At 32.6% G+C, this 72,089-nt stretch overlaps 1 protein-coding gene across 5 annotated transcripts; it reads right to left on the bottom strand.

The window, feature by feature from the left end:
- Window positions 1-15,407: 15,407 nt before the first annotated feature.
- On the bottom strand, window positions 15,408-52,371 carry LOC124354551 (transcriptional regulatory protein GAT1-like). Of its 5 annotated transcripts, none has more exons than XM_046805095.1 (10): window positions 52,246-52,371; window positions 35,452-35,595; window positions 32,766-33,032; window positions 27,147-27,256; window positions 26,251-26,368; window positions 22,426-22,549; window positions 20,861-21,177; window positions 20,150-20,399; window positions 19,106-19,350; window positions 15,408-18,369 (listed from the first exon to the last, which is right to left on the bottom strand). In XM_046805095.1, the coding sequence occupies exons 2-10, from the start codon at window positions 35,578-35,580 to the stop codon at window positions 18,274-18,276; spliced, it is 1,656 nt and encodes a 551-aa protein (XP_046661051.1). In that variant the 5' UTR covers window positions 35,581-35,595; window positions 52,246-52,371; the 3' UTR covers window positions 15,408-18,273. The 5 variants fall into 5 exon arrangements, with proteins under 5 accessions (XP_046661051.1, XP_046661047.1, XP_046661048.1 ...); XM_046805091.1 differs by lacking the exon at window positions 52,246-52,371 and adding an exon at window positions 39,984-40,292; XM_046805092.1 differs by lacking the exon at window positions 52,246-52,371 and adding an exon at window positions 39,984-40,292 and having other exon boundaries at window positions 15,408-18,366.
- Window positions 52,372-72,089: the final 19,718 nt, after the last annotated feature.

Raw genomic sequence — 72,089 nt, 5'->3', positions numbered from 1 at the left:
CCGGTGACTCCACCGTCTGTCTCACCAACACCTTCCCGTCCCTCGACCAAGCGAACGCAGCTGTCCATCTTTTACCAAGGGACTTAGCTCTCCCCAGTATATGTTTATTCTGTGGTGTGAGATGATCCAGAACTAATACCGGCGCAGGCGGTAGAGACGCTGCCAAGTCCGTAGTTTTAATTTCTTTTTTTTTCTTGGCCGCAGAAATCCATTCAGCCTTTGTTGAGCGGGACACGAACTGGACGACGATAGAGGGGTGGAAGGACTTCCTCCGAGGGTGCCGGCAAAACGATGGGCAATGGATATAGACTGTCTGTCGTAAGTTAGATCAAGCGCGGTGGCCACCGAATTGACGATTTCGTAAAACATTCTCACTTTTTGTGACGGGGACACCATAACTTTCAATGTTATGGTTTCGCGAGTACTGCTGTATATCTGCCATTTGTAACTCCACGTCAAACACCCGCCGAGACAGGGATTCATTTTTAGTTCGGAGTTCAACACATTCCGCTTTAAGTTCAACATTTTTCCGCCTCTAAAGAAGAAAGTCTCTTATGGAATTCGTCAACAGATGCCTGTAAACCAGTTAGACGCTGTTCAATCGCGCTAAAACCGTCTCTATTTGCAGCTTGGCTTACAGCAATTTTTCTTTTTGTTTCTTTTTCTTTTTGTTAATTTATGTGATAAAACAAGCATTTGGATCTCGGTATGAGTAGCACTAGACCTATTCCCTTCAATGTGGGTTGACTGATATCCTGCAACTAGGAAGACAAGGCACAAAGTATGACAAGAAATAGTCTTGTTTAGTGGCACTGTTATTATAGCACCATAATATAATAAAAATTTTAGATTTTGTGAATAGATTGAGTATAAAAAACCACCTTCTGTAAGAGAAGTTCAAGATCAAATTGTAGCACTTCATAAGACTCACAGACCTTGAGAAACTTCCCAAATATTGAAATTGCGTAGTTCCATAAATGGGAATGTTCCTGAACTTGGACTAGGCTCCCTTTTTCTTCATTTTTCCATCCCAGACTGATTTCTGGTAGATCATTAATGTTTTAGATACTGTTCAGAGTGGGTCAAGAAATAAATTGCTTGAGCTCAAGATTTCCTTCTTTGTGATCGCGAGAAGCTATTTCAAAAGTACCAATAGGATAAATGGTTGGCTAGAGTACTTAATGAGTTCCTAATTGTCACTGTCCTAACTGCAAGGAGACTCTTATGTTCAGTTTGATTTTACTGGTCCCTAACATGATTACAATTATAAGAGCAATAAACATTTGGATATCCAGTGTCAAGCTGATTGCTATGTGTCAACTATCACTGGCCGAACAGAGTTCCCACAAATCTTTTGATGGTCACTTCAAACATCATACAATAAAGTGGCTTTTTTGTAATCTTATATATCAGGCCTAACTTCTCAATAATTATGGTTTTCCAAGGCAGCCTGATGAACTTCATTAGGTGGAACACATGGCCACCAGAGTTGCAAAGGGTGTACTGGATTAGGTAATCGTTTCTCCTCCATTTGGAAACTGTGGAACACACGACCACCAGAGTTGCAAAGGGTGTAGTGGATCAGGTAATCGTTCCTCCCCCATGTGGAAATTGGGTAATTGACCAGGGCATCATTATTGTGACCAGCTGCACTAATCTATTATTTCCTTTCTTATTTATATTCCTACTTTCCTTGTGTTTTATATTGCTGGAAACATAAAAAATTCTGTTATCTCTGATGTTACATTAAGTGTATAAAATCTATTATGCAAAAAGAGCAGGCATTCTTAGATTTAATTTCAGATAAAATAAAAATATGCCATCTTAATTAAACGCTGTTTAGAAAACCATGAATAAAAATATGAATTATTTTGGGGTATAAGTCTATGAATGATTTAATTACAGATCTCAGTACCACTCCGTTCTTAGGTAGCAAATACATTTTTTTTAATTTCCTGTGCAATAAAAGTGACCAACCTACCAGAAAAATAATTCAAAAGAAATACGTTCAGGCCAAAGAAAGGGATCAGTCCATGGCGATAGGGCCATGAACGAGAGCATTATGTTTTTACAGTCGGTTTTATAGACATCATATTCAGCATGTTAAAAAATAAAATTAGTTAATTCATATTGCTTTCAAATTAATGGAATTTTATCAATTAAAGAAATTAAATTGGCTTATTAATGCTTAATATCTTTTTGGAACTGTTGCTTGGTACGTGCTTCATTGAAAGTTGTTCAGAGATCCATTTTGAAGATTGTAATTTTTTTTGCATATTGATTGATAGTTTTTACTGTACAATTGTCTAAAAGTAAATTGAAGGTTTTTTTCAAGTAAAGCGTCAGTGAGTATCTGTATTTTCTAAATTCTATCAATCAATATGTGAAAAAATTATAAAATTCATCAAGAAATTTCTTATTTCCATGTTTAAATTCAGAACAATTTAATGAGAATTTAATAATAATAATTCAATACAAATCCCAACCCACCACACATACTTAATTCTCTTGTATTATTTACCACAACTCATGTAATAGTATTATTAAGACATGTTGTGTGTCAGCGCCATGCACACTATCTGCAAAACACACACTTGATCAAATTAACGCATACTATAACAAACCAAGTGAAATGACATGATGACAATACCACTCTTTCCAACAACTAACTACTGTTTAGTGCATTCAAATAATCAACCATCAAACAGGTATCAGTGGTAGGTTTATTGGGAGCAGCTGGGGCGGTCCCATTTCAGCTTTTTAACTGGGTGGCAAGATCTCTACTGGGGGGTATGGAATACCCCCCAGTGGAGGGGGGTCCGGGGCCCTCCCACCGGAAAATTGTAAGCAACTGGGCTTTAAATATGTTAGTATTTTAAGCTTTTTCAAGCTATTTTTTACAAAAATTTTACTGCTAAGCAACTTAGCCTAAAAACAATAATTTTTAATTGAATTGAGTATAAACTAAACCACAAGAGTCCACAAGTGAGGTAATTTATTGTTGCACACACAACTCAAAGTGTGCCCAATTTTAATTTATGTGTCCAGCCCGTTTGTTTTTTATAAAAGAAAAATCAAGTAAACATGATCAAACAAATTTCACTTTATTCTATTAACCAGACAGCATCCACAAGTTAGTTTTAAACAAAAAGAAGCCATCTCTTCTGGCTTAATTGAAGTCATCAATTACTTTTTGAAATGTCTATTCACACTCCATTCAAATAGCCAAAAGGCTAACGAAGACAACCTCTCCTGGCCAATAGAAGTATCTAGTATATGTCCTTTAACCGCCTTAAGCATGAAAAGGATCTCTCACACGATGCCGAGTTCATTGGAATTGTATAGTACAAACGAAAAAGTTCAAAAAGCTAGGGAACACACTTTTCAAAGATGTTTGTACAAAACGTCAGCTCTTTTCTTGGATACTTTTGCGTCTTGATTCCCCGTTCTGTTAAAACAGGTTTAGTTCAGACAGAAGAATGTCATAGTCTAAACTATAGTATTTACTCACATACTGTACCCTGGCTGTGTCTAAAACACTTCCCACCTAGAACTTTGCTTAAGTGGTTAAGTACATCTAGGTTGTTTTCTTGGAAGCCTGGCCTCCTATCTCCTCGCTTAGGATATCATAACTGGGCCAGAGGATTGAAACATTGTAGTACTGTTTGTACAGATTCAAATGGAGCTTTACTCCCACCCCCGAATTTTGAGGAATTTTGCCCTTTCATTTGGCAACTCGGCAAGCTCTAAACCCGGCACGTGTCAGCATTTCTGTGCAGTGGATTGAACAACTTGTGGAAAAACTCATCTGTTCTGAAGGATTGCAGAAACTTCAAGTGTGTCTGTTTTTTACAGATTTCACAACTTCAAGGTCACCACTGCTGACTGAAGGTCCTTTGACAGTATGTCACATTTGTGTTAGAACTCTCCCGAGGTAAATAGAAGGTCAAATACAATTGAAGTCCTCATATTATTCAACAAGCATTGGCTTGTCCACACTGTCAGGGTCTGTTTCAGAAATCTCTCGTAGTGTTCGTAAAGAACATCAAATAACTAACAAAGAACGCACTGCTTCGACACGGCACCCATCTGTATCACTCAAAGACTTTTCAATGTGCTGTTCCACCACTAAAGCTTTTGCACTTTTGAATGTTTTCAAAAACAGCATGTCTTTAGTTGATTTCTCAATGAAAGTTAGTAAAGACTTTGAAGCACAAAGAAGGTGGTTTCTTATTGAATTCAGCTTGTGCAACAGCTTACAATGCTCAAGTTTTCAATATATGTGCATTGCAGTGAATGTGACATTGCCATGGGGGCTTCTTGTTATAATTCAAGCAGCCACTCCTTTGTAGGGACCCCTCAAGTTCGAAGCCCCATCATAGCACAGTGCACGCTTATTTTAATATTTCAAGTCCAGTGAAATCAAAACGTCCTTAATACATTTGCCAGAGTATCGCCATCAGTTTTTCTTCTAATGCACGTAAACCCCCCACAAAACGACTCATGAACTTCTAGTTTATCATTAACATGTCTCAAGACAATAAGCTACTTGCTCGTGCTTTGCTATGTCCCTTGGGTCTCATCAGCATAAATGGCAAAAACATTTGCATCTTTTAACTTCTTTGGCAATGTGCAACTTAATTTGTTCCCAATTAATTGGACAGAAGCTCATTCTGGAAATTCGCTGAAGTATATTGAAAAATTATTGGCGATAGCCCTACAAAGAATTTGGTTTTACTAAACTATATCTTTGCACGAAGCCTCACAGCTTCCAAAAGTTTCCGTCTGTTTTTTTTTGAATCTTAGATTCGTCATGACCTCTTAGAGCAATAGATTGTCTCCCCAAAATATCAGGGGATTCACACAAAGCCTCGTTAAGTACAATCTGTTTTCTTGTACTTCTTCTGAATACTTTTGATTTACTTTTCAATACAGTGCCACTTTTGTCGGCTTTCTCTAAAGAACTGAGTTTAGTGTTTACTACTTCGATGCGAGTTACCTTTTCAGGATTCTCAAATTCCTTTTAACAGCTTTGCTTCATTTGGAAAAACCCACTGATGTAAATACATTTTTCTGCATTTTTTTTCTTCTGGCTTAAAAACGAAACGGCAGGCAAAACAGAACGCTTTGTCAGTTAGAGGACTGTATTCCAGCAAGGATACAGTTTATACCACTCTGGCCTAATTTTCCTACCATCAGTTTTAGGGAAATTTAATTCTCGTGGTTGATGAGCCTTCCCTAAAAAACGCCTTATCCCAATACCTGGGCCATGAGCAGGAATCACGTTTATTAATTACAGTGATTGTCAATTGAGTCAATGAACTAGAGAACAGCTAGGACTCCCTGCAACTATCATCTGTAGGAGTAGTTGTGGATATCTTCATTTGGAGTTGTGGAGTTTGTTACTAGCCGATGACGAATCTAAAACGTCTACTAAACAGCCGTCTGTTCATGTTCCAAAACAACTCCTTCTGGTAGTTCATCTTCTAACCGATTCTTTTTGTTTGCTGGCCACAGAGCTAAAGTAGGACAGCAACGAACTCTGCCCTTTTTTGTTCTTGCTGACCTTGAAAAAAACCCCATTAAGAATAGCAAAAGAACATTTAAATAATGGCAAAATGCTACTAAGAACACAGAGTCCTAAACCTAAAATTAATACAATCTAATATTACCATGCATAGGCTTTGGCACAATTTTTGATTTTGGCGCTATGTTGTGGGAACACTATTTCTCATCTCTTTGTTTTGAGACATCGTACCATTTGATAGGGGATTGAAAGGCAACTAAAAAAGAATGCCCTGAATTATGACTTCAAGTTTATGGTTTTCAAACATTTTAGGTTAAGAAATTAAAATGGCAATCATTTTGAAAACTAATGAATGAATTAAATTGGAATTCTTCTGAATATGGATATGTATTAGATAAAAACCATGCCAAGGTTTGAGTAAATCGTCAAAACATTCTCGAATATACATAAAAATTTAATAAAACAAAAGGTAATATCTCCAAAAAACGGTGTATTTAAGAAAACCATTATATCTTCATTTGTACTTTATTATGATTTATCTACCAAAGTTTTGTTTGTAATTTTGGAATTTTGTGTAAAATTTGTATCGGATAAACACAGCCTAACAGCCAATGAGTAAAACAGTCATACATTTTATTTGCATACTGTAAACTTAACTTTAAGAATCTGTAGGCGTACACGAAAACCAAGTCTGCCTACATTACCAGGTATCGAAAATAGTTTAAAATTTGTATTAATCTTGGTATTTTTATTTAACACATAATCCCTTTTTTTTGCCTAAAGATAAAGTTCATTTAGTGCCTTACTCTACGAGTTGAATTGTAAAACATGTATTTTAAATAATTTGCAAACCATAAAAGATCTGGATGGTTTACTAATTATTTTGTACTGACCTTCTTTATCATTGGCTCTTCGACACCAACGTCTGCAGCCTGACAGCCACGGCGATGCAAAAACACTGTCAAACACAGAAGGCGGAGTTTAATTAAAATGACCAGTAACAAAACCTAATTAGAGTATAAGCATGAAATTACTTAATTTTCAGGTGATTGGAAGGTATCGTTGTTATTTTACATATATAGGGTTAAGTAGTGTTGCGTTAAATGTGAGGTTATATGACATCGGTAAAAGCACATAGGAGGCAAACAAACAAAAATAAACCTAGTATTCCATACCGTACTATAAAACAAGCTTACTTCCCTATAAATGCCAAAAACTTCTCCTATACCAACCAATTACACCTATAAATATGTTTAAACAACTAAAACCATAACGAAACAAACAGAACTAACTGTCAGAACTATAAAGTTTAGAAGTTGAGGTTATGTTTTTTTGGGGGGCCTTTTATTGAAATCTAGTTCCATTAAAAGATTATTCTATTTTCTTCAGCATTAGGCCTAGTTGTGATGAAACAAGGATGGGAAACACCAGAAACTGACCAACACCTATTTAACCAACGAACTAAGAAAAAACTGAACTAAACTTACCATACTCTTAGTCCTGCAATCATTACGACGGTTCACTGAAATGTAATTCACAACGTACTGCACTGCACTATCGAATACATCTACTGAGGATAAGGTTTTTTTTTTTTTTTTTTTTTTTTCTCTCCTCTTCGCTTTGACTGACCATGAAGCACGAAGTACACTGACTATGTTTTAATATTAACATCTTTCTAAAACAATGAATAAACTTATAATCACAATATGTGTTGCCGACTTATTTGTTTATAATTATTTGATTATTGTGTGTTAGTGTTAACATTTATGCTACAAGTGTTTATGGTTAGTTTCAAAGAATGATTTGGGAAAATTCTAAGATTGGATTTTATTATAGGATAATTTTTTGCATAGGTGTTTTGGGTGTCTATCTCGCCTGGGACCTGTCAGGCATTTCTAAACCGAAGAGTAGGCCACGTTTTAAAACCCTGGAGTGCAACAATTATGTCTGAGGAGTGGTATTATGTTTTTGGTGATGCTAACTATATTTTTAATTTGAGTAGATAATAATTTAATAATTTCGCTGTAAATATCTAGATCGTTTTGTACGTATACATCAATTAAATTAGTATGGCGATTACTGAATTGTTTCTTAATATTGATTGAACGTTTTGGTCCTCTAGCATAACTGTACCTTGGCATCCAAGAATTAATGATCTAAGTGTCTCTTCCTACCTGCTAATGTACATTTAAGACACAAGGGAGTGAAATATATTTCATCCAGTGTAGTCGGCTATTGTTTTCTGGCATGACCAAAATCTCAGTCTGCATATATTAATTATGTCGTTACTCTTAAATCCTAACATTTCTGAACCATTATTGTTCGGAGAAATTGTTCTATGGACCTTATACCATCATACCTGATGTACTGCGTTAAAAAGTTTCTTTGAATTGGTCCTAATACTACATTGCAAGTTAATTTTCTTATGGTCTTTTGATGGAATAATAATGTATCTAAGTTATACTCCATCCAATAATAGCCTCCTTTGCCTAAAATTTGTCCTGCTATTCATTCTGCGAAATACCACAGTGTCCTGAACCCAGTGGATCACAAAATGTTTTGCGCCTTTTAGCTAATTATTTCCATGTAAAAGGCTGAGGATTATGTTTTATGCCTGTATCCGAAAACCTAGATTTGCTATTTTAATGCCATGATCGCTGATTGAGAATCTGTATAAATATTCTATACTATTATATGCAGTATTGTTTATATACTCTATGACTTCATAATGCGATTAGTTCAGCCGTATAATTCGATACATATTTATTTAACTTAAACTTTACACTGGTATTCAAATCGGGTATTAGAAGGCAGCGCCTAAGCCCTTCTTTGGGCTTTGACCCATCAGTGAATATTTTAATACTTTCTTGTTATCCTCAATAATGGTTGTTTACTTGCACTTTGAGGTTAACTTATAATTTTTTAGAAAGTGTTGTTTTAAATACTGTCATTTTATTTTCCCTTTTTACATATACTATTATTATAATCTACTGAAATCAATACACTTGAGGTTTATATGGGTCATAACTAAAGGTTTTTCAAGTCATTTTTGGTTTTATATTCAAATTGGTATCAAAATTTGGATTGTATTTGCTTTTCTTATCCTACCGATTTTATAATTTGTTGAAGCTTATTTATTCCTCCAGATGTAAAGTTTGGAAGTTAACAACTTCAAGTACATTATTTTATAGAAGGTAGGATGATTCTTTTCCTGTACAAAGCTTGTATATCAATCTATCTTTACATATTTCTTCTCATTTCCAGTGGGGCCTATTTTACATTCTGCTGTAAGGCAATAACGGCGGCTTTTCATAGCCCAATTGCGTTCTTAAAGCAAGATTCTGATTAAATCTCATTTACAAGGTCTTTTTGGAGCATTACTATATACAAAACAACAATAAACTAATCTGGACCTTATAAAGGCCTTTGTATAATCTGTAGGCCAAATCATGTGAATTCCTTTTGTACCACAGGCCCATAAATATAATTATAATCATATCTTTCAAACATAACTTCACTAACATTTTCAATATGCCGGTTCCTTTACGTGGATTTGTTGTCTATTGTGACCCCTCCCCCCCGCAGAATTTTTTAAATATCCACTACAGGAAATAACACATCCTTCACTAACAGATTTAGATTGCTTACATTTTTCACTTTCTCGTGAAAATAATTACTTTACTTTTATTACCATTGAAATGTAGGTGCAATTGGCCAAAATATTTCTCAAGTGAAATCAATTGTTCTTTGTACATTAGTTTTGCGTTTGCACAGAACCATTACCAGACGAATATATTACAACGTCATCAGCGTATTGTAAAAGATCTGGTTGGGTTGTTGTATAAAATTTATTAACCTCACAATATAGATTGGAGAACAATATGGACCTCAAAACACTGCTTGAGGGTGGCCCTTATAATGCGTCTTGGTAGTACTGAACTAGAATGACTCATAGATTATTTCCCTATCAGATAGCCATTGATGGAAACAGTATTTAAATTTATTAGGAATACCAAGTTCTAACATCTTACTACACAAAACTGGGATTGAGACATTATCGTACGCCACTCGTATATCCAATGATGTCGCAATATGTGTCTCGTTGTAAGACACGATGCTGTGTGAATATCGTTAATAATGTACAAAAAATATAATCATTAACAACCCCTTTTCCTTCGAAACCATACTGAGTGTCCCTGGTATATGTTTGACCTGTCGAGGTACCATTCAAGCCTATTCTTAATCATAGTGTTGAAAACTTTAACATACACGAATAATGATATAGGCCTGTATGATGCTTCATCATTTTTGTCTTTTGCGGGCTTCAATATATCCTATCAACGCTGAATTTGTTTCATATTTGTTGGGAATATCCATTTATTATTCCATATATTATTAAAAACATTTAAGAGATATTGTAGTGCTTTAAGATGGTAAAGTATTTATCATTTTATATGTGAAGCATCCAAACTGGTGAGGTATCTTTCTTTTTAGACAAAATCGCTAACTCTAATTCCTTGAATGTAAAATTCATCTTCTAGGAAAGGGTAAGTACTGATATGTGAGTCAAAATAGGCCTATATGAACAATCTCTCTATTAGGAACGAGGAGTAATGTTAAAAAAGTTAAAGTGGGGAGCCCCCCAAGGCGACACGACAGACGTTGTCTACTTCTAGCTGTAAAGACAAAATACTACAACAGTGTGCCCTGTTATGCCCAAATCATCCTCGCCAACTGTTGTATTACAGAGTTGCCGTTTCCCATACGGCAGACGAGAAGTCAGCCTACATTGCTCATTCTCGCTTCTTCACGCATTTAATGTTCCTTATTTCATTTCGTAAAAATTTTTTTTTTTCCCTCACCCCCCCCTACTACACAATATTTCATTTTAAGTTTATGATTTACAAGTTTTAAAAGACGTGCTATCTTTCTGTGCTAACTAAGCAAAATTAATAGGAGAAATGATAAAGTTAAAAGGTCCCTATTGGTAGACTTGTATTTATTCCAGTTTAAGTAAGTTATATGTAATTATTTAGACATTTTCTTCAAAAATTCTGGGGTGGCAAAATACCGGGCTCCAACAATTCTGGGTGGCAACTGCCACCCCTTGCCACCCCCAAATTTACGCCTATTGGGTAGCAGACAGAGGACAAAACAACTTTTGCAACAACTACTGGTTAGTGCATTCAATAATCAACCATAAACAGGTATCAGTGGTAGGTTATTGGGAGCAGACAGGACAATACAAACTGTTTCCAACAACTGAACTACTGTTTAGTGCATTCAATAATCAACCATAAACAGGAATTCAGTGTAGGTTATTGGGAGTCAGACAGTGACAATACAACTGTTTTCCAACAACTAAACTACTGTTAGTGCATTCAATAATCAACCAAAACAGGTATCATGGTAGTTATTGGGAGCAGGACAGTCACAATACAACTGTTTGCAACACTAACTACTGTTAGTGCCTATCAATAATCAACCAAAAAACAAGGTAATCAGTGGTAGGTTATTGGGAGCAGACCAGTGACAATTACAACTGTTTGCAACAACTAACTACTGTTAGTGCATTCAATAATCAAACCATAAACAGGTATCAGTGGTAGGTTATTGGGAGCAGACAGTGACAATACAACTTTTTGCAACAACTAACTACTGTTAGTGCATTCAATAATCAACCATAAACAGGTATCAGTGGTAGGTTATTGGGAGCAGACAGTGACAATACAACTGTTTGCAACAACTAACTACTGTTAGTGCATTCAATAATCAACCATAAACAGGTATCAGTGGTAGGTTATTGGGAGCAGACAGTGACAATACAACTTTTTGCAACAACTAACTACTGTTAGTGCATTCAATAATCAACCATAAACAGGTATCAGTGGTAGGTTATTGGGAGCAGACAGTGACAATACAACTGTTTGCAACAACTAACTACTGTTAGTGCATTCAATAATCAACCATAAACAGGTATCAGTGGTAGGTTATTGGGAGCAGACAGTGACAATACAACTGTTTGCAACAACTAACTACTGTTAGTGCATTCAATAATCAACCATAAACAGGTATCAGTGGTAGGTTATTGGGAGCAGACAGTGACAATACAACTTTTTGCAACAACTAACTACTGTTAGTGCATTCAATAATCAACCATAAACAGGTATCAGTGGTAGGTTATTGGGAGCAGACAGTGACAATACAACTTTTTGCAACAACTAACTACTGTTAGTGCATTCAATAATCAACCATAAACAGGTATCAGTGGTAGGTTATTGGGAGCAGACAGTGACAATACAACTGTTTGCAACAACTAACTACTGTTAGTGCATTCAATAATCAACCATAAACAGGTATCAGTGGTAGGTTATTGGGAGCAGACAGTGACAATACAACTGTTTGCAACAACTAACTACTGTTAGTGCATTCAATAATCAACCATAAACAGGTATCAGTGGTAGGTTATTGGGAGCAGACAGTGACAATACAACTGTTTCCAACAACTAACTACTGTTAGTGCATTCAATAATCAACCATAAACAGGTATCAGTGGTAGGTTATTGGGAGCAGACAACGACAATACAACTGCTTCCAACAGCCACCTGCTGTTAGTTCCTTCAATAACCAAACAAGATGGATCAATTTACTCGTTTTAGTATTTTCTTAAGTGGAAGGTTTAAAGATAATCTGCATGAGTTGATACACAACACATTTGTTATGATTCCTGACACATGCATTTCACTTTTTGGTATGATTTATTTTAACCTAGATTGTACTTATTTGTTAGATTAGTTATCCACCTAAGGTAGAGATAATATTACAGATCTAGAGACATGGTGTAACTAACTTTTGTATCACTGAACAGTCCAAAAATGTCCAGAAAAATTCTGTACTTGTAATGAGTGAAATAAACTTCGCATTCATTTATTCATTACCATTCTTAATACACGATCTTAAGGCTTATTTCACAAATTGAAATCATAAAATGTATTTTGAGGAAATCATAGTATATTGAGCTAAAAATAAGTACTTACACATATAACTTAACCAGGAACCAATACTCACTTGATTATTTTTTAGACAATCCTCAGGGCAACAAGACCAGACACAAAATAATTTTCAAGACCAGAACTGTCATAAATTCAGCATTAAAAATGAAAGGCGAAGTAAAAAATCTTTAAGTATCTTACATCAAAATATGGATAGAATGTCAAATAAAATAGACAGACTCAACGTTCTATTAGACCATCTCAAACCACACCTGGTAATACTTACTGAACATGGCTGTAAGAAGGAAATACTCACAAATATCAGGCTCATGGGATACTCCTTGAAGAGTTATTACTGCAGAGAAGCACATCTTAAAGGAGGTGTAGCCATTTACGCTCAAGATTGTCTATTAGAAAAGGTGGAAATAATTAACTTAGACGAGCATTCATCTGAGATGATCTATGAAGTGGCCAGAGTCAAGATTATTCGGAGCCAATTAACTATCATTGTCCTAGGTGTCTACAGACCATACAGAAACCTGGAAACAGGGATGGATGTGATCTCGGATATGCTTGAAGTGACTTCAGTGGTAAACCATCCCACAATTCTCCTGGGAGACTTTAATATACACTGCCTTGCGAAAAGACATGACTACCTTCTGATGAATAACACTCTTAAGTCACATAACATACATAGAATAGAATTACCAGCCACTAGAATAACTCCTACTTCACAATCATCGATTGATGTAGTATGTACAAACATTGACGACAATAACATCAACGTGGAAGAGCTAAGCACTGGTATTTCCGACCATACAGGCCAGTTTTGCTCAATAATAACAGGATCAAGTTTAAGTCTTCCCCAAACTGCAATAAGGAAAAGAAATATGAGCCACAGAAATCTCCTTAAAATGAAAGAGTTACTTACAAAAGAGGACTGAGCAAAAGTGTGCACAGTAAATGCAGATGAAGCCTACAATAACTTCCTTTTAATCCTTCAGCTAGCACTTGACCAAGCCTGCCCTTTTTCCAAGCTTAAAAAGAGGAAAGACAAAAACAGAGTCTTTTATAACCCTTCAGTTATTCTGAAAAAGCAAAATTTCCTGACTGCCCAAAGCCTATATCTTACAACTGGAAGGGAATATCATAGACAAAGGTCATTTGCCTCAGGAGTCTTCCCATTGGCACTAAAGGTAGCTAAAGTTTATCCTAAATACAAAAAAGGCCCTACAACTGAACCAGAAAATTATCAACCAATATCCTTACTACCAAAATTCTCGAAAAACTACTAAAAAGACTTTTCTATCATCTTAACCAACATAAACTTATAACCACAGACCAACATGGACTTCTAAAGGATAAATCTACAACTGCTTTGATCAGCTTAATGGAGTTCCTTCTGGATCAGCTTGAGGAAGGCAAGACTGCCACTACTGTACTTCTCGATTACAGCAAAGCCTTTTACTGTCTTGATCACAACCACCTTCTAGAGAAATTAAAAACCCTTGGAATACAAAATAACGCTAATAAATGGTTCTCTAGCTATCTATCTAATAGAAGTCAACTGGTTAAGATTAAACATAATAAAAATGGGAAAGTTGATATAACACGCTCCAAACCACACCCAATCACTAGAGGAGTGCCGCAGGGATCAATCTTGGGTCCTGTTCTCTTTAATCTCTTCACGAATGACCTACCTCATTTTATGCAGGATTTTAGTAAATTGACAATGTATGCTGACGACTCAGTACTACTGCTAAGTCAGACTGACCCAAAACAGTTAGAGATAGACAGCTTTATAGCACTAAGCATGGCAATGCAGTATTGTCATGGCAATGACTTAGTTGCTAATGAAAGTAAAAGTCAACAACTAATATTTGGGAAAGACAGAAAGACTGTAGGGCGACACCCTGATCTTGAAGAAATTACCTCAACCAAATATCTTGGCGTTATAATAGATGACAGTTTATCATGGACACCCCATATTAACTCCCTTTACAGTAAACTAAGTTCAGGATTATTTGTTATGCATAGAATGATGACCATAAGCGACTTAACTACAGCCAAGACTGCATATCACGCTCTCTTTGAAACCCACCTGCGGTATGGTATCGTTGTTTGGGGTGGAACCACTATGTTAAAACATTCAACATGTCTTAACTCTACAAAAAAGAGCCATCAGAATACTGGGGACATTACCACCTAGACAAACCTGTAGAGGAGCTTTCCGTAAACTGAAGATTCTTACAGTCATCAACCTTTATATTCTGGAAACTGCTACCTATGTCTACATTAATGCACCTGAAACTGCACGCAGCGAAGTACAATATCATCAATACAACACCAGAAATGCAAGGAACTTCTGCCTTTCAGCACACAGACTAACATCCACTGAGAAGAAACAGAGTTACACTGAAGCAAAAGTATGGAACTTACTGCCAGAGGAAATAAAGACAACCAACCACCTTCATTTTAGAAGACATCTAAAAACCTGTCTGCAAGAACAAACGTTTTATTCCTTGAACGAATTTTACAATTGGAGACAACCATGTTTATAAAGACAAAAGATTAAATGTGGTATTTTTACTTTAGTTCTATTACTTGTTTCACTGTATTACTATGGATTACATCATGTTGACGCCATTACTAGTCTTGAAGACTATGTAAATAAAGAGATTTTGACTTAGACTTAGTACACGCTTAAAAATCATAATATAACATGTGATTTGCCAAGATGTAGTTTTACAGAATTATTTTTTATATTTAATTTTCTGTTTGGGCTAGAAAGCCACTTTGGGATCTTCTGTATTATACAAAGGATTTATTAAGTCATACAAGGCACAGGTGATGAAAAAACAAAGGGCACAACAAAAAACATGGACAGCTTGTATAAAAGATTAATATATTTATTGTTAAGATTGCACATTAATTGCATTTAGCAGTTAAATATGCACAATTTCATTCAATCCATAAAAATGACAAATGTCGTAACAAATAAATATAGAGGAACACTATGCTAGTACAAACAGATATAATAAATATGAAAAAGACTATCAATCTGGGATGTTATGCTATCCACAATATAACCTAACTGAATACACAACCTGCAGTTCATACTGAGTATTAAAAGTGAGTATTAGAGATCGTCGGCCAGAATCGTACGATGTTTTTCTGTATTATGTCTGAGAAGCTTAATCACTGGATTAAGCTGGTTTATTTTTGGAGTTATGAATATTTTGGAGCACTGGCTCCAAAATATTCATAACTCCAAAAGAATTCTTAAAAATTCAGTTCTCAAATTAGTTGTTTCTAATTTAGGAGAATCGAATATGTTACAAAAGAAAGCAGACATAATAGATTTTAATTTTAACTTATTATAGACAAAGCAATGTTGCAAAAATATATTCAACTTGTTTACAACATATTTAAATTTAAATCTATTTGTCTGCTTTATTTTGTAATATAACCGTTAACAATAACTTTTACTTTATTATATTTCATTTTCAGATTAATTCTAGATTATAGTATTGCGCTATATAACAATAGTTATACTTTATTATATTACATTTTCAGATTAATTCTAGATAAGAATTTTATAATGGCAATGCAGGACAGACAATATAATAGTCCATAATAGATAATATAACCTGCATTGCCATTATAAAATTCTTATCTAGAATTAATCTGAAAATGTAATATAATAAAGTATAACTATTGTTATATAGCGCAATACTATAATTAAAAAAACTACATTAAATTCCGGCCAACAATGTACACCATCAAAATCACAAATTAAATCATAATATCAAACGTAACTAAAACTAATTATTTAATAAAATGAGAATTATATTATTGCAGGGGGGAAATTTAATGAGCAAGAGGATTTAATGAGCAATTAGAAGGGAAGGGTGAAAACTATGTTTGCTCCCTACAACTAACTATCTACAGTTAGTAGTGCATTCTATTTAAAAGTCAACGATATTTACACATGCTAAACGATCAACAAACGGCTGACATAAAAAAATACAGGGTGTGTCGTTAACATTAAAAAAAGTTGACCCTAATTGTCTTAACTTACTTAAGTAGTCATGTTGACCATCCGCTAAGAACTACAACTAGCCTAACTTACCTAAATAAATAGAGAGCATTAAACGTCAGTGCCACTTGTATCGCATTTGTAACTAAGATCCGTACAACATAAAATACAGTCTGGATACAGTCTTATTTAATAAAAGATATTCATACACTAATGTTAAACAGTAATACACAAATGTTCTCTTACTGGGCTAAAATACAGTAAAAAATGTAAAAACAACAACACAAACATTAGACATCTGTTACAAACACGATACTAGTTCAGACGAGGCAAATTAAAAATTACAGATCAAAAATAAATAAACATTACAAAAATATAAAAAAAACCAGCGCTTGTGTAAGAGCGCAACAAAGCAAGCTAATAATCAGCTTATACACCATACGGTATTCACTAAAGGTATTATGCGGCAATAAGCCTTCAAGTGGGCAGCTTATTTATACAATAGCATAACTCATGAATTATTTTTGTTTTTCTTGATATTTTTGTATAAAGTTCCTTTGATTAAAAGCACAAATATTATTTGCAGTGGCATTGTTGCTGCAACTTTCAGTTGGAATTACCTAGTTTTTATGTTGGGTTTTGTCCTAAAAACTGGGTAATTCCAACTAAAAGCTGCAGCAACAATGCCACTGCAAATAATATTTGTGCTTTTAATCAAAGGAACTTTATACAAAAATATCAAGAAAAACAAAAATAATTAATGAGTTATGCTAGTGTATAAATAAGCTGCCCACTTGAAGGCTTATTGCCGCATAATACCGTATGGTTCTACTGCAAATATTTACAGACATTATGTTTTACGAGAGGCACAATGTGTCACATCTCGCAGTATAAGGCTACAAATGCTCATCACCCTGTCACATCACCCGGCTTCGATGAATGGTGGCTGAGTGGTAAAACAGGTGAAAACAAATTTTGTATAAATCTTAACAATAGATTGCTTTAAGTTTGATATTTTGTATGCTGTACAGTATCAATACCTAGAGATTCTTAAAAAAATGTAAAGAAACCAACTACATGATCCCAAATTCTTAATACAAATTGATACACAAGGAATAATCAAATAGCTTACATAAACGAACAACTTTAGGTTATCTTGATTAATCCTTGATTAAAGTGTGTTATAAGCAATTGGCAATTTGGCATCACACAATTTTTAATTTCTCGAATTGGTTTAATGACCTCTAGGTAGTTGATGTTGTATAGCGTACAAGATTTATCATGTAAACCACTTCAGAAAGTGGTTTACATGATAAATCTTACAGCATCAACTACCTAGAGGTCATTAAACCAATTCGAGAAATTAAAAATTGTGTGATGCCAAATTGCCAATTGCTTATAACACACTTGTTATATAAGCAATTGGCTCAGAAGCCACCAGTCATGACGAAGGTCAGGTGTAGAAGAAAAACAAATAGCAACAACACATAATCACAGATCCGCCTAATAACCTAGCTAAACGAATCAAGAAAAAAAAATTGAACAAAACACAAAAAAGCAGAGACCACTTTAATACTGTCATTAAATAGAGAGCGGTTTACATTCCTTAAATTCACAACACAAACAAAAAAAAGAGAGAAAATAGAGAGTCAAACTTAACAAGTAATACTGGACATGGCAGGATGGAAGGATGCAGGACCCTGTGGTAGATTAGGTCAGGAGAGGTCAAAAGTCGCCCTAGGACGACCCATCAGGCTGGCATGGGTACGCAACATACTCTCATATAACATCCGAGCCAAACCGCAGCTCTGCTGACAATACATTTCATTCACAATGAAATCCTTACATGTCCATCCTAAATATTCAAATTCAAATTGAATTGAAATAATTTAATATATTTTTTACCGAAAACCAGTCACTTTTTTGTGCACTGAGAAGATTATATATTACTAAAACACGTGCAGTGCTCTACTTTAAAATATTTTTAAACCAAATATAAAATATGGATACATTTTAATTAGTAAAAATATCTTTGGTGTTTTAGTTATATATAAGCTTCACGGAGTACTAAACTGTGAGTGAGTAAAAACTTACACCTTACTTGTTGGGTACAATATATTTAATTATTTCAACTCAATTTGAATTTTAATGTATACTGATCCATAATTTTGCTTTGAAAGAATATATATGTCTTACAAGGATATATTTTAACTACAAATAATTCTTTCAAAGCAAAATTATGGATTAGTATATATATATATATATAACCCAACAAAATGTGAAAATTGATCGATTGGGTATAACAAAACCACTTATGTCACTGAATTTAAGGATTTTATTTAAATCGTAGAGAATTTTCTTTACCCGGCTGTCTAATACAAATTATGTTTTAATACAAATATATTATTTTGAGTTTTAAAATATAACCAAAAAAATATATATATGAAATATGAGGTTACTCTGATCAATTTTCATATTTTGTTGGGAGGAGGACGGAACAACTACAGAACAGGTTAAATTAAGTTTTTTCTATTGATGGCCAGCTACCAAGTTGAGAGGGGCCTCGTTCGGTGAAGTTTCACGGGTGAAGTTGTGCACAGGTGAGACAACAGGTGGTGGAGAGGCTGTTGGTCTCTGGAAGTTAGTAGACTGCTGTAGAGCCGCTAACATCAAGTGTGGTTGAATCTGTCGTCTCAGCGCTACCAGCATGTCGTCACACTCTTCGCTCCCACTGTTGCCCCCCGAGTTGTTCCCACTGTTGCCCCCAGAGTTGTTCCCACTGCTGCCGGCCTCTGGAAAAGAATCAGTCTGGGTTACGAAACTGCACAAAAGGCCCTTCCTGGTCAGTAGACTAATTCATGATTCTTTTAGGAGTTCAACTTAGTAAACTCACATATTTCGCAGTATAAAAGTTATTAAAATGTTTTATATCTCAACTTTTAATGAGCAACACAGTCCTTTTCATTCTGAACTCTGTGCATCAATAAAGACTTCAACTATGCTGGCAAGAGTTACAGTGTTGCCTACCAACTGAAGTCACTCGTTCCCACCAACAGGTCCTGCTTATATTGACCTGAACAGGCCGTCTAGTCTTTGCTATACCAATTTACATAATTTACCAATTTTAATTTTAATCAGTATTGAAAAGAGCATCTTTACTAATTCGAACAAAATAGCAAGTTCTACCTAATTGAGCTCATATTAAATTTGAAAAAACTGCTCGACTATATATTAACATATAACAATATATTCTATTGTTAATAACGAGTAATAATAATTATGATTACACTAGTTGTCAAACTATAGAGGAATGATTCTTTACTTAGTTATGCACCAATATTAATAATTAACATGACACACCATAACAGCATGTCAATTAATATTATCTAATAATAACATATCTTCTTGTAACTAAGATGCCCTAACCTAATAGTGTTTAGGCAACATTTTTCAATTTATTTGTTAACCTCACATACTAACCAACGTTAACTTTGAAATCTGAAATGTGATTAAGATTCCTGTCAATACAAATGTGTGTTGGTTTTTTCCAGTTGAACTTAACCTAACATGTCTCCAGGATAGCCTACATACCCGATGAACCGGCAGGTGGAGGAAAGATATTCTTCGCAGCTTTTGTTCGCTTGTCCCCGCGTGGACGCCTGCGACGTGTGTGTATTGTGTCCCGCCTCATTGTAGCAGGACGGTTTATATTGTGTAGCTTGAAGTATAGGCCACAAGCGTTGCAGACCATCTCCCCCAGAGGGTTACGCCGCCAGATGGTAGTGGTGCGTGTACCGCAATTACTGCATTGGAGGTCCATTCTCTTTGCTAGCGATGGTTGCTGTAAGACATGACACTCATTTTAAATATAAGAATAAATGATGGTACCAAGTAACTCATCTTTATTTTAACAAATAGTGAGATACATGAATGTTTGAAATTTTGAATTGAATATAAATAACAATCTATTATTCGACTAAATTAAGGTTATTTGATTGATTTATGGTCATTTTAATAGAAAAAATAAACATATACAGAAGACTAATACAGAAAAAATAAAATTAATAACAATACAATTATGTCAAGCAGCCTGGTCTCACTCTAGTTACATAGAGAGAGGTCAGAGGATGAGGGAGAACACAAAACAATCAGTCCGTTATTTGCGTATATTGTTACGTAACTTTCATATTTGCCTCTATTGTGCCTCTTGAATATTTGTCATTCTCTACAACTTTTTCTGAAGTATTTAAACTATTAATTAACACATTTGAAGTGTGTGTCTAAAGGCCATTTTTTACTTACCCGTGGGGTACTGCCATTGTTCGTCTTGAAAATGGTGGTGCCACACCAAGCCTGGGCATTGTCGTCCAAGTCAACTTCTTCTATATCTTCATCTGTGTTAATAATCGGGCTTTCCTGCCGAGCTGCCGCTGCTGCCGCAGCGGCTGCTGCTGCTGCTGCCGCCGCCGCTGCTGCTGCCGCCGCCCTTCGCTCCGCGTAGCTAGCGGCTTCCAAAAGTCGTGAGATATTATTCTGTGATTGTGGTTGTGGTTCTTCTTCCAGTTCTAGTTCCGTTTCTGTTTCTGTTTCTAAGGGAGTAATGGTCACAGAGCCTTTACCTACACAGCAAACAACATAAGATTAAACAACATTCAATAGAAAAATTCTATTTAATTTCTAACAAATATTTTTTTTTAATTACTTCTCTAAACTGCATTAAACATGTTTAATTTTGTTACTCAGAAGGACTGGTAGAGTTTTTACTTGCTTTCGGCCTTATTGTTTCTACACCTAATGTTGGTCTTAGTGATCTAAAGTCAGAAAAATACCTATCGGAAATGCCCCTGGCCATCAAAGTGAGATTCGGCTCCATCCTGCACTTCTAGCGAAAAAGAAAAGATCCTTAACTTAAGATAGTACATAAATTCAATCATGTGAACGCTCGTTTGTTATATTTTTATATTATCCATAAAATATTATATTCATAATAAGGATGAATATATTACCTACTTATGTAATCTAATAACAAATAGGACATAGTTTATCCTTCTCGCCGACATCACCTCCGAGGCAGGAAACGAGAACAGGTGGTCATGATGTGTAATTTTCATAGCAAATCAGTTTAATCCTGTTCTTTCTAATAATTTAGTTTTTTCAAGTCTCTGGTAAAAAAAGACTCTTCAAAAACTAGTGGCCTCCAGATAATACTAAAGTACCAAAGACTTCTTAAACATAGAACTGACACACACTTTTTTCATTACATTTTTTCTTATTACGTCTTTAAAATACGGTGAAACAGTATTGGTTCTGTTATAAATTAAAGAACCATTATTCATTTAAGTCAAAAATAAACTCTCTAATTGATTTTTATTTCTTAAAATGCCAAGTACTTGCATTTAATTCTGTATTAATGCTCTATTTTTATTTTAAAAATTGTAACTGTACTTTATCAAGGCTACTGTACTTTTTTCCCCAAATAACAAAAACAAAATAAAGTTATATTGTGTCTATTATATATATATATACATATATCTTTTTTTACCATCCCACAGTATGTTATTCATAATTTGAAAATATAACAAAATTATAGTTTTTCTATTTCTTGATAGACATATTATAGAAATGTTAATTCTAATTATAAAATAATGATGGAACAGTTATTAGAGCACAAGATTTATATGTAGCAGGTAAAAAGAGGACGATCTTCAAGGGACCTATGGTGATATTGAAGAGTGCATATCACATACATCTGAAAACTTGTGTAAATCAATACTTTAGTGTTTTGTAATAAATAACTTTAATTAAAATATCAATTCTATTCTATTCTTATGTCCAAAAACACCTGAAATCATATAAAGATCACTCACCGTTGAGGGATCCATTGTGTATGGTGTGGGGCTGGGTGTGGCTACGGAACGCCAACTCAGTAGCACGCAATGGGCAACTCTGCTTACGCCTCCCGCGAGCGGCTCTCGACTCACCATTTGACTCCTTAAAAAAAGGAATGAAACGGATCAGAATGAGAGTTGATGTTGGATGTAAAAGACTATTTTACATCAAACATAAGAACAAACTTGGCAATAAACCTATGTCATAGAATGTGTTCTTAACTTAATCCTTAGGCCCCTGTTAACCCTTTGAGCCCCAGCCGCCGGTATATCGTCGGTAAATTTCACTGTCTAAAAACCCCAGGCCGACGATATTCCGGTGGTAAAAATAGTGCGAGAAACCCCAGCCGACGATATGTCGTCGGCATGATATAAGTTATTATAAATGGCTCTTAAGTGTTTAATTTTAGCGACACCAGTGGTTTTATAACTTATAATTTTATTTTCATACATGTACAATATTATTTCATGGTCAAATGTTACTAAATAATATTTACACTACTCCTAAAGAAAGAGTAAGAAGATCAGCTGTTACTAAGAACACATCTGCATCTGCTGTGACATTGTTTACGTTTAGTAGACTGTGTTGTGTTTGTTCCACTTCTGTATTTATTTTGATGTTCGTTCCGTTTGTGTGAGTAGACAGTTATATTATTGTTTCGGTACTTTCAGTATGAAATATTGTTTAATTTTGTAAATAATGGGTGACTCAAACCGGTACTTTGGGATTATACCGACCACACCAGTATGAAGAACACAAAAAAAATTAATTAGTAGAAACAAACATGATAGAACGAAAAAACAACTCTGTAATTACAAAATTACAAACTTACAAGCATTTCCAGGTATTGTGATCGGTATTGTTGTCGCTGTTATCTTATCTTTCTCGAGAATCCCGATTACGGCAGGCCGCGCGGCATCACATGATTTGCAAGGTACATAATTGCCTTTCCATTAAAATTCAATTTATATTTCTGATCAGCCCCTCTAGAATTTGATATTTTACTGATAGGTACTATCTTGAGGGATGTTTTTCTTTCGTTGACATCAGCGCGTGTGCTGCCGAAGCCCGCGCTGATGGCCGGAGGCACTCGCATTTTGGGTGGCGGAATGTGATCAAGAATAAAAACAAGTTTTGAGTGTTTTTTTCAATAAAGAGTTTAGTTTTAGTTTGGTAATGTTTGTTTTTGTTGAATTTTTGTGTTTGGAGAAATGTAGAGGTAAAACACGGAAGTACAAGAAAGCGACGCGACTCTGCAATCACGATATCTACTAGACCGCTCGACTTTGACCTCTGTCTGAGGATGGGGAGGGGTTTGCGATAAGACAATTCCTGTTTTATATTGACGAAATATTGTTTTACGCTAATCTAGTAATCAGTAGAAGCGAAATGTCAAATAACGATTCATGTCTGGGTGTGGTCGGTATAATCCCAAAGTACCCTCAAACCTAGCAGAACATTCAAGTGACATTGACAGACAATTGAATATTGACTTTTCAGGTGACGATTCAGTATTATGTGATATTTTTGACAATGATAGTGACCTTGATCCGACGTATGATCCTAAATATGATAGTGACAATGGCAGAAATGTAGGCCTATTTAGTGCTAAAGACTTAACACCTGAGATACCATCTACATCAGCTCAGAATAATGTTACACAACCTAGGCCTAGTACGTCACAGGTTTTGTGTCATTTAAAAAAAATATTTTACAAAATATTTATTATTGAACTAATCTGTCTGACAATTTTTTGCATGTTTGCAATAACATGACAAATGAAATAAAATTATTTCCCACAGGTTAATTTTTCCTTGTTTTATTTCTAAAAAATGTTAAATGTAACTTTTTTTCTTTTTTTTAGTTTGCACATATGCGTTATTTTACATATATAAAAGTACATTAAACATTTTTTAGCCCTTATCAAATTTTTTATTTGTAAAGTACCTTATTTCAAACATTTTAATGTATTATTTAGGCCATTAGCTAGTATATTAGTGATGGTATGATTTTTCAAATGAAATCGTACAAAATCACTGAAAAGGCCTTGGGGTTTTTAGACAGTTACTTGCAAAACTAGACTTGGTAAAAATTTGCACAAACTATATTTTTAGGTCCGGGGCTCAAAGGGTTAAAAATAAATAATACTTCTGTATAATAAATGTGATAAGTCTTACCAAGCACCTTCTACTGGAGCTCTAAATATACATTCTTAACTATAACAATAGCCTATATAAATGAGTATCTTAACAAGATCATATCCCGTGTAACGTTTTTAACAGGTGGTCACTAAGCACTTATTAATGGCCATTTAAATGTCAATAATTAATAAAACAAATCGAAATAAATGCTTATAAATCCAATTTACTTAAAATTTTTAACAATAAAAGATTATAAAAATATATTTTAATCATAAAACTATTAAGGCTAATCTGTTTTAAAGTCACTTACTTGAATCAAAAGAATATTAAACCTCAAATATATGAAGACAAACTTTTCATTTTAAGTAAATTTCTGTATTCATGAAACACCTTTTCTAAGACTGTAAGGCAAGTGACTTCAATCTGACTGATCATAAAAGGTATTACCATTTACGCGTTTATTCGCTAAAGGCAATTCATACATGTTAAAAATCAAAATGGATAAACTTAAGTTGAAACACATACACAATATACAGTGTGCAGCCATGGAAACTGCCACACTGAGGCGTGTGCACACATATCCATGTGCATTTCTATTCTATCTATGCATAATATATTTTACTTATCTCAAACAGAATTCTACAAAGATACGTTTCCACAATGTAACTGCGTTGTAAAGAGCTGAGAATAAGTTTGAGAATAAAACTAGCCATAGTAAGAGAATGATTTATCTTAATATCACATATGTTACTAATGAAGAACAGCTAATTTAAAACTTAAACCAGTATCTGACACATTTATAGTGAAATTTTACTGATTTCAGCTGTTTCTCTTCCATGTTTTTATCTTCGGTTTTCTTTTGAATACTGTTTAAACACAATTTTTAGATAGTTAATGATTCACCAATAATTTTCCAAAATAACTCTTTTGAGGTCACCAAGAGATTTAAAATTGAAAACATTTTTCATAAAAATAGACCAAAAATGTTTGGGCAGCATTAAATTTTAGTATCAAGATAAAAATGACTTTTCTTATTTTTCTTAAAGGTTATTAAAGTTATCACAAAATTAAAAAGGGACAGAAATCTGTTGTTGTTAAACAATTTAATTTTAATTTTATTGTGTGTGTGTGTGTGTGTGTGTGTGTGTGTGTGTATTTCTTAGTATCTTTAAACATTACCACTTATTCTGTGTTTAATAACAATATTTTGTTCAAAGTGGACTTTATTAAAATTTACAGTAATAATGGTTGTGAATAACCCCAACGGCTCCCTTAATATGTTAAACAAAATATTGCTGTTAAATTTAAAAAAAAAAACTGACAATAATAATTAAAGTTTGGACTACATTTGTTTAAGTTTGTTTCACAACATACAGTAACATTATCAATCTTGAAATGAGTTCACTATGTAGACACCAAAAAATCTAAACATAGGATTTTAATGTGTAACTTTAAAAACATTATTTAACAAGGCAAATGGAAGGAAAAAAATTGTCAGTTCTTCATCATGGCTTGTGTCATATATCACACAATTTGGAGCTAAGAAACAAATTTAAATCGTGCTTAAACTGATTATGTAGTAGCTTAAACACATTTGGTTGATTTCCGCAGCATTTGTATATTTGACAATTGTCTAAATAAACACACTATGTTAATGCTTACACCGATGTAATGGGCAAGAAAGTTGGTTCTATTGAAGGCAAGAACCTCGTTGTCACTCCCATAGCGGCCACTGTGGGGAGCTCCAGACATCAGAGACCGAAGCAGACTATTGGCTTCACTAAAACATGAAACAATACATTTGTTATTTTAGTGGTGACCGATACCAAAAGTTAAGTTGCAGTTGTTTCTCTCTATATTACAATCATAACTCAATTTGAAGTTTTTAAAAACTTAAACTGAACAGAACTGAAAAATTATTATGATGTTTTATTGTACGATTGACTTTTGATTGAGCATTGTTTATATCCCAACCTAACCTAACTTTTAAATGTAAAATCACTGTTTCAAGATGTAAAACTTCCCAAAAGGTTTAAACTAACTAGTCTTCTGAAAATGATGGCAAATTTTTGTAATCCAACACCAGTTTCAAGACCAGAGTGTACTAGAATTCTCTATCACGTTTCACATGATATGGAGTCTGGAGCAAGGTGGCAATGGAATATACAGCCTATCAATATATGAAAGGTCGAAATATTAATAACACTATCACTCACTTCCTTAATTTGATACATATTAGTTACTAACACTAACCAAGAAACACAGGGCTTTAGGCTCAGTATCGCTTACCCATTAAGTATGTCAGTGCATCAAGTTATTAAATTATAATTATATAATCTCTCACATTAAAATGACTTTTCAATCACAAACAATTTGGTTTCAAAATTGCTAATTGTGTTTCAGTACAAAGAAAATTATTCCTACGACAAAGGTGTATCCACTCAAGATTTTACCAAACAAAATTATTAAATTTTTATTAACTAATCTTTATTAATTAATCTTCAATCTATTTATAAAAATCTGAGAATTTAAAAAATCTAGAATGTTTCGGGTCCTACCTTTTTGGGCAGGATGTGGGTGAAGATGAAGGTTCATTTTTTATTTCTGAATGACTTGTTTCTTCATAGTGTGAGTCATCATCGGACATGTCGTCCTGCTCTTGTTTCACCTGTAACACAAGTATAATAATTAGCACTCCATACACAACACAACATACTGCAGGCCAACTTTAGTAGTGGCAGGCGTTATTTACCAAACTCCTGGACATGCTATTACTTTGTTATAGCCCAAAAAATCTGTTAATCAACGTGATTCAGGCAATTAGTTTGTGAATTATCAAACTAATGTTAGTTTAGCAACACACAACATGTACAAACAACTCAATAACTTATAATAAGGAGAGGCTGGCCTGTACAAGGATCTTGTCAAACAGAATAAGGGGAAAAGTTGACACAGTACAAGGTCTAAGGTACTCATAAAATGTGCTATGGTCAAAGACCTGCACTATCACTAATTCAGATTCAAAGTCCGTCTTAGGCTGCTCGACCATTGAATTTATTTACCACGTCACACAGTATAGTCTTTGTCTTGAACTTGACAATTACAATCTAACACAGTTGTCTATGCCTGTTAGATGTTGATGCTCAGTACTTTAATTTGTAATCTTATAATTAGTTAGTGCTATAAAATTTAGTGTCCTGTGTAGAGTGTATATAAGATATATTTGTAATCATTACAAATGATTATTATTGTTCTAATTACTGAATACTATTTTTTATACGTTAGTTCCGTGATTGTTATATTATTTATAAACAATTAAATAACTGGATTGACAGTCATGTATGTCATCTCAAAGTAATAGTTACCGGTGGGCCTTAACCCTAGTGTTGGCAATCGACGACTATTCGTCGGTAACAGTCCCGCAGAGGTTGTAGATAGTCATGGCATCACTATTTCACTTATTATAGTACATAAACTCGTCTTATTAACGTGATTCGGGCACCATTGCAAACATCAGAATCTGTCTACAGAGTTTTTTCAATAGTTGTCGCGAGAGAACAGATGACGCAATCAGCTGTTTATCAAGTGGAATTTATTTTCAACTCTGTTGCTACGGCAGTGCACGGTTGTTTACAGACTGTATTGGTTATTTTGTTCCTTTATTACGTTCATTAACTGTAAATATTTATTGATTATTGCATAAAACGTGTTTATTATTACAGTACAACCCCGATAAGTCGGCTCCCGTTAACCCGGAAGTCCGGCTAACCCGGACCGATTTTCAATTAAAAAATTAAAAATCAGACAAACATTTCAATAATAAAAACGTAATATTTTTGAGTGGTATAGTATCCGTGAATCGATGTTGCAACAGTATTTGATGGGACTGTACGATAGTGAGTGTGTGACTCATGGCATACGGCGGCAGAGTGGCGGTCATTGTCCCGGATTCTCGGAAACAATAACAGACGCGTATTTCCCCAAATCCTGACCCTTTCCACTTACTGACAAAGAAGTGATCGCGTCATTTTTACCTGATGCTAATGAATCAGACGCTGAGGAGGCAGACGGGGACATTGAAGATCCAGTGATGAGTCATGGAAATGCAGTGACCAAACTAAACGAACTAATGGTTTATTTCGAGCGGCAGGCAGAAACATCGGCGGCTGAATTGCTCATGTTGAAGAGACTGCGGGATCGCACAGCACGCACGCGGCAGACGACATTGGCACAACCAAAGCTGACTGAGTTTTTTACCAGGAAATGAACAGTTATAAATGTACTGTAAGGATTAATAATAATTAAATGTGCATATGTTTGATGTTTTTACAATTATAATGGAGTTTATCTGTAAGTATACCGTATTTTATTAATTTTTACCTAATTCTCCGGCTCACCCGGATTTTCGTTAACCCGGATCGGCCGCGGTCCCGATTAATCCGACTTATCGAGGTTCCACTGTATCTTGTAATGTTCTTATGTGAGTAGTTTTAGTAAATAATACTAACAGTGATATATTTCTTTACTAAATTTAGATGCATATTGTAGTATTGTTTTAGCCCAAGTCAGAAATAAAAACCATTACAAACCATAAACACACTAATTATTGAATTATTTTAACACTGTACATATAATTTTGTTATTTTATTCTTTCTTTTTACCATGGCTCAAAAAAATTACGTTTTTTATTATTACTAAATTTCAGATTGATATTTGCTGATTTATTCGGGTGGGTTTTAGGCACTTTTTTTTAATTTTCACACTTAATTTTAGTTTCTTTGTATATATTCCTAAAAACCTATATATTTTCAAAACCTACATAATATTTGACACAACTTTTGGTTATCATGAAGTTTCAAAATTCTAGGAATAAAAATATTTTCAAACCATGGTCCCACGCAATTAAAGTAAAAACATTAGGTACATTATATATATAACAAAAATACACCTACTATAAAATTTAAGTTATCTGAACAGAATGTTATTCTCCACTCTTTTCAAAAATAAAACCAATGTACAATACACCATAATTGCTGATATATATGTATTTTTTTTAATAAAAAGAAAAATACCTTACGCAACACACAGAAACGGCCTGCCATTAACAAGTGAAATGACTGCCACTACTAGGGTTAAGGTGTACATAATGCATGAACAATGAACATGGCCTACCTAGATGTTATGCATATCTTTCAATGTTTAGCTATAGACTGAGTTTTCTTTATATATTGCTATAAACCTAAACTACATAATATACAGTCATTTTTGGCAGCCTTTGATTTTCACAATTGTAAGATGACAAACATTTCAAAACCATAGACCCACCCATTTGTATAAAATTTTTCAACTCACATAACATTTAATTTTCTACATCTAATATATTATTTAATATAACCATTTTGCCATATCTTTTTTATATAATAAGTACAAAGATTATACTGTATTGTAACAGTAACCCACGGCTTTGTATACAATTTCATAAGCTTTGCACGTGTATGAGCACTTCTGGTTCGAGTGAAATACATTTCCAACTCCAACATTGAGTTTGACTTATTCTTACACTAAAAAAAATATGTAAAAAGTGTATATTTGTGGCTACTGTAATTTAATCAGGTATTAGTATTTTTGTGTGTCATAGTTGATTTAGTCTTGTGTCCTCGATTAAGAAAATATATAAACAAATATAAAAGTCTTTTCTGTCAAAGACAACCAACAAGATGTGTTTTATGGTCTTTAAACTTAAAGTAAAAGTTAGATAGTCTTTGTAAGCTCTATTACAGTATTGACCAAGCACTACATACTAAATATTTGATCAAGTGTTTAGTTAAAAGTCTATTGTTACTAAAACTTTTAAAACTTCCTATCAGGATATTTTCTTACTCTATGCTCAACAAAGGTTGCAGAAAAGGTTTAAATAAAAATTGTTGTTACTATCAAGCTAACTCTATACTTTTAACACTTTGCACTCAAAAGGCCAGCAGCACTGATCGCACAGCTTGTGTTAGTTTTGCCGTAGTTTGTCCTCGCAACTCGTATGGCCAGTACAGATGGCTGTGCTAATTTCGTTTACAGCTCGGTGGCCATATTTTTTGTATGCCTCCCTAGATTGTTTTTTTTCAATTTCCTCCACGTTATTTGCATAGTAATTTAAATGTTTAAAGAAGAAATTTAAAACAATTTAAAATTTATTTTTAATGAGTCTTACTAATGCAAAGAGAAACATACATTTGGAAAACTTAACGATTATATACGTATATTGTTAACAATATATTTAATCAAATGTTGTAAAGTATACTTTAATTGTTATATTATACTCAGACTTGAACTATTTTACATTTTTCTCAGTCTTTACATTTTTTTAAGAAATAAAACTTTTAATACATACCTATATGTAGTCAAGAATAGTTAACAGACATCTTCTAGTAAAATTTTCTAGATTTCTATCCCTTCTATTACTTCAGTGTATAGGCCCACTAGGTGTCAATTGTCTTATTGGCAGTCAATGTTGTTTACAGAGATAAACTGTAGGCTAATTTAAAATGTACTGCTTTACTTAAAAATTGCTTTAAAATAAAGCTGCTCGATAGGTTTCAGAACTTACCATCCATTATGAAACAAAGAGAATATTAGAAAATAACTTTTATGTTTATTGGCCCGAGATGCTGGCCTTACGAGCTATAGACGTACTATATCTTGGCCAGTACAGCTAGACATACGAGCTGAGATAACATATCAGCAAAAATTAATCAATGCTTCTGACAAAATGACAGCGGCCAGTAGAACTGGCTATACGAGCTCTAAGGACAAATTATAAATACTGCCTTCGAGTGCATAGGGTTAAGACTATAAACTATAAATGCAAACAAACTGAAAATAGTAGTTAAATTAATTAAACATATGGTTGTGCTGTCATAAAACAATGTTTACACATAACAGTTGATTACATTTAACAGGCCTTTTCCATTAATAACATTTATTTCCTGTAATGCAACTTTAGAGACCAAGATGGGATTTTCACAATGAATATTGCCCGAATTCGGCTATCGCCATTTATACAAACTTAATTAATGTAAATAAAAGTTTAGTTTGACAGGTATTTGACCTTCCAATCATATGTTAGTTTGGTTATTTAAACGCATATGTGACAGATACATGGCCAAATACAAAGTAATTTAATTGTAAAAAGTAAAGGCTCTGTGGTGTAATGGTAGCACATTCACCTGGCAAGTGAGAGATCCGGGATTGAGTCCCGGCGGAGCAAATACTTTTTGTGATTCAATATTTATTAAAATTATATATACACACACATGACATTGCATGTTGAATTTAATAAATGATGTTGATATCAAGTTTTTCATTTCAACTTACTGTCATTATTTTTATTCCTTAATATTCACTACTTCACAAGTTCTATCATGCTAAAAACAACTGAAATACCCATCAACAGTAGGAAAGCTACTTAATTTCAGATTTGAAAGTATAGAGCTCTGTTATCAATACAACGAAACAAGTCCAGTTATAGATTTAAAAACCAGATAAATGTGCCAATTGTCAAATTATGAACTTTGTATAAGGAGGCTTACTTTATTACAATTTTGTAAATAATATATCAATTGGTCAATTAACTGCTCTCACCGATTTTGTTTGAGCCTGGAAAATAACAATATTTTTATAATTTCTTAAAAAATTTGCCTAAAAATCTTTAAAGAACTTTTTTATTTAGTAAATAAAAACAGAACTTTCAAAATAATAAATGAAATTGTGATCTGTAAACAGTAGAGCATTATGATTTTAATACAACCATCAATTAAACAATAATAAATCAATTTTAATCAAAATCTTATACAACAAACTTAATTAAATTTATTATTTTTCAAACACCATAAAGTCTTAAGGCATCTTCTTGGCCATAGACATGCAAAGCGATATTTGGTAGAAATGCCATTAAATGTTTAATAAAGGTAAGCTTTTTCTTTAATAAAATAATAAAAATAAAAGATTAAAATTCACACTAAGACATTTGTGTTTACAATAAAACAAATCTAATCATAAATCTTTAAAAAAACTGTTAGCTGTAATGGACTCTTTCTCTGCTGAATAATAAATAAACAAGTAGACAAGTTATTATGATGGTAAATATTTAAAATATGAAAAACCATATTCTCTCTTTCACTTACCTCTGACGGCATATAGTTCTCTTCTTCAGCTATCCTGAGCTGGCCCTCATCATCTGAATCAGAGTCGGAATAACCATTCAACATTTCGGCACTTCTTTCCTCTTCATCCTCCTCCATAGCTTCTTCACTCCTCTTCTCAGTTTTGATGTAATGTTCGGGTTTCATCTCTTGATCCCGATCAGCACGTGAGCTTGTGCCTGCACTCCCAGACTTCAAAGGTGGATTCGAAAGCACCTCCATACAATTTAAGTATTCCTGCAATGACACCTACATTGGAAAAACAGATGGTTAATTCGTTGGCAGTGCAAATTTATTTGATTTATAATCTCTTTTTTCAATAAATTATTGATTTTTTATTTAATTCTTTCTCATTATTTTAATGGTTAGTATTTTATGGGCAAAAAGGATAATAGACAAATTTGTCATTCCGTACCAAGTAGTCCATAAACAAACTGACCATATTCGAAATTAAAATGTTCTGATTATTTAGTCACAATTATAAAAAACTAAATAATTTTTCAACTCTTTTCTCAGTAAACATTTAACTAGCGGCATCAATTTTTATTCTGTAAACATATGCAGTAATGCAACATTTCCATTTTCAAATCCTTATAGCATGAGACACCATTTTATACAACTAGAGAAAGAGTTGTATAACTAACACTCCTGCTCTTATATGGGAAAGGATAAGTTACTGTTCATTAATTTAGTCACATATCATATGATTACTACTCTCTCAATATAACCCATCCCTTAGTTGTCAAGGATTGCTTTCACTGGTAGTCTAGTGGTATACATCTAAATTTGTTTTTTTTTTTTACAAAGTAATGACTAGTATTTTCCACACTACTAGGAGAGTTCTGAATTGTCTTATGCAGGTTATGTGTTGTGAGCGCTGCAGTGACAGATTTGATAGCCCCGACTGGCCAGACTAGCTGATTGTTTGGTGATCGCCCAAAGTGTCAGAGAACCATTCTAGAGAGAAACGTACAATAAGAAAAATATCCTTGGACTGAAGAGAAATAAGCGATGTAGAATATCACAACAGTGCATATTAACAAGAATATTATAGGATTAGTTCTGACCATTATAAAGATTTTGAATGTGTTAATAATGAGTGTAAAAAATAAATTGTCCACAATGAGAAACTAGCTTGCATACGTTTTTAACCAACTGCTCATTGTAATATATTGGTAGGAGTATAAATGCATGTAGACACTCTACCTTGCACAATGAGGCAACCAACCAGGAAAACAAAATTATTGTTTGAAAATGATAAATTTATTGACAGTAATATTAATAAATCCAATTTCCTAAAAATGACGTAACTAGAATGGTAATAGTATTGTAATATAATTATTACCATGATTCAAACATTTGTTTTTTGTAATTAAAACATTTTTTATTCATAAGGGACATTTTTCTCACATAGACTGATATATGTTATTCTATTTTATAGTATGCAATTTTTTTAAGTTCTGTGTACAATACAAAATGTATAATATCTGCTTACAAACAACGTCAATCATACTGGCCTTGGGTACCCACATCACAGCTCAACAGATCAGATATTTTATTACTTTGGTGCCCAGTGCAAGACACTGTCTAAATATCTTCATATGTACAGGTCAGTATTATTTTTATATCGAAACAAAATTAAATCTTTATTAAAACAACTTCTTTGTAATAAAAATGGATAATGCCATTTTGACCATGTTGTGAACTATAAATCATAAAGATTAATGAGTATTTTTTTAGTGCAAAATGTGATTTTTTAAGTAAGAGTTAGGATTACTACAGTTTATAAAAATCGTCTAAATAAAAATTTTGAACCTCAAAAGAAGATTATAAATTTGACTTACATACAAAAAGTGCAAATAGTTCAGGTGCATGTTGCTACTTCAGTGACTGCTCAGAGTGGTTACTGCACTGTTATTGCAAGCACACTGACAGAACACTGCAGCATCAAACATGCCAGCACCAGACATGAGACATGCAAGTTCTTACCTGCACTTACCTGTTGACATAGGTTATTACCATTAGCCTCCATTAACACAATTACTCTAATGTTGTATCAGTAAATATAATATTATTACATAACCACAATAGTTCTCTGATAGATTTCTTTAGTGGTTATTAACTCATAATAGACAATAGTATTGCTACATTCAATTGCAATATTGTTTGTAACTTTACAAGGCCAAACAAATAACAAAACAATGTGAAAATGGAATCTTTGTAGTCCCAAGAGTTATTACTTTAAACATGATGAACTTGGCCACCATCAAGTTTAATAATTTTACAAGAATCTGGTGTGATTAATCTTTATCAAAAAAAAAAATTGATTAGGAATGTGAATCAAACTTATTTCAGGGCTAAGAAAGATCTGTTCTAAATGATTGACTAAAAAATGTTAATACATATACAGCTATTAACACCTTATTAAATCTATAATTTGTAAAAATTGAATATTTTAAAGAGGAGGGATAAGAATGCCCTTTGTAACAAAACTAACAAATTATTTGTAAAATTGTAAAATTAAGAACAGCAACCATTAACCGAGTAAACAAAATTTCTATATATTGAATTTAATAAAGTTTCTTTAGTTCGTAATCTATGTTTTATCGACATCTACTTTGGAAAGTAAATTTCCATCTAAACCTAACAGGTACACAAAGATACTGACCAGGGCATCCGAGGAACTGTTGGCTAAGTAACGCTTCAGGACCAACTCCGACTTGCGAGAGGCTTCCCTGAACTCATACATCATGTCCAGCTTAAAGGTACAGTGTTGACAAATCATGGTGGGCAGCATGTCATGCTCCGACACCTGCAACATGATAGCCAGAACTGCAGTACCGTACTGTGGAAACGTTCATAGTATAAAATAAGATTTAATATGGGGAAATATCCATTTTTAATTTTAATATTAGAGTGTATGATTCGGTAGAGAAAACCATTATACTTTTTTTAAGGTTTCTAATTTTCCACCAACTTTGATATTATATTATATATAATACAAAAACATGATCAAATAGAAATACATAATTAAAGTAATTAAATCTGCTTGTGTGACTAATTTAAGATTGATTAAGTATTCTATTTAGTATTTGCATTCACCATGTAGCATGTAATTGAGCATCAATTATAATTCTTGCAAGTTTTTACCATTTATACTTCAATGCAATGATACCCTATTCTAGCTGAAAGTTATGATAAATTACTGGTAACTACTGTGGTCAAACATGTAGGCTTAGATGTATAATCTGATTTACTTTTACTTCTAAAGTCGTTGGACTTTCTTTATCTTATTTATTAAAATTTTATAAATTTGTTAGTCCTTATGTTTTGGCAGCTAATCAGAAGCAAGTTCACCGCCTATATTTCATGCATTATTACTGTTGCACAATTATTTAACAATAAGTAGCAAAGCATGAATCGCTTAAAAATATTATTTTCTGTAAATATTCTTTTTACAGCATCAAAGACAATTTTTCACCTTCGAGAGGAAATTCCTTGAAGATGCTAAATGGAAGAAAGACAAAGCCCTTTATTTAATGTTAAGAAAAATTTAATAATGAAACTAAGAAAATTATATTGAGATAAACATGAAAAAGTGTAATTTGTACAATTACCAGAATTGGTCTATAATGAAAGAAAAATATAAAATTGATTGACAAAATTGATAAACGAATTGGTACTTTGATATTATTTAAGGAACACTATTTTTGGAATAGTTTTTACTGAAATAACTACATTATTAGAAAGAACAGACTTTATTCAATTCACTATGAATATTAAATGACATTACGACAATTGGTTTTTTTCTGCTTTCCTAAACAAAGCAATGTTGGCGAGAAGGAGGCACTATGTCTCTCTATCTACTATTTGTTATTATGTTAAATATGTAAGTAAATACATAAATATAAAAAGTTAATGAGCGCTCACGATATATGAGCCTGAATTTAGGCACTAACTCAAGGGATGACTTTTCGCCAGAATTGGGGGGTGACACTGAAGCCCGCACTGATGGCCAGGGGAATTTCCAATTGATATTTTTCCAACCGTGATCTGACTTTGGAAAAGTTGAATGATCTACGACGTGATCTGAGGTCTGAAATATGTACCAATTGGAAATGCCTCTGGACATCGGCATGGGCTACAGTGGCACCTTCAAAGGTACTACTTTCCACTTTTGTCAAAATAGAAAAAATCCCTCAAGATAGTTACCCTAATTCAAGCTCAGATTACGTGATCAGCCATAAAGGTTACCTTTAACTTTGGTACTACTAGTTGCATATTTATGATAACCTAAGCTAACCCTAGTTATATCGCGTAATAACAAGTAGTAAATAGAAACAGGCCTCCTTCTTTCCGACATCATAATGACATGCATTTTTCACAATTAGTTGAATAAAGTCTGTTCTTTCTAAAATTATACTTTTTCTAAGGTCCCGGGTAAGAAAAACTCCTCCAAAAATAACAAAGTACCAAAGTAACTTTGATACAACTTGTGATATAAATGGTGATTTATTTTGCAGTATTTTAAAAGTATTTTAATTAAAAACCACTTCTATGCATATATTGTTTCACCGTCCAAGCCAATGTATACAACAACACAAAATGCTTGGAAATAGTTATAACAGATACCAGTAGCCATCTGACTTTTTGTAGGCCTTTTTATTTACTAACTAAACTACTTGTAAATAATAACTAACTAATTAACTTTACTAGACACAGACAAAAAATCTGGATTTACAATTCCCATGTCTTGTTAGTATATTAGTTATTTTTAGCTAGTTTAGAAGAGCTAATTTAAAATATTGGTAGGCCTACATACAAGACAAATGGACCTTGAAACTACAGGTTATTTAATTTTGAATTGGGCTATCTTACTACTATCTGTAAATTATGAAACATTTCATATAAAGTTTGCTAACATAATCTAATTGGGCTAGATAACCTTCAGCAATAATTATAAGTAATTTAATAATGATGATAAATACTACTTTAACTCAATACATTTTATAAAACTGTTAAGATAACCTATGTATTATTTGAGACCAAAATAGGATTTTATGAGCAATACTATATAACCCCAACAGGTGGAGTAACAAAATAAATTACTCCTTGATAAAGCAGCAGTCAAAGCCCAAACTGATATAGGCTAACTTATGCCATAGCAAAGCTGAAAGAACCAGATCATTTATACTGCTTAAGATATCAGTGAAAACAACACTGACAGGGATTATTTATGCAAGCTAACATTAACAGGATCTTGCTTTTATTCCACTACTTTTGCTTTCCAGACTAATAAGTTCCCTTTCTTATTTAATTATGGTTAGATGAATTTAGGCCTATACTATTGTTATTCCTCTCAAGCAATCAAGATTAGGTCCTCTACATTTTTATATGTTATTGATAATAGGCTGATAATTAGAAACATCCCGGATTATTGGACATAGATATTTTTCTCAGCCCCTTAAAGTACCGTATTAGATCATTTTATTCTAGGACTTTCCTTCTACATTTTGTTTTTTTCTGTCGCCTGCCCATTCACTCTCAAAGCATTGGTAAGGTGAATGTGATTTATTAATTAAAATACTTATCCAGGCTATAGTATTGCTCATAAAAGTTGTATTATTTGCCGTTGAGAGAATAAATAAATAAATTATGGACTCTACAATTTTTATGAAAAATATTTAGGCAGAGGCAGTATATTTACTGAAGTCACCTTTACTGAAAAGTTTAATATAGTCTAATTTTTGTTACTTTGATTTTAATTTATGACTATTCTGAAACCCTGACCTTATAGTAAACCTGATATCTAGCTATGTAAAAGCATAGACACTTTAAATGTGTTTCTCAGAAAAGTCTTTAAGTCTACAGGTAAGCTCTTTTTCTGCTGTTCTGCTGAATAAAAAAATTGACTGTCTATAGTTGACAATTTAAGAGCAAATAATCTCAGCAAATTAGAAATCCATTACAAATGAGATATACCAGTGATAGGAAATAAAGAATAAGGTAACTTAGGCATTACATCCTGCTAGCCAAACTTCTGTGTATTCTCTCAAAGTAGTTTAGTAAAGAGACATATGATAATTTCCTATTAATTAGGTTTATTTCCCTAGTCTAGATTCTGTAAAAATGTTAACCCATGTCAATTATACTGAGGGAACCAAATTGAATTAGGCTATTAGATGAATTATAAAACTTTACAACAATTTCATACCGGAAAAATGGAGATGTCTCAACAACTTGTGCATATTAGCCTATATAGCTTATCACATAAAAACTTGAAACTTAAAATATAACCAGAAACACAATTAGTTGTAATATGAGTAGGCCTAGATCTATGTTATCGCAGGTGAAAATGAATCCGACCATAGCCTTCATAAGAGGCAATTATTTTCACAACCCTTATTTCATTCCAAGAATTCAAATAAAATAGCCTAGTATAATTTACTTTAGCAGTGGAATCAAAATATATTCTCACTATTGTAGTATTAAAATAATTTAATAGACCTATGACAATCAAGACTTTTATATATAACCTCAAAATGTATAGTTACCAAAACATAAATTTTATTTAATTTTGATTTGAATTTATTAAACTGATGAGCTACTCCTATAATATGTACTTCTAAGAAGTGACAAGCTTTCAATAACTTCCATAATATTCAATTATTGTCTATCCCAAGTCTAGTTGACCTAATCTGAAAGAGCCTTGTTCCTAACCTAAAATCTTGGGTCGTTTGAAAGTTTAATATTAGTACTGACAGGCTAAGACAGCACTGTGCAAAAAAAGGTCATATATTTTGTAAAATGAGAAATCAAATACAGGAAACTATATGACTATTTGGGTTCATTGCCACTGGCACGTTTTCATTAGTACAATGGTTCCGGGCAAAGAAAATGGCCTGAGATGGCATTTCCTGATGAACAAAGAAACATCACAATGTGTTATATTTTAACTTCTTGCTTTAGTACGATCGTCAATAATTGAACTAAAAATTTAACACAAAGGAATAAGATTTTCGAAAGTTCAGTGGCCTTGGCCTACGCTAGAAGCAGAGAAATTCTTATCACTTCATCTTATCTTGCTGATCTTTCAAACGAGGACAAGGTGTTGATAATATCAGTAAGAATATATAAATAATAGAGATGTATCACACAATATTTAAAATTAAACTAATTAATAAAAATCATAGTACTTACCATAATGGAAAGACACGTCATAATTTTCAAGGGATAGTTCTTTTCAGTGCTTGCATCGTCAAAAATAGACAATCTAACTCCTGAAGCTGATAAACAAAGGCGACACAATTTGTAGAACTTGGATGGTATTTCAGACATGATGATTCACACAAAACGATACGAAACGACACAACATAAAAATGAAGACACACACACCGTTTTCCATCTAAACTAATACTGAGCTCTCGCCATGATAACACTTAACAAGTCGGAAAGTTTGTGTTTCTATCACAGTTCATTGTCGGGGTACACCACTATCCCCTCTCCATCGCTCCGCCCCTTCACCCCTCCATCACCTCTAATCTACATTCCGCCCCCACTCCTGTCGCTCACCAAGGAGGTGGAAAGGTGAAACTCGCTCACCTTACTGTAGCCAAAGAGGTTTCTTCTCTAGTGTACATTTTTTCCTACTAATTTATTTGGAAATATAGCGTGCTAATTTTTCTCGTACATAAATTCAATTACGCTTCGGATAAAAATTTAGGTATGCGTGGCAAACATACCAAATTAATTAGTAAATATTCACTATTTTCGTTGGAAATAATTACTATTACCCTAAGTCTAATTTTCTACACAACACAATATGGTACTCTAATTTATTTTTGTATTCAAATAAATTCCATACACTCTACAAGACTCTAATAATTAATAAAGCCTTGAATTTATTTAACTAGGTCATTTAAAATGCCAAATTATTTATTTTTATATCATATGTCAGTTTAGCCGTATTTAAGAATAATTCTAGTTTGTCAAACTGTAACACCACGTATTCTTATTAAAATAAAAAGTTTTATGCAATTTATATATGAATTAGAAGGACGCAACTCATAAAAATGGAATTTTGTACGATATCTACCCAAGCATATTTTTAATGCTTAATTTAACTCAATTTCCCTTTGTGCGTTTTCGGAAGTTTAGAATTTGATTATCCAGCAGACGGTCCTCACAAATAAACAACAAAAAACAAGCATGGAGTCTTATCGACCTTTGTCCGGCATCCCAAACAGGTTTCTTCGCCGTACGACGACCTCAATGAACTGTGGAATTGACCGCGTCTCCTGATATGGTCGCTGATAACCTGATATCATTACTTGGCTTCCTTCATCTAAACAATTCACAAGTTTTTCTGAGTAGTTACAGATAGTTAATTCAATCTTAAATTTTCAGAAAGTTTATATTTTAAATTGTGACGATTCAGTTAGTTGATAAAATCAAACAACTATTGCTGGCTTGACTCTGCAGTGTTAGCAGCTGCATTGCTCTGCAGCGGGAAATTTAAAGCGCTCGACTGATTCTACTCTCGGTGTAAAATAATCAAAGCAAACTAATACCTTGACAAAATTCTTGTTACTTTCAATTGTTTTACCGCCTGTAGTAAATATAATTTAGCGAATAATGAGAAAAACTACAGACAGTTGGAAGTATACTTACTTACTACATATATATATATATATATATATATATATATATATATATATATATATATATATATATACATTAAAGTGTATAAATGGCAATAGCCTTATTTAATTTCAATAAACATTGAATCGCAAAAAGTACTTGCTCCGCCGGGAGTCGAACCCGGATCTCTCACTTGCCGGGTGAATGTGCTACATTTATATATTTATGAAATATATAAATGTAATGAAAAGTAACTAAAACCCTTTTAAAAATCTTTTTGTTGACATACACATTTGTCTTTTTATGACAAATCCAATTTTTGAAAAAAAAAATAATTAAATACAGATTACTAATCAAAAATTACAACTGTGTCATTTAAATTTACCATAAAAAGGTCCACATGTATATATTTAATTGTTTATTATTTATTTATTTATTTAGAGGTTAATGTACACTGATGATGGTTAAAAACCGAAACACGTGTATGTCAATATAAAGATTTTTAAAAAGGGCTTTAGTTACTTTACACACACACACACACACACACACACACACACACACACACACACACACACACACACACACACACACACACACACACACACACACACACACACACACACACACACACACACACACACACACACACACACACACACACACACACACACACACACACACACACACACACACACACACACACACACACACACACACACACACACACACACACACACACACACACAAATTAGTATACTCCATTAATTTATATACTGTACCCAAACAGTTTGTTATTGTGCTTTACAAATAAGCTACGAAAATAAGGAAGCATTTATAGTAAAAAAGCTATCACATTAAAATAAATAATAGGCTACATCACAAAACATTAAACCATGCTTGTTTGAAATATCTGTGTGAAATAAATGAAACAACATCCACTCCCAAGTTGGGTAAAAGAAATACATTGTATAATGTATGTATGTCAATGAATACTTTAATAGATAAAACTCAACAACTGATCAGTCGGGCATTCAAGGTAGTAAATTCCATTAAACTACTAAAATTGTTATAGCTCATAAAAATTTGTCTTCCTTTAAACAGGAAATACATTTTTGCATAATTTGTTTGTATCGAACGGATTTTATCATATTTAGTGCTTAAACGAAGATAAAAATCTTCAATTTTGTTGTTAGTGATAGAATGTTATTTTTATGTCCACCTGATTTATTAAAATTCCTTGGATTCTAAGCTGTACCGCCTTATTCCCAAACTGCATTACAAAGTTATTTTCAAAATAAAGACTTCAAATTACATTAATTGTTTTGTTCTTGAACCAAACAATTATACATCTTCGGGTTTCGATACGGTACGGTAATGTAATTATTCAGTCCCACACAAATTACATTTAGCTGTACCAAAGGGTTTATTTTAATTTGTAAGTCTGTGGATAAAAGTTTTGTAATATCACTGACTAACCGTCACCCATAATGAGTTATTTGTTACAATAAATAGTTTATTATTATATGTAATAACGTGGCGCAATATATATATCTATATATATATAAAAGAAAGTCGTGTTAGTTACACTATTTATAAGTCAAGAACGGCTGAACCGATTTGGCTGAAAATTGGTAGAGAGGTAGCTAAGAACTGGGAAAAAACACATAGGATACTTTTTATCCCGTTCCCGATTCAGGATTCCGCCCCACTGGTCTCTAAAAGTTACAGAAATACCCGTAAGAAATGCATTGCAGCAAACATATGTTATTAAGTGAAAGAGCCTTTTCAAATTTAATCAGCTGTTCTTTGTAAACATATATAATGCGACAAAAGAAATTTATATGTTTATAATATAATTTAATTACTATTTTAAATTTCTTTACACTTATAGTTAGAAAGCATAGAGTAAGCTTAAGAGAAACAGCAAATTTTGTTTCAACTGTTTCCGCAATCACTGTTAAACATAGACTTTACTATCCAGATAATACAATTCAAATTTGACGTAAAAATTCACCTTTAACTGCAATATTTATCTAATATAAACCATGCTCATGCTTGATCAGAAGAGCAATGCAAATATCAAAATTACTATCTTACGTTGGCTACAAATATAAAGAATGTTATAAAACCAACCTTAGTTGTTTGTTTTTGACAGAAGTATGGTTCTCAAAACTCCGTGTGTACATATTCTCTCGATCGAGACAACAAAGCAAGCTCAATCATGGCATCGGATATATAACTAATTTAATCCAGAAGTGATACACGCGCAAAGCTTAAAATAAAAACCAATACGCAATTTCGCTTAACATCTGAAGCTCATAATCATTAGACTGTAATAAAATGTACCTAAAATATGCCTATTTTCGTTTCAAAATTACATTGAGCGCCATCATTTATTACATTGAATTCCGCGCTAATGAATTCCGACTTTTTGACTCCTGTCCACGATGGTCTAATATAGTTCAATTGTATACAAAAATCATAGAATATTGGAGAAAAATTCCAGTTATTTCACAGGTGCATATTGAGACTGTTTTAAAATTTAAATCTTAAATAGATCATGAGCTTGGCGTATCTGTCAGTGACTAACATTTATCTCAGAAGGGTAATAACGACGTTTAAAAGAAATATGCTCTCCTACGTCCCAATTTTTCTGTAGAAAATCGCGTGCGAAGCAGTGGGTAACAGCTAGTACATATATACAATAATGGCAATTGCTCCCGGCGGAGCAAGTACTTTTTGCGATTCAATTTTTATTGAAATATAAAATCATTGAAAATATATATATATATATCATTACCGATACCAAATACATTATTTCTGTAGACGGAATATTTCACAGGGTAATCTCATTTAATTTAGAATAGTAATAGAACCCTGTATGGAGCTGGTAGAAAATCTTTATATGGCGTAATTTAGAAAAGGAAAGATTCAAATTTGGATACAGAACGAGCGTTGATTTTGTTTTAACGCAGCCAACAGCAAAAAGACTTCCGGTCGGGACAACCAGGTACGCGGGGGTGGGGGTGTACGCGTGAGTCGCCAAGGCAGCGGTGTGGAAGAGAAAGCTGCAAGGGTTTGTCCGCAGAAAAGCACAAAGACTCATCCCCTCCCCTCTTCACTTAACAGATAACGGCAAGCCACCTGGCCTGGTCACGACCGAAGAAAAGCTTTGTCTATTTCGGTCGAAAACATCTTAGAATCTATGAATAGTAACAATCGTTGTGCAGGTTCAAAAGCCGATTATATTTTATTCGTGGAAAAACAATGGCCAAGACCCTAGCATAACCAGTGAGTCACTCAGATGTTCGCTGCAGCGTGAATACCGTCGACATTGGTCACACGCTAACAAAGTATTCCTGTAGTAATATTACAGTATATAATATGGACAAATGTCTATTCACAAAATAATTGTATAAACCTTCACTTCTTTCCAACATCATAAAATACGCACTTTTAAAAATATACATACCACTTAGATGGTAATGCCTAAAAATAAAGTAAAAAGAAATCATGTTGTACAGGAAATAGAAACTACTATGGCACACATATTTTATACTTAATCAACCGACCCTGGCGGCTACTACAACCCTTATCCAGTTATCCACAGAAATAACATTACTAATTGATTTTAAATTACAGATGTTTTATTTGAGTTCTTTACAATTGTGTTGTGCTTCCTGCTGCAATGTTCTTGCCAAAAACATTTTTGGGGTAAATTCTTGAAACTTAAATTAATAACACTAACAAAGTGAGTGAACACACGATTTCCGTAACCTATCAATAATTAGTGTTCGAGGTTCTCATGCCACAGAAAGCCACAACCCTTAGTTATCTTTAAAAAACATTAATTTTTGTCAATACATTTGGTTTGAACGAGACTAGCCAATTTATTGTTCTTGCAAAGGAACACCACTGTACATGTTAGCTAATTCTTGTAGCCTGAGTACACATCTCCCCGTTCACAACCATAGTATTGTTTTCGAGTTGTTATGCCATTCAGAGCCATTTCCGTTAACATTACCTTATTTGGCCTGTACCTGTAGACATTGCAGAGGATAACGTTACGGTATGGCAGTTAATGAAAATTATATAGGATTGACATTGGGGTACTTGCAGTGACTTTTCACAATTCCACTGATATATTTCCTGAAAATATAACATATATTTTGCGGAACTTGGATTTCTTACTGTAACATGATAAGAATTCAGTATAAAATTTATACATCAGTATAATTTATACATCATATAAAAAGTACCTAAACCACTGGATTTGATTGTTGGAGCAGAACAACATAAATTATACGCTCTTTGTGGTATTCGCCATCACGTGACTGACCTATTGTTTTTGCTTTTGAGAGTTCTCCACGATTATGGCGCACATCAATTTTGTATTCCCGCTACCCTTCCGTTTCCGTTCTTTACTCTTGTTTTATCAGTTGTACCACCATGTAGTTCAAATATGTTCTAGAATTTAAACTTAATACTTTGGAATCCGATTTATATAGTGCTTTCCGTAGTCTTAATCGTTAAGAACGGGCCCGACCCATTTCATTTGTAAGCTAATAAAGGATAGTAGTTATTTAATTTACCAGTTACGCTTAGAAATGTCTGAAAACACTCGCTTATTTTCTTTTAAGAAAATTAAATTAAAAAAATTAAATCATTTGTCTAATTCGGCTATTTATGGCCTAATTGACTATTTAGACAAGCTTATAATGTAAATAGCTGTACTTCATCAAGATTTTCAGAATTAAGTATAAAAAGTGAGACTTTTACATTTACGAAACTAGAGCAGCCTCCCCGATTCACAATTTTAGAAAAGAGAGAAAAATTGCACTATAAACGTTCATTAAAAAAAAACCGTTTTATGTATGACCGAGTTTTCAAAATAACGTGAGAGTGTAAATATATCCTTCTTTAGACGTATCCTTCATAATAAAACTATCGCAAATATATCATTAATTTATTAAAATGTGATTTGATAGGAATTAAGCTTTATTGACGTGGTAGCGTATTAAAAAATAAACGTTATTGGTTAGAGATGCAGATTATGGTAAGGAATTTTACTACCCTGATCGAGATTTAATTGCATGATTGTACAGAAAGTATTTATTCAAAAGTCTGGACCGAATACGCATATATGATAGCTTATTAAATTTGTAGTAGTCAATAGTTTCTTAAGCATAGAATTGGGAATTTTCGAACGGATTGTAATTCCACACAACGTATTTATTAAAAAATCTGGAATACAGATCTATGTATTGTTGTGTTTTAAACCTATAAATGGACAAATCTCTCTGTACAAAGGATCTTCTCAAAACCGAAACTAAGCCGTGCTCCGTTTAGGGAACGACGAGAGACGACATTGAGCCTTAGCTGGAGAGGGGATATTAAGGTTAAACATTTTTAGACGGTTAACATGTTTACCCTACAAACTTTAACACGAAGCAAATGTTGAGCATCGAATTCTCTCGTACTGTTTGTTGTTAGATCACAAAGGGATTTCTAGTTTATGTTTTGATGTCAGGTTTCAAAGATTTTTCTTAAAAACTAAATTCATATTACTAAGTTCATTCACATTTAGCCATGTTTTATCCATTATCAAAGTGTTATTAGTTTAAATACATGAATCATATTATATTATATTCTTAGAATACAGTAATTAGGCAATAAAGTACATGCCCTCGTGTGTTTAAGCGGTCTTAACAAAGTTAAAAATGTAAAGTTAAAACAAAAATTACTAGTAAAAGTAATATTATGATAGTACGGCTTAGTACCACTTAAGAACCCTGAAATAACCCGAATATAATTTTAAAATGCTGTCCAATTAACTCTAAACGAATAGTCTCGGTGCATGTGCAAGAGTTGTGGTCCGAGCGTTCCAGGCTCTCCCAAAATAAAACAAGAAATACAATAATACATATTTAATTTATACTGTATAAACATCGAGTTAAAAATTTACTTGGTTAGCTAAATCCTGAGTTATACTTGATATATTTTAATATAACCACGTTTCACATGTCATTGTGAAGACATCTCTCCATAGGTCAGCGAAAAGCTATAAAATAATAAGCTTGCAAAAGATTTTCAGCATGATAAAAATTATTCAAATCTTAAATTATGCACGTTAATAGAGGCGGCTGTCTTCTTATTGGTCGATATCAACACTTACAACTATGAGTATTTTGTGTTCAACCCCCTTAACTATACAGGAGAACTAAACTATAGAGAATAGGGGTGATCGCGGATAAAAGTCCTGGAACGTTCTAAATGATGTGAAGAAACTTCCAATTTCACTATCAGCAGATTGTTCTTATCAATATTAGCAGATGTCAACTTTATCATTACTCAGAATTAACGAATGATTTGGACATTGGCATAGGCAAAAGTGTATTTTAGGGATCGCGCGACCTTATCTACATCAAAATAAACAGACAATGTTTACAATGAGAAATACGAAATAGGGGACTTGATGTAGTTTGTTTTCACTTGATAACATTATCAATTGTGACTCTCTTATCTTCTGGAATAACAAAGTCTTCAGGCTAAAACGCATGAGTTATATATACACTGTTTTTGTGTCTTCAAAACGAACCAATAAAATTCTATCTGTGTGCTGGTTACTGCTATTACAATAATATATTGATTATTGGTACAGAAATTGCTTTAATTTACGAGAAAGAATAAATTACAGACGTATATTATATGTATAGATCGCAAAAGTCACTTTTTATTTCGGTCAATGTTCTTAAAGGACCAATGGCGTATCTAGGATTGATAGTGGGGGGCCCAAACCCACCTACTCGCATTTCTCGAGAGAAGGATAGGTTGACCTTATTTTTTTCGAATATTACTTTCTTAAATTTACAGCATTATTCGAAAATCTTGACAAAAATTTCGAAAACACGAAAATATTTTATTAACAGCAAAGTTATATCTCAATTACAAGTAGTTTTTGTGATGAGCTGAATGTACATGTTGCAATATAGCCTATAACGTGAACTATTTAACGTCTTGTTTATTAAGGCTAAACGTGCCGAGATTAGTTCCAAACTGAACCACCTCGGAACAGCACCAAAATGAAGCAATTTATTTCAGTTCAAATAAAGTACCAATTTCAGTTTTTATTATTTATCGGCCTAAATGCCACTTATATACAATTCAAACTACGTATGCTACTCTAGCACAGACTGTTGAATAAAAATATATATTGCTGGACATTTTTGGCCATTAGAGTGCAGTTTAGTTCGAAGTTCGTGGAGATGCTAATTAATTGTGGTGTCAAGAAAGATGCTTAATAGTACGTAGACCACCACTCAATATTGATTGCTATCTCTTGTTGCAGTTGAAAAGTTAGTGTTCTTGTTCTTGCCACGCGAGAATCAAAGACAGCCATGGCAGCATGGCGGTGACGCATAGCTGGCAATATCAGTGCATATTTACATTTCCAAATTGTAAATAGACTCTATTCACAATCATTTTGCTACCGTATTTAAAATTGTTCTGCTTCCATACATTAAATCCTATGATTATATAGTTTTTAAATAAGGGTTTTAAATTAAAATCCGTTGAATAAGGAAGGAAAATAGAATACATTTGCCCACAGAGGTGCTGCCATCCGCCGGATAAATTTCGTTAAACTTTTCAGTTTAGCCGGACATTACCTACTTAAAATCGAGTCGTTCTCTATCCGTATGACTGTCTGCCAGTGCATAATCTCGACAGAAAGGCCCTAAAGGCTTGCAACTTGGTACATACGTTTCTCTTATTCCAAGAAAGAACTATGTTGATTTTTCAGTCAAAAGGTCAAAATTAACGATAAAAATATAATTCTAACATTTTTACATTTGTCTTATGGTTAACCGCGTAGGCAACGAGAACATCGCAGAGTAAACCAATTTGTAAACAAAGTACAATAGAATATGCCATTTTATCTAGTTTGACTTAGTAACACGTGAAGATATTTTGTTGAATTGGTTGATAAGACTCTCGGTACGATCTGTTGGATCGTTCGACACACCGTTGTATCGCTTTATTCTCTCAACTTGTATAAGTACCCAGCAAAAGTCTATTTTTCGAAATTTCTCTGAATATTGTGTTCCAACCTTAATACGAATTCCTAAACTTCCTAAACAAACCTAAACAATTTCCTAAACAGCGTACAATGTATAATAACCGTGCTGGAGATGGCTAATTTAAGATTTGGGTTGGTATCTAGTTTTGTTTCTACATTCTCTATTATTTTGTAAACATGCTTATAATAAAAATCAAACGATTCCAACCAACTTAAATGCGCGAATGTATATTAAGGCCACCCTTATAGCAAATGCAAGTATATTATCAATCGACAGCAAACCAATTTCTTTAGACAAGATGAAGTGCATCCTTGTTAGAAGATTTTAATAATTTTCTCAGGCGTTTTGAATGGCTCGTGCCTATGGACTTCTTGAATGCGGCGTTGGAAATAATAGGCTGCTTTATTTTGGTAACTGAGGTTTACTATAAATTATATAAATAAAAATATACACCAGTCGAAAATGGAATTAAGTCATTAATCCGAATATTGTGGTGTAATTAGCGAATTGGGTAATTAGCGTGGCCACGTTTGTCTACGGAAATTATCGGAAGATTATGATTTTTCTTTACCGGACTGCTTTATCTAAAAAAATATACATTATAGAGTTCCATGGGAAGTGGGAAGGCACAAATAATTTAAGAATCCCCTCTCTACTCATAACTGTTTAAACCTCTACTATAAAATTAATTTAGCGCAGAGTGTTTAATAATATTCATATACACGTGTAAGTTAGGACTTGTTAAAAAATATTCAACACTACAATATTTTAAAACAATGTTATTTCGTCACTGTCGTCCACATAACGTTGTTTATGTAATGTTCTTACCTTATAAGAATGTAAAAATTAAATGCTACTTTATCTGCGCTAACGTTCAAGATTTTCTACCAATTTCTCGCAGTTAATTTCTTGAACAGTTGGAGTGTTAGTGATAATACATGAAAGTTGTTCTTTTCTTGTGATTTACTAATATTGCAAAATTCCCCAGGCACATATTTAGAGCTTGCCTTTTAGAGCCTGGGGTTTATAGCATTTTCGACATCCTCGTACGAAATACGATACACATCGTAGAAAACCTTAGGCGAGCATAGTTGGAGAAGGCAGAAGATATGTTTACAATACCGCTCGCCTGTCTGTCTGTTGGTATCGACCGTGAAAACCCGCCTTCCAGGAACGGCCGGTCTGAGCCGTTTGGTGTAGCCATTGTTATCACTGTCCAGAGCCCGGCGACCGGCTCCAGCATGTTCTATTGTTATCATCGAGTGCTCTACCTGCTTGTTCTGAGAAACTTATAAGCCCTTGTCTTAATTGGCATTCCCTAAGGTTATAAATAATTTTAGAACGCCGCTTTGCTAATAGGGAAAAGAGATCGCTCGACTGCCCAACCTTTGGCCGGTTGTCACTCACTGTCCGGTCTTCAGAGAATGGAAAATTCCAGAGCCTATGTAAATATTACTTGTCTTGGGGTAACAAAGACCAGTCAAATCTGAACAACTCCTTTGTAGTTTCTAATACTGTAACTTAAAATCGTATAATTTAATAAAGCGTACTGAGGCTTTGATACAAAGATTTAACAAAGGAATTTACGAGAAATCTCAATTGTTAACGTAAAGAGACGGTAGCTGAAATTGAATTAATAAAAGCACAATTTATTATAGAAAGAGAAGAATAATAAATTCGCCCTTCACGAGCGTCTCAATCTGAACAGCCATGCACATAAAACTGAAGGATATTCCTTAAAGGTCAGACAGGAAAAGATTTTCCCTGTCAAGTAAAAACATAAAAGTATGGGCGTTTCCTTCCATTTGCATGTTATAATGAATGAATGATGTGGCTGCTGTATACTTGCAAGTTTATATGTAAGACTTTTTGCGTGTAGAAATCCATTTCTGGTTCGAATCATTACATGATTGGTTTCATGTCCTCTGAATGAATGATGTGGCTGCTGTATACTTGCAAGTTTATATGTAAGACTTTTTGCGTGTAGGAATCCATTTCTGGTTCGAATCATTACATGATTGGTTTCATGTCCTCTGAATGAATGATGTGGCTGGTGTATACTTGCAAGTTTATATGTAAGACTTTTTGCGTGTAGAAATCCATTTCTGGTTCGAATCATTACATGATTGGTTTCATGTCCTCTGAATGAATGATGTGGCTGCTGTATACTTGCAAGTTTATATGTAAGACTTTTTGCGTGTAGAAATCCATTTCTGGTTCGAATCATTACATGATTGGTTTCATGTCCTCTGACGCGTCAACCGAAAAAAATAAAAATTTGTAGAACAGATCTCGAAGATTTTCTTCGTCCAAAATGAAGAAATCCATTATTTGAATTTACTTTATTTTTAGGGTACATTCAGTGCCATAATTAGAGTTAGCCGTTTTTTCATATAATTATTTACGAATGAAAGGCAACTGTAATTATGAAATTTCATTTCCCCGTGTTTAAATTAAATTCCAGTTTATTTTATTTAAGCTTAAAAGATCAAGTTATTGGTTAGACCAAAGAAAATAAATAAATATATCCTACGTAACAGTTTAGGAAGCAAATTTAGGTTGGAAAGCGTCTAAATTCCAGTCTACTAAATTGATATTTTGTTTCTTGTCTATAAGAATAAGTATAAGATAGTCTACGACTGTTATCCTCTTGTCTGTACTATTATAATAATTGTACTGTTTATCACAAGTTGGTGTCAGAAAAGTAGTTAATTTGTGAATTACATATTTTACAATATAATTACCTGTTTTAAACTTTACAGCCAAACATTTCACATAAACGCTATTTTTCCACTGCATATAAAACAAATTCATTTTGTATACTACTCACTCCAAAATGCGTTATTAAATTTTAGGTATTTATTGTTATTAATAATAATACTGATATATGTTCAAAACAATGCAATAAACCAGCTGCAGACAGATAAGCCAACTTACAGATACCTACCAACCCACTAGACTGTTTATACTGCACTCTTAATTATATACTATTTCGATGTACTTAAATTGGATTCTTGTTATTTTTCGATTATACGGGGTGTCCATTTTTTATATAATCAGCGGTACTTGTAGTTTTTATACAGTTCACTTTATTAAAATTTTCAGCTATACAGTAGTCGTTCCTCATTTAAAAGATACTATAAAGACAAAAATGTATTTTATAATAAAAGAAAATAAGACCAATAGTTTAACGCTTATTGCTATCTAAGTGAGATTTTGTTTGTAAAAGCCTGTATACGAGAAACGCTTGAAAAGACATTTTTATTTATCAAACAATTCTTTTACAAAGCTCTGTAGTGTAAATCATTAGTCATTCCATATACATTTCACATTCATGCCATTATTTAATAAACTTCCCAAAAACCTTATTTTTGTTATTATTGTTCTACTTCAAACGTATACCTCGTTTTGTTTTTCCATCAGTTGGTAGTTGTAACAGTGATGTAAAAGGTGCGCCTGAATTAGCACCCCCTGGACATAGCACCCCCTCGCTACTGACGTCATTTTGACGTCACGAAAGGGGGTGCTAAATCAGCACAGTGGCCGTGTCCAGGCCCTGAATAAACACCCCCTTGGAATACGGGGGTCCTAATTCAGCGCCTCGACCGTGTTCATGTGCTGATTTAGCACCCCCTTCGAATAGGGGGGTCCTAATTCAGCGCCTTGACCGTGCTCATGTGCTGATTTAGCACCCCCTTGAATCTGGGGGCTGCTAAATCAGCGTATTGATGAGATGAATAATTACTCCAACGGAATATAGTAATAAACGTTTAACCATATTGCGATTTATTTTTCAATAAAATAAAATAATATATATATATATATAAATTATTTATCTATATATATAAAAAATGAAACTGTTCGTGTGTAACAGCATCACTCACAAACGGCTGGACGGATTCGCCTAATTTTTTTTAAAATTTGTTCGTCTTGATCTGTAGAAGGTTATAGGATACTTTTTATCCCTTTCCCGATTCAGGATTCCGCCCCACTGGTTACAGAAATACCCGTAAGAAATGCATTGCAGCAAACATATGTTATTAAGTGAAAGAGTCTTTTCAAATTTTTAATCAGCTGTTCTTTGTAAACATATATAATGCGACAAAAAATTGTTGTTATTTTTGACAGTAACTAAGTAAACATAAATATTTTTGACGTTTCTATGTAAACAAACATTTTTTGACATTTGAAGCAACGATTTTGTCGGGAACATCTGCCGGGGAAGATGTCTTCATCCCTCGCATCCCCTTAATTCCATCCGACTTGCCATTTGAATTTAAGAGACTTCAGTTCCCCGTTCGACTTGCGTTCGCAATGACGATTAATAAGGCACAAGGACAATCACTTAACGTCGCAGGAATCCATCTGGAACCCTCATGTTTCTCGTACGGTCAATTATACGTCGCTTGCTCAAGAGTCGGAAACCCGAAGAACCTTTATATTTATGCTCCAAATAATACAACTAATAACGTTGTTTACCAAAACGCATTAAAATAAACAAAAAACTTTTATAATAGATTTTATGATATGCTACGATGTATTAGTAGAGCAATAAATTAATTGGAAAAACGTATAATAAAATTAGTATTTCTTTTCGATGCTTGATTGATGTAGCCCTCTCTACTGCCACGCGAGCGGAGCCGCGGGTTTAGGCTAGTATTATATATATATATATATATATATATATATATATATATATATATATATATATTGCAATGAGTATATTTACTGCATTGCTGTGGTTTACTTAAAATTTCAAAAACAAACAGTTCATTACCAATTATAAAAATACTATGCATCAAATATACTTAAGTAAAAAACTAGGTTCTAGGCATTCAAATACAGGTTTATTTTAAAGTAAAATTAATTTGAAATCGTGGTACGAACAACGCAGAGGAACTGATATTGCGTAAATCCGGCATGTGTAATAAATATACATGGTCAGAGATTATATCAACCTATTAACCACTTTAAAAACAATTATTTATTTATTTTAATTTTTCGAATACCAATCAAAAGCGGGAAAATTAGAACCGTGAAATTGTAATTTTGCGACGGCTAGGAGCCAATTATTTTTAAGGACGCATCATAAACTGAATTATACTATTTAAACTGAATAGTATAATTCAAACACACTTGACAAACAATTTAAATATTATTTTATATCTATAAGAATAAATATCATTCAGTTATATCCATATCAGTTAGTTCAACTATAATTAAAAAAAAGTTGAAAACAATGTTAAAACACGTAGCAATAAATATACTACCGTATTTTCAAAAGCGTTATTGCTGTCAAAACATACATTTATATACTGAGTATTATGGATCTACATTGTTTAATTTCCCCTCTGTCGGTTAGTGTGCGTTTTTTTGTTGTTAAAAATGGAATATCTTGGAAAATCTCAACGAGTAGGTCACAATACAAAAATCGAGTAAACGGCAGCTCCAGAATATCTTATGCCAATCGTGCTCACATCTTAGTCCCTTCATTTAAAGTACAGGAAATACATTAATATCTGTTGCCAAGCAACTTTTTTTCTAATAAATTAAAAACTACTAGAGATATTGCAAATGTATCAACAATGAACGCCTTTATGAACAATGAAGGACAAAAACAAATGTCTTAATTAACAATAATAAACTGTTGTATTTATCATAAAGCTTCAATTTATTCACAATATATGTGAAAAAACTAAATAAAGTGACTAGGTTATCTGTTATATATTAAGAATAATAAAGAACAAGAAAATTCGTACAGTAATATTCAGACAATAATGCTTTTATAGATGACAAAATCAAAGATAAGCGGTTTTATTGGAAATACATCTGATTGTCGCTTGACTAAATTTTCGTAAATAAATATGTCCTAAAACAACAGATATTAAAATAAATTCATTAAACATGAAATATATGATTGTATTCTATCCTTAGATAGGCCTGAAACATGTATTTCAAATGTTTTGCATAATATATCACAAAAATAAAAGAAATAGGGATAAGATACTCTAAAGTTGATATTAATTTATTTTCACGAACCATGTTTTTTTACAGTAAAGATGCTCTTAATGAGTTATTTATTATTAGTTTGAAATAGTATTTGAGTAATTAGATTTGTGATACAATCCACGATCAGATTTATTCTTGTATACCTGCTGGATTTTAAGACATTCAAAGTTAATCAGATTTAATGGCCGCCATTTCGAAAGTATTAATGAATATTTTTTATTTTTTATAACTGGCCTTATTACCAAAATATTTTATCCAAATTAGGTAGGATTTGTTTATTTGTTTTAAGATATTAAAGCGAATTTGTATATAAAAAACACATACAGACTAACGGATAGGAAACTAAGCACCAAAGATCTATTTCCATATTCTGAAATGGGTTTGCCATGACCTGAGCAGTTGCGGTATATAGACTTGTCCTAAGAATTACAGGACACTCTGTACATAAAATTATTATAGAGAGTGTTCCACAATCTCTACCAATATTTTCAGACATTATTCATGGACCAAATGCAAAAACAATCATATTCACCTTTCTAAAACTCAATAATTACTCTAATAGCCACAATTTTGTTTTGTTTTTTCTCTTTTTTACTTTACTATTTATATTTGATGGATTGTTTAGGTTAAAATTTTGTATATACCTTTATAACCTTAAGGAAAATCAAAAATTTAAATTTCTTACAAGCTTTATTTTCAAAATAGTGATTTCTAAAAGATCTTTAAGCGTAAATATCTTAAAAGCGATATATGGTAAAAAAATATCTAAATTATTACACAATTTAATAAAAAATCTAACGATACCAAGTTTTAAAAATTGGTTGTGAAATAAGGGAGATAGTTTGTTTTTTAAAACCAATTACTGTTTTTTAAAACCAATTACTGTTTTTTAAAACCAATTACCAAACAATATCCGCCTTTATTATATGACTGAATGTGGGCTGCAACAATCAGCTGTTTTGATTTTAGCTGCTCTAATCAAGTGATTTTAACATTACATTGCTGAACTGTGGTCATAATATTCTTAATTATTTCTAAACAAAGTTTCTTTTGATTGATACGTCAGAAAAAAACACTCTAATACATGTTGATTACCTAGACCAAAAATTAAAAATGTCTTTGTAGTTATTATATGTCTATTTAATATTTTGTTTTTAAATGGAAGACCTCAGACCTACTTTTGGTTTGTAAATTTATACGGAGTTTGTAGATATGCTATTGATTACGGTGTTAAACGTAGATGCTTAAATGTACCAGTAAAGATTGCTATTTGTTGCAGTTGTTAAGTTTGTTCTAACCGAGGTTTGAAGATTTTGTTCTACCCGGAAAATAAAACATTAAAAAAATATAAGTTTACTGTATACAAAATGAAATATTATGTATATTTGTGTAGTATTTTTTTTATTATTAATGAAGTAATATTTATGCTTCTATACATCTGTTTATTACCTAGTTTACAAATCAGTTATAAAAATTACAACGAATTGAAAATTAGAGTGTAACAAAATTCTCTACACTTTCCGATATAAATAGCCTTAAAATAAAAGTACAGCTAAGCTGAAGTGTAATTTTAAATTTTACTTTTTTATAGACGCTTTATTAAAGACTTCACTGAGATTTCACTCTTCTTTTTACAATATTGTAAGAATGTTCATTCTTAAGTTTGACACTTCCAGATACATGGGGTTAGAAGCGCACGTCTGACTAATGTAACACACAATAGTTAAATATTCTTTAACTGCATACAAAAGGGCGATGATTTTCAGTTTTTGTCCATACATCATTACCGTGTTCTAGTTTATCTTTTCTCTTTACTCGTGTAAAAGTATCCGTTACCTAGAGAGTATAATATGCTACACCTTGGGCCTGTACACTCAAACATTGTTTGATTTCTTCTTATATTTTTTAGGAAATTTCATCAAACAAATTCACTATACATAATAAGCTATGTATTAATATAGGAATAACAACTGAGAATAACATCGATATTATTACTCAACCACTCGATACGGCCACATCAGTTTGAAAAGTAGGGTCGGTAGTGCACGCACGGGTTTCGTCAGCTTCGTCAAAATTATGTGTGGACCTACAGTCCTACAATCGATATTTGCAGGTTGATTTCACTCTGTATATTTCATATTTGGTAGACGGCCAATATATAACGAGCAACGATGTTAAGGCAAAAATAACGAGTTTCAAGTTTTTAAATGTTTACTAGCTGATACCCGCCCCTTCGTACGGAATTTTTCTAGAATAACTGGTACGTCATAGACATCTCCTTCATGTCTTTAAAAAAATGGCATACTACTGATGAAATAAATTATGGTCATTGGAAAATATTCCAATTTTAATGTCAATGCGACATTCCATGATTTTTTGAACTGATGTTCTAAAGTAATTAAAAATCACGATCCCTCCTTTCCTAAAGTATCGTAGGTAATAAAAGATTTATGATCCACATTTGAAAATAGGGTTACTCATAAAAGGAGCAACAAAACATATATGTGGGAATACTTTACATGTAATAGTTGATATCACTTAATATGAAAGTCCCAATATGAATTCTATTATTCATTCTCGTAATATTACACTAATTATCATCGATACCGTTAGAAAAAGTAATATAATCGAGGGTATAATCCTTTACCCGAGGGATATATCTGCTAGAAGTAAGATGGACAGAAGTCGACCAAACATTTTTTTACATTAACTAGTTAGGAAGAAACCTTTGCGGATTAATATACTTCATCCTTAGCTACCAATGCCTCATCCATAAGTTTTTTATCACAGTGTTAAGTTCATAAACTAATAATGTATCTTCAAGTTGTAGCCTCATGTGAAATGTATTTGATGTTTCTAATATATATTCCTTTAATCATGAAAAATAGTTAGGCATGATTCTATAGAGGATATTTTACACGTAAGCAATAGTAATACTTATGGGCGTAACCTTGAGATATTTTTGTGAGTACCATTCTACGGATTTTTGTGTAGTGTTAAGTCTATGTAGCTGTTCCATTGTGCAGATGATTCACTATACGCCTAATAGTGCATAAGATAAAAAATTATAATCTAGTTTCTTACTGCAGATGGTTACGAGTAATTATTTAAGGGCAGGTACTGAAAAATTATTTCTGTAATAAATGACAAGTCAAAAACTGTAATTTTCATACTTCATCTGTTTCATTCTATAAACCTAATTTTGAAATTTAATTAAAATTAAATATGAAACAAAAATGCCGCAGAGAAAAATTCTATACTGTGTGACAGTGAACTATTTTGCCTAAAATACGAGCCTAAATTGGTTACAAAATTATTTGTTGTAATTGTTTTTTTACATTTGAGTTAATTAAACTAAAAAAAGAAGATTCCATTTCCGTGAAGCTATTAAATGAAATAAATACTTTAATTATGGATTCATATACAAATAACATAGTTTTAATTATATGTAGAAACATGTTTCATTGAGTTTTCACGATTGGGTTAAGTTTGAACTGTTAATGCTCAGTGAATACCCTTAACTAGACTATGAGTAGACTAGATCTTTCATTGGTATGGACGCCCAGTACTCAATACCTGTACAATAAAAATGACACAGCAAAGATACTAGACTAATTGTGTATAAAAACCATAATTACATTTTACCTTCCGTAATATTCCAAAAATCGACTCAGAATCGACGAGAATTTTATGTTTTTTTAAATATATATTTAGCAGTGCGTTAATTAAATTTACAAACATATTAACTGAAAGAATAAACTGAAATAGAATAAATGAAGGGTATGATTTAATTTATTATTTTAATAGGTGATATATAGAACAAATTAAGAAAGCAAAGTCATGAGTGAAAATTATTACACAAATATGACAATGCGTATGAGAGGGAGGAGTTCTAAGGTCTATTAGCCTTGTTAGTCGGAGCATTATTATGTAATATTAAGTCTATGGTAATTTTTAAGAGAAAGTAGCCATATTTGATTATTATATTATTTAATCGTTCATCGGAAATTGCAAAACAATCGTAGATAGTAGCTTATAAGAGGCAGCGTCACAAAAATCCAGATAACAACTATTATATTTATGATTGAATTGAATATGTAAAAGATAAATACCCTTTTTGCTGGTTGAATGCTAAGGGGTGCTAATTCAGTGACTGAGCCATGTCCATGCGCTGAATAAGCACCCCCTTGGAACAGGGGGGTGCTAATTCAGGGCCTCGACCATGTTCATGCGCTGATTTAGCACCCCCTTGTAGCCGGGGGGTGCTAATTCCGTGCCTGGTCCGTGTCCGTGCGCTGAATTAGCACCCCCCTGCCGTGACGTCAGAGCCCGAGGGGGTGCTTATTCCAGGGGGTGCTAAAGCAGCGTCCCCATGTAAAAGTGTATAATAAATAAACAAGAATAGAAGTAAAAGTAACGGAAAAAGAAAAAAAGACTAATGAGAAATTGGTTAAATGTAAAATAAATGTAACAGGTAAGAGAATTGTAAAATGCAAAGGTTTTGCTTGAATTTTATTATTGTAGATGACGTAATGTTAAGCCAGTTCCCTTAAAAATTGAGAATTTTTGAATTTCCCAATTCCTTAATAACATTAGACTAGTAGCCTGTATTTAACACTGTAAATAGGCTATAAATATGATTTTCATGTTTTAATCAGAGTACACACTTATCTACTTATTCTATTTTGGCCGGTTTATGCATATTATGGCGTTTTGTATTTTCATATATTAATATACGTATGTATAAAACATCGCTTCTTTGGGTGCTTCAGTAAGAATATATTTCTCTTCCCAGTTGGTAGTACTGCTCATAATAGCATTGAGTGTGTTGTATTTTAAATATTGTATTGTTTATACCTAGAGGACTTTTACTTTATTTGTTCATCTTCTTAACTACGCAGCAGTCTACTAAAACAGTACAAGATAATAAAACAAGACAGAAAACGCTGGCAAAGTGTGAACCTTGTCGAAAGTATTCAGAACATTTAATATAGTATTCTGGTAGAATCCCTGAAGATAAAGAAGATGTAACTTGTGGAACTGAATTGCTTTAGCCTTTATGAAGAAAGGAACGCATAAACATAATTCGTATATTTAGAGCTTATTCATTTATTTTTGAATAACACAATACGATTTTGTCTAAAATTTCCCGAAAAATTGGAAATAATTAGAGAAAATTGTATGTGTGTCCTTACTAAACTTATAGGCCTTTAAAATTACATGTCACGGAAATTTACATTTTACCCTCCCCCTCCTGTACTCCCTTTGAAAAGAGGGAGACAACTTTTTTATCATTCAAAAAATCCAAAAAAAGTATTTTAATAAGTATGGTGAGGGTTATACGTCGATATCTGAATCCGTTTGGAATATATCCAGGCGTATCAGGACTTAATTTATACCCTGCATATACACAAACATATCCAGGTGAGGCAGACTATCTGGTCACGATTTATAGCAACTGAATCGAAAAACTTACCTTCTTCTTCTTCAAAAAATAACTCCAATTTTCGAAATCAAATAATTTAAGAAATATTTTTAACACCCAAAAATGGTTAAATTGGGGAGAGGGAGGGTTTTGCTAATTTTTAAATATATTTGCAAATATAAAAGATATGTTAAGCTGCACCTCATCTTAAACAACTCCATTCACTGATAATTTTGAATAAAAGGTTTAATTCATTTCGCTTTTTTCACACAGTGTGATGAACGCTTTGACAGTTTTTTACTGTTACCTCTTTAAAACTTTTAGCAAATCCACATTTTTATCAAAGGTTATTAAAGAAGTACTCTTTATAAAAGTATGATACAGACATCACTTTGCAGTACATTCCCAATTTGTTTAAATAGTTACAATTTTGGATATTTCACACTCACAAAACCGTCAAAAGTCAAACAGCAAGGTATCACTTTTATTACACCTACCAATAGCTCTCTTAAAGAGTAACTTTAAATTTAAATTTTAGCTTTATCTTTAATGGTTTATAAATGGCGCAAAAATACTAAATTTTACGATGTTTTGTTGGATTTAGTAGGCCGTTGTGTTCTGATACATTTGTTTTAATTAATCTGAACACGTATCTGTACATACATATATACTTTCTACCGGTATGGACAAGCTCATCTTCAACAACTACTGAACCTTTTTGAACAAGTTTGGGAGAAATGATAAGAGATGATAATCACGTTTTATCAGATTTTAGTTAATCAGTTTTGTGCCGTGTCCGAGATGTGTATTGTTGTCTGTTAAATAAGCTAAAAAGTTTCATCATTGTTGATGGTGTTATTTGAACGTTTACAGAAATGCGCATCTGCTGCTGCTCTGTAAGCTCAGCGTTATCCGGACTCTGAGCAACCTTCGAGAAGGTTTTCCAAAGATTTGCTAGTCGTGACCGTGGAACTGGACATGTAGAACCGGATCACAACAAAGCGAAACAGCTCACTAGGCTTGTAAGGGATGTTAAGGCAACAGACGTTTTGGCTGGGATCAGCTCAATCCACGTGACTCATCTAGAAGAGTGGCTACCGACGCAGGAATTAGCCAACGACAGTACTCAGGATCCTTAACGATAATAAAATGTACCCATACTAGATTTAACTATATTGAGACCGCCATTAAAATGACCACAAATTTACTTTTTGATGGCCCGTGATAAAATGCATGAATATGAAATACTTTTTCGCAAGGCTTTATGAAAGACGAAGCAAATTAGTCAAAATAAGTCAAATTAATTTACTGCATATTTATATTATTGTTAAGAGTTATATTATTAAACATACTCCCATAAGGATTTCAATGTTAAATTGACATTGCTATGGTTATGAATAAATAAATAAATATATATTAGAAAAAGGTTATCCTGTAAACTAGAAATCAAATTTCATCGTTTCGCCTCCCCACTTAACCCTTTAGGGGTGGGTAGGTGACAGACACCAATAGTTTTTAAGTCTAGGTTAAAAAAAACTCTTAAACATCAAAATAACAAACTAAAGGTAATAAATAAGGGATATCAATTTTTGGTAATTTGCCTCCTTAAAAATCACATGCATTTTATGGACTTTTCGCTAAGTATACCACGCTAAGAGAGAACGGGGACGCTGCTTTAGCACCCCCTGGAATAAGCACCCCCTCGGGCCTCTGACGTCACGGAAGGGGGGTGCTAATTCAGCGCACGGACACGGACCAGGCACTGAATTAGCACACCCCGACGGGGACGCTGCTTTAGCACCCCCTGGAATTAAGCACCCCCTCGGGCTCTGACGTCACGGCAGGGGGGTGCTAATTCAGCGCACGGACACGGACCAGGCACTGAATTAGCACCCCCCGACTACAAGGGGGTGCTAAATCAGCGCATGAACATGGTCGATGCCCTGAATTAACACCCCCCTGTTTCCAAGGGGGTGCTTATTCAACGCATGGACATGGCTCAGTCACTGAATTAGCACCCCCTAGCATTCAACCAGCAAAAAGGAATATTTATATTTTACATATTCAATTTAATCATAAATATAAACAGTTGTTATCTGGATTTTTGTGACGCTGCCACTTATAAGCTACTATCTACTTTGCTTTCTTAATTTTTTCTAAATATCACCTATTAAAATAATTAATTAAATCATATCCTTCATTTATTCTATTTCAGTTTATTCTTTCAGTTAATACGTTTGTAAATTTAATTAATTAACGCACTGCTAAATATATATATATATAATATATATATATATATATATATATATATATAAAAAACATAAAATTCTCTACGCACAGATCATTAAAGCCCATGTATGCTCTTTTTCCTTTACGTTTTTTAATTACGAGTATACAGTAATTAGAGACAAACTAAAACTAATGATAAATGCTGCTCTTGTTTTAATTTTAATTAGCTGTCTTAATTTAGATGTATTGATTCATTCTTTTGAGATATAAGATTTGTATTATTGTATATTAAGTTTCTTTCATATCAACTATAAGAATACCTATAAAAATACCATCATTTGTTTTCCCTCTCGAATATAAGATATTTACTGCTGTATCTACAGTTATACATTTTTGTGAAAGTAAAAGCTATTTTTGAGTAGATTTTTGGAATATTACGAAAGGTAAAATGTAATTATGGTTTTATTACACAATTAGTCTAGTATCTATGCTGTGTCATTTTTATTGTACAGGTATTGAGTACTGGGCGTCCATACCAATGGAAGATCTACTCATAGTCTAGATAAGGGTATTCACTGAGCATTAACAGTTAATCCAATCCTTAATCCAATCGTGAAAACTCAATGAAACATGTTTCTAGATATAATTAAAACTATGTTATTTGTATACGAATCCATAATTAAACTATTTATTTCATTTAATAGGTTCACCGAAATGGAGTGTTCTTTTTTTTAGTTTAATTAACTCAAATTAAAAAAACTAATATAATTTTGAAAACAATGTAGGCTCGTATTTTAGGCAAAATAGTTGACTGTTACACAGTATAGAATTTTTCTTTGCGGCATTTTTTTCATATTTAATTTTAATTACATTTCAAAATTAGGTTTTATGGAATGAAACAGATGAAGCATGAAAAGCATGGAAGCATGAAAATTCATGGACAAAAATCATGGAATGTTGCATTTAAATTAAAATTGGAATATTTTCCAATGACCATAACTTATTTTCATCAGTAGTATGCCATTTTTTTTAAGACGTACAGGAGATGTCTATGACGTACCAGTTATTCTACAAAAGTTCCGTACGAAAGGGGCGGGTATCAGCTAGTAAACAATTATACAAACTTGATACTCCTTATTTTTGCCTTCACATCGTTGCTCGTTATATATCGGCCCGTCTACCAAATATGAAATATACAGAGTGAAATCAACCAGCAAATATCGATTGTAGGACTGTAGGTGCACACATAATTTTTGACGAAGCTGACGAAACCCGTCCGTGCACTACCGACCCTACTGTCCAAAACTGATCTGGCCGGATCAAGTGGTCGAGTAATAATATCGATGTTATTCTCAGTTGTTATTCATATATTAATACAGAACTTATTATGTATAGTGAATTTGTTTGATGAAATTTCGTAAAAAAAAAATATAAGAAGAAATCAAACAATGTTCGAGTGTACAGGCCCAAGGTGTGGCATATTATACTCTCTAGGTAAAAGATACTTTTACACGAGTAAAGAGAAAAGATAAACTAGAACACGGTAATTATGTATGGACAAAAAACTGAAAATCATCGCCTGTTTGTATGCAGTTAAAGAATCTTTAACTATTGTGTTTTACATTAGTCACACGTGCACTTCTAACCCCATGTATCTGGGAGTGTCAAACTTAAAGATGAACATTCTTACAATATTGTATAAAGAAGAGTGATATCTCAGTGAAGTCTTTAATAAAGCGTCTATAAAAAAGGTAAAATTTAAAATTACACTTCAGCTTAGCTGTACTTTTATTTTAAGGCTATTTATATCGGAAAGTGTAATGGACGTTGTTACACTCTAATTTTTCAATTCGTTGCAATATTTATAGCTGATTTGTAAACTAGGTAGTCAACAGATGTATAGAAGCATAAATATTACTTCAGTAGTAATAAAAAAAATACTATACAAATATACATAATATTTCATTTTGTATACAGTAAATTTTATGTTTTTTAATGTTTTATTTTCCGGGTAGAACAAAATCTTCAAACCTCGGTTAGAACAAACTTAACAACTGCAACAAATAGCAATCTTTACTGGTACATTTAAGCATCTACGTTTACCACCGTAATCAATAGCATATCTACAAACTCCGTATAAATTTACAAGCCAGAAGTAGGTCTGAGGTCTTCCATTTAAAAAAACAAAATATTAAATAGAAATATAATAACTATAACATAGACATTTTTAATTTTAGGTCTAGGTAATCAACATGTATTAGATTGTTTTTTCTGACGTCTTAATCAAAATAAACTTATATTCACAAATAATTAAGGACATTATAACCACAGTTCAGCAATGTAATGTTAAAATCACCTGATTAGAGCAGCTAAAATCAAAAACAGCTGATTGTTGCAGCCCACATTCAGTGCTGTCATATATAAAGGCGGATATTGTTTGGTAATTGGTTTTTAAAAACTAGAATTGGATTGGTTTTATAAAACAAACTATCTCCCTTATTTCACAACCAATTTTTAAAACTTGGTATCGTTGGATTTTTTAATTAAATTGTGTAATAATTGAGATCTTGTTTACCATATATCGCTTTTAAGATATTTACACTTAAAGATTTTTTAGAAATCACTATTTTAAAAATAAAGCTTGTAACAAATTTAAATTTTTGATTTAATTATTTCTTAAGGTTATAAAGGTATATACAAAATTTTTAACCTAAAAAATCCATCAAATATAAATAGTAAAGTAAAAAAAGACAAAAACAAAGCAAAATTGTGGCTATTTGAGTAATTATTGAGTTTTAGAGAGGTGAATATGAATGTTTTTGCCTTTGGTCCATGAATAATGTCTGAAAATATTGGTAGAGGTTGTGGAAACACTCTGTATATTAATTTTATATTCAGAGTGTCCTGTAATTCTTAGGACTATATACCGCAACTGCTCAGGTCATGGAAAACGCATTTCAATATATGGAAATACATCTTTGGTGCTTTGTTTCCTATCCGTCAGTCTCTATGTGTTTTTTATAGACAAATTCGCTTTACTATCTTAAAACGAATAAACAAATCCTACCTAATTTGGATCAAATATTTGTGGTAATAAGGCCAGTTATAAAAAATATTCATTAATACTTTCGAAATGGCGGCCATTAAATCTGATTAACTTGGAATGCCTTAAAATCCAGCAGGTATACAAGAAAAAATCTGATCGTTGATTTTATCACAAATCTAATTACTTAAATACTATTTCAAACTAATAATAAATAACCTCATTAAGAGCATATTTACTGTAAAAAAAAAACATGGTTCGTGAAAATAAATTAACATCAGCTTTAGAGTATCTTGTCCCTATTTTTTTATTTTTGTCATTTATTATGCAAAACATTTGAAATACATGTTTCAGGCCTATCTAGGGATAGAATAGAATCATATATTTGATGTTTTTTAATGAATTTATTTAAATATCTGTTGTTTTTAGGACATATTTATTTACGAAAATTTAGTCAAGCGACAATCAGATGTATTTCTAATAAAACCGCTTATCTTTGATTTTGTCATCTATAACAGCATTACTGTCTGAATATTGCTGGACGAATTTTTCTTGTTTATTATTCTTAATATATAACAAATAACCTAGTCACTTTATTTAGTTTTTTTAACATATATTGTGAATAAATTTAAGCTTTATGATAAATACAACAGTTTATTATTGTTAATTAAGAAGTTTTGTTTTTGTCCTTCATTGTTCATAAAGGCGTTCATTGTTGATAAATTTGCAATATCTCTAGTAGTTTTTAATTTATTAGAAAAAAGTTGCTTGCAACAGATATTAATGTATTTCCTGTACTTTAAATGAAGGGACTAAGATGTGAGCACAATTGGCATAAGATATTCTGGAGCTGCCGTTTACTCGATTTTTGTATCGTGACCTACTCGCTGAGAACCTCAATGTCGACAGTGTTTTGTTACAGTAAATCTGTGCATATGATATTTTATATTATTTGGTCATTAGATTTGTGATAGAACTCTCTCAAATTCATTTTCTTGTAATATTTAGAATAATTGCAGATTTTAAGAAGTTAAAAGGTAAAATATTTTAATAGCAACTATTGTGAAAGTATTAAAGATAACATCATTATATATTTTTAGCCGCCATAAAAATTTTGACCAAGACTTGGTAGGATTAAATTTATTAGGTTTTTTTTTAGATTTTAAAAGATATTCCATTTTTAACAACAACAAAAAAAACGCACACTAACCGACAGAGGGGAAATTAAGCAATGTAGATCCATAATACTCAGTATATAAATGTATGTTTTGACCTAAGCAATAACGCTTTTGAAAATATGGTAGTATATTTATTGCTACGTGTTTTAACATTGTTTTTTTTTAATTATAGTTGAACTCACTAAATATGGATATAACTGAATGATATTGATTCTTGTAGATATAAAATAATATTTAAATTGTTTGTCAAGTGTGTTTGAATTATACTATTCAGTTTAAATAGTATAATTCAGTTTATGATGGGTCCCTTAAAAATAATTGGCTCTTAGCCGTCGCAAAATTACAATTTCACGGTTCTAAATTTTCCCCGCTTTTGATTGGTATTCGAAAAATTGAAATAAATAAATCATTGTTTTTTAAAGTGGTTAATAGGTTGATATAATCTCTGACCATGTATATTTATTACACATGCCAGATTTATGCAATATCAGTTCCTCTGCGTTGTTCGTACCATGATTTCAATTTAATTTTACTTTAAAATAAACCTGTAATTTGAATGCCTAGAACCTAGTTTTTTACTTAAGTATATTTGATGCATAGTATTTTTACAATGGTAATGACCTGTTTGTTTTTGAAATATTAAGTAAACCACAGCAATGCAGTAAATAGGCCTATACTCATTGTTATATATTTAAATTATTATACATTTTATATATATATATATATTATTTTATTTTTTTGAAAAATAAATCGCAATATGGTTAAACGTTTATTATTCTATTCCATTGGGGTAATTATTCATCTCATCAATACGGCGTTGATTTAGCAGCCCCCAGATTCAAAGGGGGTGCTAAATCAGCACATGGGCACGGTCAAGGCGCTGAATTAGGACCCCCCTATTCGAAAGGGGTGCTAAATCAGCACATGAACACGGTCAAGGCGCTGAATTAGGACCCCCGTATTTCGAAGGGGGTGCTTATTCAGGGCCTGGACACGGCCACTGTGCTGATTTAGCACCCCCTTTCGTGACGTCAAAATGACGTCAGTAGCGAGGGGGTGCTATGTCCAGGGGGTGCTAATTCAGGCGCACCCCCCCCGACTACAAGGGGGTGCTTATTCAGCGCATGGACATGGTCGAGGCCCTGAATTAGCACCCCCTAGCATTCAACCAGCAAAAAGGATATTTATCCTTTACATATTCAATTTAATCATAAATATAATAGTTGTTATCTGGATTTTTTGTGACGCTGCCACTTATAAGCGCCAATATCTACGATTGTTTCCGATAAACGATTAAATAATATAATAATCAAATATGGCTACTTTCTCTTCAAAATTACCAGACTTAATATTATAAAATAATGCTCCGACTAACCTTAGCATTCCTAAATTTTTTTTTATAATTTTTATAAAATAACCTCGGATTATTGTGTATTGCAAGGTTTAAAGAATAAAAAAGCTCTTGGCGATTTATCCCTCTCACACGCATTGTCATATTTGTGTAAACATTTTCACTAATGGCTTTCTTAATTTTTTTCTAAATATCACCTATTAAAATAATTAATTAAATCATATCCTTCATTTATTCTATTTCAGTTTATTCTTTCAGTTAATACGTTTGTAACTTTAATTAACGCACTGCTAAATATATGTATATATATATATATATATATATATATATATATATATATATATATAAAAAACATAAAATTCTCTACGCACAGATCATTAAAGCCCATGTAGGCTCTTTTCCCTTTACGTTTTTTAATTACGAGTATACGGTAATTAGAGTCAAATTAAAACTAATGATAAATGCTGCTCTTGTTTCAAATTTAATTAGCTGTCTTAATTTAGATATATGGATTCATTCTTTTGAGATATAAGATTTGTATTATTGTATATTAAGTTCTTTCATATCAACTATAAGAATACTATAAAAATACCATCATTTGTTTTCCTCTCGAATATAAGATATTTACTGCTGTATCTACAGTTATTTTTGAGTCGATTTTTGGAATATTACGGAATGTAAAATGTAATTATGGTTTTTATACACAATTAGTCTAGTATCTATGCTGTGTCATTTTTATTGTACAGGTATTGAGTACTGGGCGTCCATACCAATGGAAGATCTACTCATAGTCTAGTTAAGGGTATTCACTGAGCATTAACAGTTGAAGCTTAATCCAATCGTGAAAACTCAATGACTCATGCTTCTAGACATAATTAAAACTATGTTATTTGTATATGAATCCATAATTAAACTATTTGTTTCATTTAATAGCTTCACGGAAATGGAGTGTTCTTTTTTTAGTTTAATTAACTCAAATTAAAAAAACTAATATAATTTTATAAACAATTTAGGCTTGTATTTTAGGCAAAATAGTTCACTGTTACACAGTATAGAATTTGTCTTTGCGGCATTTTTGTTTCATATTTAATTTTAATTACATTTCAAAATTAGGTTTTTATGGAATGAAACAGACGAAGCATGAAAAATTACAGTTTTTGACTTGTCATTTATTACAGAAATAATTTTTCAGTACCCGCCCTTAAATAATTACTCGTAACCATCTGCAGTAAGAAACTAGATTATAATTTTTTATCTTATGCACTATTAGGCGTACCGTGAATCATCTGCACAATGGAACAGCTCCATAGACTTAACACTACACAAAAGTCCCGTAGAATGGTACTCACAAAAAAATATCTCAAGGTTACGCCCATAAGTATTACTATTGCTTAGGTTTTAAAATATCCTATATAGAATCATGCATAACTATTTTTCATAATTAAAGGAATATATAGAAACATCAAATACACAATATCCCTTCCGGCTGAGTCGGAAGAAGGTATATTTCACATGAGGCTACAGCTTGAAGATGCATTATTAGTTTATGAACTTAACACTGTGATAAAAAAACTTATGGGTGAGGCATTGGGTAACTAAGGATGAAGTATATTAATCCGCAAAGGTTTCTTCCTAACTAGTTAATGTAAAAAATGTTTGGTCGACTTCTGTCCATTTTACCTCCAGCAGATATAACCCTCTGGTAAAGGATTAAACCCTCTATTAGATTACTTTTTCTAACGGTATCGATGATAATTAGTGTCATATTACGAGAGTGAATAATAGAATTCATATTGGGACTTTTCATATTAAGTAATATCAACTATTACATGTAAAATATTCTCACATATTATGTTTTGTTGCTCCTTTTATGAGTAACCCTATTTTTAAATGTGGATCATGTCTTTTATTCCCTACAGTACTATAGGAAAGGAGGGCTCGTGATTTGTAATTACTTTATAACATCAGTTCAAAAAATCATGGAATGTCGCATTGAAATTAAAATTGGAATATTTTCCAATGACCTAAGAAGATTGGAATATTTAATATTTAGCAATCTTTACTGGTACATTTAAAGCATCTACGTTTACCACCGTAATCAATAGCATATCTACAAACTCCGTATAAATTTACAAGCCAGAAGTAGGTCTGAGGTCTTACATTTAAAAAACAGAACATTAAAATAGAAATATAATAACTATAAAGACATTTTTAATTTTTGGTCTAGGTAATCAACATGACGTATTAGAGTGTTTTTTATGACGTCTTAATCAAAAGAAACTTGTATTCAGAAATAATTAAGGATATTATGACCACAGATTCAGTAATGTAGTGTTAAAATCACCTGATTAGAGCAGTTAAAACCAAAACAGCTGATTGTTGCAGCCCACATTCAGTGCTGCCATATAATAAAGGCGGATATTGTTTGGTAATTGGTTTAAAAAAAACCGTAATTGGTTTTAAAACAATAACTATCTCCCTTATTTCACAACCAATTTTTAAAATATGGTATCGGATTTTTAATTAAAATTGTGTAATAATTGAGACCTTTTTTACCATATATCGCTTTTAAAGATATTTACGCTTAAAATTTTTTTAGAAATCACTATTTTGAAAATAAATCTTGTAAGATATTTAAATTTTTGATGTAATTATTCCTTAAAGTTATAAAGGTATATACAACATTTTAACCTAAAAACAATCCATCAAATATAAATATCAAAGTAAAAAAGACAAAAAACAAAACAAAATTGTGGCTATTTGAGTAATTATTGAGTTTTAGAAAGGTGAATATGATTGTTTTTGCTTTTGGTCGATGAATAATGTCAGAAAATATTGGTAGAGGTTGTGGAACACTCTTTATAATAATTGTATATACATAGTGTCCTTGTAATTCTTAGGAAATGTATATATACCGCAACTGCTCAGGTCATGGCAAACGCATTTCAGAATATAGAAAATAGATCTTTGGTGCTTAGTTTCCTATCCGTCTGTCTGTATGTGTTTTTTATAGACAAATTCGCTTTAATATCTTAAAACGAATAAACAAATCCTACCTAATTTGGATAAAATATTTGTGGTAATAAGGCCAAATATAAAAAAATATTCATTAATACTTTCGAAATGGCGGCCATTAAATCTGATTAACTTTGAATGTCTTAAAATCCAGCAGGTATACAAGAATAAAATCTGATCGTGGATTGTATCACAAATCTAATTACTCAAATACTATTTCAAACTCATAATAAATAACTCATTAAGAGCATCTTTACTGTAAAAAAACATGGTTCGTGAAAATAAATTAACATCAGCTTTAGAGTATCTTATCCCTATTTTTTTATTTTTGTCATTTA

This window comes from Homalodisca vitripennis, chromosome 2 (genome assembly GCF_021130785.1).
Source record: "Homalodisca vitripennis isolate AUS2020 chromosome 2, UT_GWSS_2.1, whole genome shotgun sequence".
NCBI classification, from domain to species: Eukaryota; Metazoa; Arthropoda; class Insecta; order Hemiptera; family Cicadellidae; genus Homalodisca; species Homalodisca vitripennis.
Note: the sequence above shows the minus strand (reverse complement) of the source record. Positions and strands in the feature narration are given on the sequence as shown.

Excerpts from the sequence above, each read along its gene's own strand:
- LOC124354551 (XM_046805091.1), bottom strand. The coding sequence starts at position 40,121 with ATGTCTGAAATACCATCCAAGTTCTACAAATTGTGTCGCCTTTGTTTA. Across the intron at positions 27,257-32,765 it reads AGAACTATATGCCGTCAGAG|GTGAAACAAGAGCAGGACGA; the intron begins GTAAGTGAAAGA and ends CTTGTGTTACAG. Across the intron at positions 21,178-22,425 it reads ACACAATGGATCCCTCAACG|GTAAAGGCTCTGTGACCATT; the intron begins GTGAGTGATCTT and ends TTTGCTGTGTAG.